The 69,368-nt window shown below is 43.2% G+C and overlaps 4 protein-coding genes and 2 non-coding genes across 14 annotated transcripts in view; 3 read left to right on the top strand and 3 right to left on the bottom strand.

Moving 5' to 3' along the window:
- Positions 1-1,342, bottom strand: part of Serf2 (small EDRK-rich factor 2) — a 3,777-nt gene extending 2,435 nt beyond the window's left edge. The window contains exons 1-2 of one of the 2 annotated variants that reach the window (NM_001401909.1): positions 1,134-1,342; positions 491-599 (exon numbers count right to left, since the gene is read on the bottom strand). In NM_001401909.1, the coding sequence (NP_001388838.1) occupies positions 491-599; positions 1,134-1,140 (116 nt within the window). In that variant the 5' untranslated portion in view covers positions 1,141-1,342. The remainder of the gene's footprint in view (positions 1-490; positions 600-1,133) is intronic. The other variant, NM_001098782.1, reaches the window with a different exon arrangement.
- A 9,784-nt stretch (positions 1,343-11,126) lies between these two features.
- Ell3 (elongation factor for RNA polymerase II 3) lies at positions 11,127-15,268 on the top strand. 3 transcript variants are annotated; one of them, XM_006234831.5, is made up of 11 exons: positions 11,127-11,354; positions 11,571-11,606; positions 11,928-12,034; positions 12,137-12,323; positions 12,416-12,495; positions 12,600-12,675; positions 13,888-14,062; positions 14,137-14,179; positions 14,275-14,446; positions 14,623-14,667; positions 14,726-15,268. In XM_006234831.5, exons 1-11 carry the CDS (start codon positions 11,223-11,225, stop codon positions 14,852-14,854), a joined length of 1,182 nt encoding a protein of 393 aa, XP_006234893.1. In that variant the 5' UTR covers positions 11,127-11,222; the 3' UTR covers positions 14,855-15,268. The 3 variants fall into 3 exon arrangements, with proteins under 3 accessions (XP_006234893.1, NP_001011957.1, XP_006234894.1); NM_001011957.1 differs by having other exon boundaries at positions 11,171-11,354; positions 14,744-15,266; XM_006234832.5 differs by having other exon boundaries at positions 11,329-11,441.
- Positions 15,269-16,289: 1,021 nt separating this feature from the next.
- Pdia3 (protein disulfide isomerase family A, member 3) lies at positions 16,290-40,242 on the bottom strand. 2 transcript variants are annotated; one of them, NM_017319.2, is made up of 13 exons: positions 39,770-40,109; positions 30,395-30,473; positions 28,841-28,958; positions 26,421-26,528; positions 24,488-24,617; positions 22,075-22,191; positions 21,673-21,798; positions 20,328-20,510; positions 19,912-20,020; positions 18,797-18,925; positions 17,874-17,953; positions 17,459-17,516; positions 16,290-16,689 (listed from the first exon to the last, which is right to left on the bottom strand). In NM_017319.2, exons 1-13 carry the CDS (start codon positions 39,949-39,951, stop codon positions 16,576-16,578), a joined length of 1,533 nt encoding a protein of 510 aa, NP_059015.2. In that variant the 5' UTR covers positions 39,952-40,109; the 3' UTR covers positions 16,290-16,575. The 2 variants fall into 2 exon arrangements, with proteins under 2 accessions (NP_059015.2, XP_063139286.1); XM_063283216.1 differs by having other exon boundaries at positions 16,292-17,516; positions 39,770-40,242.
- Positions 24,906-25,012, top strand: LOC120101948 (U6 spliceosomal RNA). The gene has a single exon (XR_005503001.1). It is a non-coding gene; the product is annotated as a U6 spliceosomal RNA (small nuclear RNA).
- Positions 28,227-28,430, bottom strand: Rnu105c (RNA, U105C small nucleolar). The gene has a single exon (XR_005503026.1). It is a non-coding gene; the product is annotated as a small nucleolar RNA SNORA73 family (small nucleolar RNA).
- Catsper2 (cation channel, sperm associated 2) lies at positions 39,522-59,636 on the top strand. 5 transcript variants are annotated; one of them, XM_017591949.3, is made up of 13 exons: positions 39,522-39,542; positions 41,482-41,622; positions 43,210-43,383; positions 43,559-43,627; positions 45,973-46,145; positions 46,623-46,778; positions 47,050-47,174; positions 53,627-53,805; positions 54,012-54,111; positions 54,381-54,404; positions 55,749-56,164; positions 56,505-56,672; positions 59,502-59,634. In XM_017591949.3, the coding sequence occupies exons 2-13, from the start codon at positions 41,484-41,486 to the stop codon at positions 59,531-59,533; spliced, it is 1,755 nt and encodes a 584-aa protein (XP_017447438.1). In that variant the 5' UTR covers positions 39,522-39,542; positions 41,482-41,483; the 3' UTR covers positions 59,534-59,634. The 5 variants fall into 5 exon arrangements, with proteins under 5 accessions (XP_017447438.1, XP_063140354.1, XP_008760409.1 ...); XM_063284284.1 differs by lacking the exon at positions 39,522-39,542 and adding an exon at positions 40,022-40,160 and having other exon boundaries at positions 45,973-46,025; XM_008762187.4 differs by lacking the exon at positions 39,522-39,542 and adding an exon at positions 40,022-40,160.
- The last annotated feature ends 9,732 nt before the right edge of the window (positions 59,637-69,368 follow it).

Below are 69,368 nucleotides of genomic sequence, written 5' to 3'. Positions count from 1 at the left end.
GAACAAGAGGAATAGAGCTAGGGTCAAAAGGCAATCAGTCTCCATCTGGCTGTTGCCCAAGGGGTCAGAAGTCTGGCCATTCAAGCCCAAGGCTCTCTATTCTGTACTAAGCACCACACCCCAACACCAGTGAGAAAGTCGGGAAAAGGGAGGAGATACAAGTATCGAGGAGGGTCAAAAGTACTGGGCTGTCAAAACAACTACACTTGATGTGTGAAGCCCCTGCCCTTGCCCTTAAGGTCAGAACCAGGGCCCGCAGAAATCAGCCTGCGGACAGGGACCCGCCCCAGTCCCTTCCTGTATGGCTGTGACCTAACAATTTAGAGTGGGGAGGAAATAAAACTCTAGAGGAAGCAATGCACTCTGCCCCTCACATCTAACCTAGACTCGAACCCTGCAAGAGTTCTCTTTCCTGGTACACCCCTCGCTCTAACCCAGGTCTCCCCGTCCAGTCCCGGCCCGACCCTTCCTTTCCCCTCCCTGGGGCTACCTCTGCTTGCGGGCGGCAGCAGAAAGCCCATCATCTCGGCGCTTTCCCTTAACCGAGTCGCTCTGCTTCTTCATGTTCTTCTGGCGGGCGAGCTCTCGCTGGTTACCGCCTAAGAAGAGAAGGTAGAAAGTGAGTCGCCGGGGCCGCTCCACGTACACACCAGCGCCCCTCCTCCCACAACTGGGACCCGACTGTCCCCGGCCGTGGCGCCGACCCCAGCGCCGAGCTTCGGCTGCCGGGGTGTGGCAGCCGCCCCGGGGCAGGTTAACTTGGGGGTGCGGGAGGACGGTGCGGTCGAGACTGCCGGCGGCGCGCGTCAAGTTTGGGGCGGCGCGGGGGCCCAGACAGCTGGCGCGGCGTGTGGGAAGCCCCGGGGCCTCAGGAGCACGCGCTAGGGCCCACCACCCAGGGCACCCGGCTTCCCCAGCGCGGAAAGCCGGCGGCGGCCCGCGCCCAACACAGGGGTCTCGGCAAGTGGCGGCGTGCAGAGGGCTGCGCTTCCGGCTGAGCGGGAGGCAGCTGGAGAGCGCTCCCCGAAGAACCTTCCGCCCGGGAAGCTGAGGGGACGCACACGCCGGCGTCCGGGCGCGCGGAGAGCGAGCCCGGAAAGAAAAGGGAGAGAGGAAAAGGTCCCAGCACTCACGGGTCATGGCGACGGCAGCGGCTCCAACCTGCCTCCGTTGCGTCCCCTCGTTCGGGCCGACGTTGCAGGCCCCGCCCCCTTCGCGCGACGCCACCAAGTCGTCTTCTTCCTCCCGCCCCTTCACGCCCGGGAGCCCGCTCTCATTGGGCAGAGGGAAACACGTGGAGTGCAGTGCCACGCGCCAGTCCCCGAGGGCGAAGAGCGGCGCTTCGCGGGCGGAGCGCCTGGCACGGGGCGGGGCTTCCCGGAGCGCTGGGTCCTGCCTGTAGAAACTAGGCCGGGTCACGTGGGCGGTGGGGTGGAGGGGTGCGGCTGGCGATGTGGCGCTCGGACGGGACCGAGCACGTGACCGGGCAAAGTGACCTCATGTGGGACAGTTTAGGGTACTGACTGACAAAGTCTCCCCGAAGGAATGCGGGGGGCGGGGCGGTGACGGGGTGAGGGCGGGATTTCCTAGGAAGTTCATCCGGTTAAGTGCTCTCAGCTCTCTGGAGCTAAACTTAGCACTGTTAAACCATCGCCCAGCCTCTTGGCAGAACACTTGCCACAGTTGTCTGAAAACATACACAGACAAGGAGGAGACCCCTTTCCACTTTCCTCGCCCCTAATCGCAGCCGCACTTAGTGTGTCTAAAGTGATCCTGCAATTATTTCCCAAGAGCTTGAGTCCAGAGCTCCTGCATACACATCTCCCCTACTGAACTGTACTTCAGTACAGACTGCCCACAGAAACTTTGAATGTGAATGTACCTTGGGGGTGACGAAGCATACTTGAATCTGACTGTGGAGTTACTTCAGGAACCACGATTAGGGAATGCTCATATTAGTTTCTCTCTCTCTCTCTCTCTCTCTCTCTCTCTCTCTCTCTCTCTCTCTCTCTCTCCCTCCTTCCTCTCCCTCCCCCTCCCTTTCCCTCTCCTCTCCTCTTTCCTCTCCCCTTTCCTCTCTCCTCTCTCTCCTCTTTCTACCATGTCTACATTGTATCATTTCCTCTGAACCTTACATTTGTTTGTAAGAGAAATCAGACTGGTAACTAATCTTTCTCATTTTCAGTTGCTGTATCACAGATGTATCCCCTGTAGAAGACATCAATTAAGCCTTCTCTCCATCCTAGGTTCAAAACAACATGAATTCTGCTAAACTATATGAAACAACCCCAACATAAATTACAACTGTAGGATTAGTTTCCTGCTGTCCAGGCACAAGAAAACCTGAGTTGAGGTACTTTATCCTGTCTTGTACCTTCACTAAACAGCTAAATTCAGATACCCATCTCTACTCACAGGGGTCACCTAAGACTGTTGGAAAACAGATATTTATACTATGATTCATAACAGTAAAAAAATAATTACAATAGCAATAAAAGTAATTGGAGGTCACCACAACATAAAGAACTGTATTAAGGGGTCGAAGAGCTGGATTCATGGACCATCATAAGAAGGCAGGTGTGGGGCTGAGAGATGGTTCAGAGGTTAAGAGCACTAACTAACTGCTCTTCCAGAGGTCCTGAGTTCAAATCTCAGCAACCACATGGTGGCTCACAACCATCTATAATGAAATCAGATGTCCTCTTTTGGTGTGTATAAATAAATCTTAAAAAAAATAAAGAAGGGGGCTGGAGAGATGGCTCAGCGGTTAAGAGCACTGGCTGCTCTTCCAGAGGCTCTGAGTTCAATTCCCAGCAACCACATGGTGGCTCACAACCATCTGTAATGGGATCCGAGGCCCTCTCCTGGTGTGTCTGAAAACAGCTACAGTGTACTTATATATAATAAATAAATAAATCTTTAAAAAAAAAATAAAGAAGAAGGCAGGTGTGGTTATGTGTGTATCTGTAATTCTTCCACTCCTATACTGAGAAGGGAGGTTGAGGGCTTCAGAGATGGCTCAGTGGTTAAGAACACTGACTGCTCTTCCAGAGGTCCTGAGTTCAATTCCCAGTAACCACATGGTGGCTCACAACCGTCTATAACTGGATCTGGTGCACTCTTCTAGTATGTGTCTGAAGACAGCTAGAGTTTACTCATATAAGTAGGAATAAATCTTTTAAAAAAGAGAGAGAGGTAGAGACGGGAGAATTTTCTGGAAGTTCATGGACCAGTTATCCTGGAATACAAAGCAATCCAACAGAAACAATGACAAACCCTGCCTCAGGAAGATAAAAGGCTGAAAGTTGTCCTCTAAAGACACACACACACACACACACACACACACACACCACACAGGGGTGAGGAATAAAAATGAATGGTGGTAAATTTTGATGGGACTGCAAACTAATCAGAATCAGGTTGAGGCTAAGACTTCAAACTGGCTTTCTGTAGAGCAGAGAGAAAACAAAAACAAGCAAAACATCATTACCATTTTCAATTTTACCTATGTCCAGTCCCTCTTGAACTTTAATATTTTTAAAGATCTTTCTCAAAAATATGTGTGTATGTGTGTCTGTGGGTTTGTGTAGTGCCTATGAAGGCCAGAAAAGTATGTCAGATAGCCTTGAGCCAGAGTAGTTACTGGTAGATATGAGCCACCCAGTGTGAGTGCTGAGAACCAAATCCCGCCCTCTGCCGGAATATTGTATCTCCTAACCACACTGAGTCATCTGTACAGCTCCTACTATTAATGTTAATATGTTCCTATCAGCTTTTTCCCCTCTCCATCTTTCTCCTCACCTAACTGCCCACTGGAAATTAAAAACCAGGGAGGGTTTTGTTTGTTTGTTTGTTTTGTTTTGAGGGGTTGAGTTTCTTTTTCTTTTTTTTGTCTTTTTGTTTGTTTTGTTTTGTTTGGAGTTTTGTTTTGTTGAGACCAGGTTTCTCTGTGTAACAGCCTGGAACTCACTTTGTAGACCAGGCTGGCCTCAAATTCACAGATTCACCTGCCTCTGCCTCCCGAGTGCTGGGATTAAAAAGCATGAGCCACCATGCCTGGCTGGATTAATGGGTTTAATCATGGAATCCTCACACATCTTAAATTATTTTACTTACTTACTTCCAGAGTGACATGGAACTAGCTATGTAAAGAATGATCTGGCTTAGGGGTTGGGGATTTAGCTCAGTGGTAGAGCACTTGCCTAGCAAGCGCAAGGCCCTGGGTTCGGTCCTCAGCTCCAGAAAAAAAAAAAGCCCAAAAAACAAAAAACAAACAAACAAACAAACAAACAAAAAAGAATGATCTGACTTTCTGCCGGGGCAGTCATCTTCCAGTAACTCGCCAAAATGACGAACACTAAAGGAAAGAGAAGAGGTACTCGGTATATGTTCTCTAGACCTTTTTAGGAAACATGGAGTCGTTCCTTTGGCCACATACATGCGAATCTACAAGAAGGGTGATATTGTAGACATCAAGGGAATGGGCACTGTTCAAAAAGGGATGTCCCATAAGTATTCCACGGCAAAACCGGAAGAGTCTACAATGTCACCCAGCATGCCGAGGGCATCATTGTAAACAAGCAAGTTAAAGGCAAGATTCTGGCCAAGAGGATCAATGTGCGGATTGAGCACATCAAGCACTCAAAGAGCAGAGACAGCTTCCTGAAGCCGGTGAAGGAGAACGATCAGAAGGAAAAGGAAGCCAAAGAGAAGGGCACCTGGGTTCAGCTGAAGCGCCAGCCTGCGCCACCCAGAGAAGCCCACTTTGTGAGGACTAATGGAAAGGAGCCTGAGCTGTTGGAGCCCATTCCATATAATTCAAGGCCTAATGGACAAAAGGAAATAAAGGACCTGGACTGCAAAGTGTTTTCCTTAGGTTGAAGTGTGGTGTCTTCTCCCTGAAAGAAAATGTTAAAGCAAATTTTCATTGTCTTTGCTGTTCAGATTTTACTAATTGTTCTTCTACATGATATTGCTTAGTGTGCAGAAAATATACTCTTGATTAGAAAATAGTCAAATATTTTAAAAAAAAAAGAAGGGTTGGGGATTTGGCTCAGTGGCAGAGCGCTTGCCTAGGAAGCGCAAGGCCCTGGGTTTGGTCCCCAGCTCCGAAAAAAAGAACCAAAAAAAAAAAAAAAAAAAAAAATGATCTGAAACGTCTGACCTCATTTTTATGACCAGTTTATTCCTTGCTGGGGATCAATACCAGTGTTTCATGCATACCACAAAATCACTCTACAAACAGAGCTACATTTCTACCCACCCCCCTAACATTCATTTTTAAGTGATTAAACAAAAACAAGAATCCAAAAACTCAAAACAAAAGAAGTTAGAACAACAGCCACAAGAGAAATCAGCCAAGCCTGTATCGCCAGATGTTTAAGAGGCAGAGGTGAGAACATTGCAAGCTCAACGTCTACAAATGGTAAAGATTGAGGTCAAGCCATCCAGCCTGGTGAGACCTGTCTTTTTTTTTTTTTTTTTTTTCCGGAGCTGGGGACCGAACCCAGGGCCTTGCGCTTCCTAGGCAAGGACTCTACCACTGAGCTAAATCCCCAACCCTGAGACCTGTCTTAAAAGGATGGAAAAAAGGCATGATATTTAGCTCTGACAGAGCACTTGTCTAGAATGCATAGGGCCAAAGGTTCATTCCACACTAAAAAAAAAAAAAAAAAAAAAAAGACACCTTTGATCCAGCACGGAGGAGTCAGAGGCAATAGGATCCCTGTGAGTTTGAGGTCTACAGAATGAGTTACAGGACAACCAGGATTATACAGAGGAACCCTGTTTGGGAAAAAAAAAACTAAACAAACAAAAACTGAAAACCAAACCAAACCAAAACCTAACACAACAAAACTGCCCATAAGCTTTGTGTGATAGGGCATACCCAGCCCATGGGGGAGGCCAAGGCAGGCAGATCAATGTGCCAGCCTTGTCTACGTGGCAATTTCCAGGCTAGCCAGAGAGCTACATGAGACACTGTCTCAATGAAAAGTTCATGGACAACCACGTGATATTCCCATACATGTGTATGTTGAGTTTATTTTATTTTTGGTGTCCGAAGTTTCATTTATATTTTTAAAATTAAAACAGGGGGCTGGTGCATGCCTTTAATCAGAGGTCAATTCCTGAAAATTGACCTCTGACCTCCCCATATATCATGGGGGACATTCATAATGTAATTCTAAATATGCTACAGAAATAAGCTATTTTCCCCTCACTTGTATGTGTACTCATATAGATACATGCAAATTGATTGTGACAACTGCTTTAAAGAGAAGCCATAGTCTATATATACAAGGGTGATATTCAAACTATTTCTCAGGGCATAGAGCATAAGCATGACCCATCTGAACAGATGTCAGTATAATTTGAATGGAGACTGAACAATTTTACTTGTGTCAGGATGAAGTAACTGAACTGGACGGCTGCTTCTATGCAGGGAAGAAATTCGTGAGCTCCATAGCCTTGATCTGGGCCAGCGAAGTCACTCGTGTTGTACTTGAAGCAAAAAGATGGATGGAGAATTGGCACAGCCAAGGAGGGGCAGAGGAACCCTTGAGAAAGAACAGCATGTGGGAGCCATAAGACCCTGCTCCCTCAGGCCAGCCGGCCCATCCAGAGTCATGATTAGTGAGAGGTGTTGCCTCTGAAACTAGGTCAGGGAGGCAGAAGGACAATACTGACACAAGGACGGCAATGCATACTAAGGCAAGACGTAAGCAGAAGCACAGAATAGCGAGTTCATTAAAGCAAGGAGTACGTTCCCGAAAGAAAAAAAAAAGTGTCATACAAATAAAAAGGCCGTTACAGCAGGGAAAACAAGATAGCATCCTGACAGCTATGGTGGCAACACTAGAGGAAAATTAGCAGCTTCACAGTGGATTTAGAGAGCCAGGCATAGTTGTTCACAGCAGTAACCTCAGCACTCTGGAGGCTGAGGCTCCAGAAACTCTGGAGTTCAAGGCAGACTGGACTATGTAGTAAGATCTTGTTTCAAAAACCAAAAGAAACCAGGCATGATGTGGCATACACCTTTAATCCCAACACTAGGGTGGCAGAGGCAGGCAGATTTCTAAGAGTTTGGAGGTATCCTGGTTTACATAGCAGTTCCAGGCCAGCTGGGGCTAACAAGACCCTGTCTCAAAAACAAACAAGGGGGCAGGGGGAGAAGAAAAAAATTGCGATTGGGTAAGAGGACCATAGTTTTTCTTTTGTCTTTTTTTTTAAAGATTTATTCATTTATTATATATAAGTACACTGTAGCTGTCTTCAGATACACCAGAAGAACACATCAGATCTTTTTACAGATGGTTGTGAGCCACCATGTGGTTGCTGGGAATTGAACTCAGGACCTCTGGAAGAGTAGTCGGGTGCTCTTAACCACTGAGCCATCTCTCCAGCCCCTTTTGTCTTTTTTTGATACTAATGCAAACACTCATGTTTTTTACACAAAGATCATTAGAAAGCCATGGAAGAAACCACATGCATGTTCATGAGGTGGGTGTTATATTTGGGAGGACTAGAGTCTTTAACTTTCTTCTTTGTTTTCCAGCACTCAGGACTGAGCCCAAGGCCTCTCAGAGCACTGGACCACTGAGCTATAGCAGTTTTGAGTAGTGGTCTCTCGGAGTTGCTCAGAGAGAACCGTGAACCTCCTGCCTCAGCTTTCCAAACACTAAGATAACTGGGGTGAGCCACTATGGCTGGGTTAACATCCCCTTTCTTATTTTATTTTAAAATTAATTTTATGTGTTTGAGTGTTTTGTGTGCATGTGTGTGTACCGAGTGAGTGTCTGATGCCTGGAACTAGAAGTACAGGTCGTTTGTACGACATCAGACCCCATGCGTACGTTGGAAGTCAAACCTGGGACCTCTGCAAAGGTACGCCTATAATCACACTGGGGGCGAGGAGGGCGAGGGGCGGGAAAGGTGGCCCATCCCTGTAACCTAAGTACTCAGGAGGCAGAGATGGGTGGATCTCCGAGTTCCAGGGCTACAAATGGGATCCCAGGACAGCCAGGGTTACACGGAGAAACCATGTCTTGAAAAACCAAAACCAAACAAAACCCCACCATACCAGTTTAAAAACCACTGAGTATTATTGATTGAACCCAGACCTTTCTGCCCCGACTGTCCTTGAATTCACTCTATAGATTAGTCTGGCCTCAAATTCAAAGATCCGCCTGACTTTGCCTCCAGAGTGCTGGGATTAAAGGTGTGGGGCACCACACCCAGCTCCAACACATATTCCTATTGAGCTTACTAGTAGGTCCACCTTTCTTTCACCAGTCTCTTTCGTTTTGGAGATAAGCCACCCAGCTTGCTGCAGGTTGTCCAGGCCTGCCTCAGTGCCACAGTCCGTGCACCCACCATAGCTGAATACAACCTGCCTTTCTACATTCAAGGAACTTCGCTTTTTTGAAAGGGTATGATGGGAATTGAATATGTGGTCTGTGCAGTGCTAAATACCTGTTCTACTCTGGCTAATACACAGTCGTCCCTTTCCCAGTCCTAAGCCCTTTCACCCCCCTTTCTTTTCCTTATTTTCTGTGGCATTATCACCTTTTAGCATACACTGCATGTTATTGTTAAATTTTCTTTATTTCTCATATTAATTTTTAGTGTTTCCTTCCCTTCTAGAACTTAAGGTTTTCCAAAACAAGAATCAGTTATTTGATCTATCCCTGATGTTCAGTAAGAGCCTGGTACTCAAGAAAATTTTGTTTTTTTTGTTTTTTATTTATTTATTTATTTATTTATTTATTTATTTATTTATTTATTTATTATAAGTACACTGTAGCTGTCTGCAGACGCACCAGATCTCATTACAGATGGTTGTGAGCCACCATATGGTTGCTGGGATTTGAACTCAGGACCTCTGGAAGAGCAGTCAGTGCTCTTAACCGCTGAGCCATCTCTCCAGCCCCCGAAAATTTTGTTGAATGAATGAATGCATGCATAAAATGTGCATAATACCTTTTGTGAAAGCCAAATAACAGGCAACCAGTGACCGCCCTACAAATGTTAGGTCCCAATCTCCATCATCCAAATATCTTCCTCAGTTACCTGCTATTCTATTTGCTCTTGAGTTATTTATTGGCTTAATTGTTTTTTTTAAAGATTTATTATATATAAGTACACTGTAGCTGTCTTCAGACACATGGGAAGAGGGCACCAAATCTCATTACAGATGGTTGTGAACTACGTGTGGCTCCTGGAATTTGAACTCAGGACCTCTGAAAGAGCAGTCAATGCTCTTAACCACTGAACCATCTCTCCAGCCCGGCTTGTTTTTGAAATGAGGTTAATTTATCACTATGTTGCCCAGCCTATCTTGAACTACTAGTCACAAGCTATCCTACCAATATATACACCTTTGTGGCTTTCCCTGAATTCATGTGTGCATGTGTGCATGTACAAGTGTGTGTATGCATGCTCTGGGGAAGCAAACCAAGGAATTCGTGCATACCAGGCAAGCATTCTACCCACAAACTTGATCCTCAGGCCCTGGTCTCTCCTTTAAGTTTAAATTTAGGAAAATCCTACAAAAGGTCCCAGTTATCATCTAAGAAAAGAAAGCCCAGGCCATGACTTTATGGATTATAACCACTAAACCAGTCGTGGTGACTCAAGCCTTTAATTCTAGCTTTTGGGAGGTAGAGACAGGCAGATCCTTAAGTTTGGGGCCAGTCTGTTCTACAGAATGAGTTCCAGAGCAGCCAGGGCTACATAGAGAATCCCTGATTCTAAAATGAAGGAGAAGAAAGAGAAGAAAAGAAAAGGTAGAAAGAAAAATAGAGGGTTACAACTACTTATAAAATTAATAAATTGTCCTCCACAGAAACAGTATGGCCCAATGGGTAGGTAAATATATCTGTGGTTGCTGTTAGCAACTTGTTGCCAAGATTTTAAAATCAACATTACTGCAAATATTTCCCTACATGTCGTTCTGAGTGTATTGTTCAATGGGTTTTGACAAATTATTTGTTTTGAGATGAACAGCATTAAAATCACTTGGAATTACACACACACACACACACACACACACACACACACACACACAATTTAACAGAGATCCCAGTTAAGAAAAAGGAGATAAAGGATTCTGAGAAACAACCAAATAAGAACAAATAGAGACAGGAAACACTGATCACTGATCTGAGATTTGTCCTGGGGTCTCAAAGCAATAGGATCTGTAGCCCTACTCAGCAACCAGGCACCTCTAGTCAAGAGTAGAGGCTAACACTTGTTGTAATCCCAGCACTTGGAAAAATATAGGCAGGAGAATTGCTAATGAGTTCGGCGAATGAAAACCTGTCTAAAAGAAACAACAAAATAACGAGGAAGGGAGAGTACCTTCTGCAGGAGCCAGCTGTCGGTTTCGACACTTTCCCTTATGTTTATTATGCCACGAGGTGACACCTGGGAGTGAGTTGTGGCTTTCTGCCTTGCATTTATCTATCTATCTATCTATCTATCTATCTATCTATCTATCTATCTATCTATCTATTATTTTTAATTTTTGCCACAAACTACGCCCCACACTTCCATCCACCGATAGGCTTGTCTCCAGTCCCAGACAGCCAGGCTTCCTTGTCTGCTGAGGCACCCACCCACCTGGCTTACAGCCTCACCAAGTCCCTTTTAGAAACTAGATTAGGATCCTGCTCAGCATACGCAGCACCACGGGCGAAAAAAGAAAAAGCATTGCACTGGTCCCTCTTGAGGTCTGCCATCCTCTGGTCTCCTAGGTACTTCGGGGACTCGGAGGCATAAATGACTCAATCCGCCTATCAACCAGTCTCGATCCCCTCCCCTGTGAGACTGAAACCCTCAAGTGTTTTCATTTTCAGCTTTTACTTAGAGACCGCGATTTTAAACCCAGAGTGGGGAAACTGGGGAAACTGAGGCAGAACAAGGGATTCTGGGTGACGGGTCAGACCCTGGAAGCAGATCCTTTCTCCCTAGACCTGAATAGCTCCTCGTAGTGCCCAATGCTGCCCAAGTCAAACCAAGAAGAAACCGCTTGGGTCCTGGCCAGCAGCTGAGGTGAGCGAGGTACGGCCCAGGAGACTAGGAAAACTTTGGGGCGGTGCCGGGGGTGGGGTTATGATGGAGGGCGGGGAAGACCCGGAGGGCGGGAGTGCCAGCCTAGGCTTGCAAGGTAGAGGTGGCCCTCGCCTGTGGTCCCAGATCTGCATGTGCGCGACTTTGGCACCATGGAGGGGACCCAGGAAGCTCTGAGTGGGAAAATGCGGCTCCTCTTCACCCCTGCTGCTCGAACCAGCCTCCTGATGCTAAGACTCAACGAGGCGGCGCTGCGGGCACTACAAGAGTGTCAGCAGCAACAGGTGCGGCTGGTCCGGGGCCCCTTCTTTCCTTCCGGACCAACCGGACCTTGGCCTCCGTAGGCTATGCTGGAGAAGGGACTTGGGGAGGTGCGGCTTTCTCAGATTCCATTCCTCCTAAAACCCCTCGAGTGAAGCCCGCCAGGCAGGTGTCCCCAGCCCGGATCCTGGGGACTTTGCGTTCTTTGTGCTCAGATGGTGTTTGGGCTCTTCCTGCAGGTACGGCCAGTGATCGCTTTCCAAGGCCAACGAGGGGTAAGTGCCGGCCGGATGTGTGAGGGAGGTTGGGGGTGAAGAAGCATACGCGTGGGCTCCAGGAAGGTGCGCTCTGGGCTGGAGCTTGCCAGTGGTCACAGTCTGAGCAAGTTATAAGAACTAAACCCTATGAGGATGTGAGGCTGTGGTCCCAGGAGACTGTGCGGTCTCAGCCTCTTGGGGGAACTCTGACCCAGCTGCACCTGGTGTGCTAACGAGCCCCTTGGGGATTTGTCTTCAGTCTTACACTTGTTTGGGGAGGAGCGGCATGGGTACTAGGAAGGGGGCCGGCTTAACTGGGCTTACCATCTCCTACCCCAGTATCTAAGGCTCCCAGGTCCTGGATGGTCCTGCCTCTTCTCCTTCATAGTATCCCAGTGTGGCCAAGAGGGTGGTGGCTTGGACCTTGTGTACCAACGCTTAGGCAGGTAAGGAAAAACAGACAACAGGTAAGAGAAGTTTGCAGGAAATGGGAAGAAGTATTCAGAAGATTGCCAAGTCATTTTTCTATTGTTTTTCCCACTCTCAAGATCTGGGCCTAACTGTCTCCACTGCCTGGGCTCACTGAGAGAGCGACTTACTATTTGGGCAGCCATGGATACGATCCCAGCTCCACTGTTAGCTCAGGAACACCTGACTGAAGGTACCAGAGAGTCTGAGAGCTGGCAGGACAGCGAAGATGAACCTGAAGGCCATCCCCAGATGGCACTACAAGAGGTAAGACCAGAAACAGCAAGTCGTCAACATAAGATGGGACACCCAGGTCCCAGGTCCAGGGAGCCAAGTTTTCCTACAACGTCCCCTGACAGGTGTCTGACCCACTGGCAAGCAACCATGAACAGTCACTCCCAGGATCCTCCAGTGAGCCCATGGCACAGTGGGAAGTGAGGTACTGGGACAGACTGGGTCTCCTCTCTACCCTTACATTTCTGTAATAAGATATATATGCCCAGCTCTCACCCTCGTCTCTCCCATTCCTTCCAAAAATCCTAGAAACCACACTTACCTTTCAAACAGAGAGCCTGATCAGCCACTGCCTTCCTCTGCTAGCCAGAAACGCCTGGACAAGGTAAGCAAGGACTTTAGTCTCTTTTTGGAGTCTGTTTCTTACTGTGTAATCCTGGCATGCCTGGAACTCCTTATGTAGAACAGACTGGCCCCAAACTCAGATTCACCTGTCCCTGCTTTCTGAGTGCTGAGATGTCCAGAGAGGCAAGAGCTTTTTCAAAGAGTAGTTTAAAAGGTAGGGTGAATCTTGGATTCATACAGTACTGATCCAGCATAAAATCTAGCTCATGCCTATATTCTCAGAAGGTCTTCAGAGATAGGAGGATAAGGCTATGCTGTGATGCACAGCTTAATGGGTAAGTATGAGACTAGCTTGGACTACCTACCTAAGGACTGGTCGAAAACAAAACAAAACAAAATAAAAGGCTGGGGAGATGGCCTATCAAGTAGGTGCATAGGGTCTGGATTGAATCTGAAACCCCAACACCTATGTAAAGGCTGGGCAGTGTTCCCTGTGTCTCTAACTCCACTACGAGAAACAGAAACATGTAGATTCTAGGACCTTGCTGGCCAGCCAGCCTAGGAAGAACAGCTTTAGATTTAGTGAGAGACCTTAAGAGTAAGGCAGAAAGTAATGAAGGACACCCTGTATCTTTCACATGTGTGCACTCCTGCACATCCACCAGTTAGACTAACACTTAAACCTCGGAGTGGGGTTGGGGATTTAGCTCAGTGGTAGAGCGCTTGCCTAGCAAATGCAAGGCCCTGGGTTCAGTCCCCAGCTCCGAAAAATATAAAAAAGAAACAAACAAAAAAAAAAAAAACAAAAAAAACACAAAAAAAAACCTCGGAGTGGCTGGGATAGCAGTTTTGTTTTGTTTTGTTTTGTTTTTTTAAGCAAATGTCTTTTTTTTTTTCTTTAAACATTTATTTATTATGTATACATCATACAGCTTTCTGCCTGCATGTAAGCCTTCAGGCCAGAAGAGGGCACCAGGTCTGATTATAGATGGTTGCGAGCCATCATGTGGTTGCTGGGAATTAAACTCAGGACCTCTGGAAGAGCAGACAGTGCTTTTAACCTCTGAGCCATCTCTCCAGCCCGGGATAGCAGTTTTTGACCAAAGAACCTACCTCCTAGCTTGCTGTTTGCTATATGTAATTTTTTTTTTCTTTTTTCGGAGCTGGGGACCGAACCCAGGGCCTTGCGCTTGCTAGGCAAGCGCTCTACTGCTGAGCTAAATCCCCAACCCCGTAATTTTTTTTCTAATAGAAACGTTCAGCACCTATAACCACTGAAGAACCAGAGGAAAAAAGGCCCAGAGCTCTGCCTCTAGCCTCAAGTCCACTACAAGGACTATCAAATCAGGACTCACCAGAGGAACAAGACTGGGGGCAAGATGCAGATGGAGATTCCAGGCTGGAGCAGAGTCTCTCAGTTCAATCAGGTGAATTGATGAGAGGAAGGTAAATACCAGTGGAAAAAGACCAAGAATTACTTGTTTTCTTGCTTTCTTCCTAGCTTCTGAATCCCCAAGCCCTGAGGAGGTACCAGATTATCTCCTGTGAGTTCCCCACATTTCTAATCTCGTAGTCTGTACATGTGAACAGCCAAGTGCTTTTAGGGACAATGAAATTGAAGGTGTCACACCCCTGGCAGGCAATACAGCACCATCCACAGTGCAGAGCAGCAGCAGGCCTACGAGCAGGACTTTGAGACCGACTATGCTGAATACCGCATTCTGCACGCCCGTGTCGGGGCTGCAAGCCAGAGGTTCACAGAGCTGGGGGCAGAGATCAAGAGACTTCAGCGAGGAACTCCAGAGCACAAGGTAAAGGCAGGATTGTCATCCTGCTAACTACTAAACATGGATGTTTAGTGACTAAGCAAAGTAACAAGCAAACTGTTGTAAATAGTTGGTAGAATGAAAGCAGAAGTTACTCCCATTCCTTACTTTATCCTCTTTCCCACTGCCTCCTGTTTTGATTCAGTGTCATTGTGTTTCAGGTGCTAGAAGACAAGATAGTCCAGGAGTATAAAAAGTTCAGAAAGGTAAGAAGGCTGTGAGCCCAGAGGTGGTAAGGTAGAAGTCACTTTACTTTTTGACAAGGGTGCTTTTTCTCTGCAGCGGTATCCCAGTTACAGCGAGGAGAAGCGGCGCTGTGAGTACCTGCATGAGAAACTGTCCCACATTAAAGGTCTCATCCTGGAATTTGAGGAAAAGAACAGGGGCAGCTGAAACTGTCCAGAGGGCTTGACCCTTCCTTCCCCAGTGATTAACCAAACAGCTGAAAGATGGAGCCCATCTGTGTTTCTTATATCCGCGGTGGCAGGAGAGCCATGCTAGGTTCTTGCAGGTTGATTTTTGATGTTGCCGTAATTTTTTAGGGTGTGGGCATGGTATCATCTCCTCAGCTGTGCCCAGGGGACTAGGAAAGTAGGAGACGCTTGGCTTCTTCAACTTTATTTTAGCTAAGTCATTTTCAGATCCTGAAAAGTGACATTTCCAGGTTAACCTTGAGAATGTTAGGCAAGCAAGCAAGTTTAGTAAAGTTGCCTTGCAGGAATGAGAACTTCTGGTGGTGGAGCTCATTGGACTTACAGTGTACCTAGATGTAACATGACTGAAAAATTAAAACTGATTGCTTCTGTGTCTTTTGTGTGATCATTAGCCTTAATCATCCAAGGCAGTGCTGTCTATCTGAACTACCTTTGAGACAGACTCTCTGAAAGGCTGGATCCCCATGTTCCAGCCAAGTGTTATGAACCAGTCATCTTTATTGTACTCATACAGGCTAGGTACATGCACACTACTAGACAACACTGCCTTCCACCACCCACGACAGCATCGAATATGATCCAGATCTCTATTTTGTTATCAAGCTTTACCAAAAATATACTTAAATGGACTATAGTAAAAAAAGAGTCACCTAGAAATAGTTATCCACCTAGAACTATCCAGGGTTGAAAGCTACAATTATGGACAAGATTCTGATTTAGCTATAAAAAGAGTGCAATACTCTAATCCATCCAAAAGAAAACAGACTTCTGTAGGCTCTTGTTCTTGCCAATGATGATACATGTTTCCCTGTTTCACTGGAGGAAAATGGCTACACCCAAGGATCTGGGGAGAACTGCACCCAGCAGTGTCAATAATTCCTAAAACTGGATGGAACTGCTGTCATTCACACAGGGCACAATGGGCAGAGAACCATCCTTATGAGGCATGAGCATGCAGACAGCTTGGCTGGTGTGACAAGAATAGCAGCATTCATCTTTAGGCCACAAATGAAGCCAGAAACAACTGTAATCTCAGCACCTGGGGGCTGGGGAAGGAGGACTGTCACAAGTTCAAGGACAGCTTGGGCTACAGAAGGAAACTAAGAAATTAGAAGATTTAGAGACGGTAACTGGACCTATTCAGTTTGAAGTTACAGGAATCAGCATAGCAGGGTTTTGTTTTTAAGATTAAAAACAACTTAAGATGCTAGCCTCAAACCTGCTATGTAGCCAAGGATGGCCTTGAACATTAGCTCTCTTGCCTGTACCTCCCATGTGTTGGGATTACAGGTGTTAACATATCTGGCTTAGCTACAAGTATTGAAACACTTCTATCTATAATAACAGTTTGAAGACCCTGGTTCTCCATTCCATGAGGGAAAAAAACCCAACAGTATAAAGGGGGCACATTTATTGTCACTGTTCCAAATGTACAAAAAAAATTAGAAAATAACCCCCCAACTCAATTCCCCCCACCCCTACCACATTCTTCCCAACACAAATAATTTTCTCCCCAAACCACAAACATAAACTGGTCCTGGTATTTTCAAACAGTGCAGCTAAGAAACAGTTTAGAGAAAATTTAACAGGATTCAGAGTATATCCATTCTGTCCTCTCTGATGGTTTTGCTTTCTCTGGTGTAAGAGTCCTTTTATAAAGTGGTGCATTTGGCTGTTGCTTTAGAGGTCCTCTTGTGCCTTCTTCTTCTTCTTAGGTTTTTCTTCTTGAATTATAGGAGGGTTTGTAGCTTCTCGTTGTAGATAGCTGATAAAATCATTTAATTCACGGCCACCCTGAAAAAAGAAGTTATTTTAACATTCTAAAGAACACTAGTAGTTAAGAGTCAGTAAGACGGCTCAGTAGAATTTTATCCCAAGATCTCAAATGGTAGGAGAAAACTGACTCCCTAAAGCTGCCATCTGACTTTCACACACATATCCACTGTAACAAATACAATGAAAATAAACAAGCCAATAAAATATCTAGGTATCTGGGCTGGAGAGATGGCTCAGCGGTTAAGGGTACCCGACTACTCTTCCAGAGGTCCTGAGTTCAATTCCCAGCAACCACATGGTGGCTCACAACCATCTGTAATGGGATCTGATGCCCTCTTCTGGTGTGTCTGAAGACAGCTACAGTGTACTTATATATAATAAATGAATAAATCTTTAAAAAAAAAAAAAGATCTAGGTATCAGGACTACAAAGATTGGATAAGTGGTTAAGAGCTCTCACTGGCTGCTCTTCCACAGGACCCAGGTTCAATCCCTACAGCAGACACGGTAGCTTACAATTGTCTGTAATTCTAGTTCCAGGGGATCCGAACCCTCTGAGACAAAATACCAATGCACATTTTAAAAAAAAAAGAAGAAGGAGGAGGAGGAAGAAGAAGAGGAGGAGGAAGAAGAAGAGGAAGAAGGAAGAAGAGGAGGGAGGAGGAAGAGGAGGAAGAAGAGGGAGAAGGAAGAAGAACAACAACCACAAGTACCACCTCCATGCATCTATACAGTGTGTGCGTACATGTGTCTGTGTGTACTTTGGGGACACAGGACAATGCACTTACTTCATACTTCTTTGGAGTTAGCTTCTTGTTGGCTGGTGAGAAGTAGATGGTAGGAAAACTAGAAAAAAAAGGGCACGAGTTCAACAATTGGGTCTCCTAGTATTACTAACATATGCCTGCCCAATAGTGTTATAGAATCATTTTTATTTCTGGTTTCTAATCTGACCAGATGCTACTCTCTATAAGTGTCTACATTATAGTCAAATTATGAGAGATTTCTGGGAGTAATTTTGGGATCACTCATTAAAGAAATCTAAGAAATTCATCTCTCCAAACTATGTTCAATAAGGAAATAGTTTCTTGGAGGCTACAAGTGGCTGAGGCTATGTTAGCCTAAATCCAGAAGTTTGATGCCAGCCTAGGCAACAAAATAAATTCCACCTCAGCCCCCTCCCCAGCTTTTTAATCAACTTACCCCTTGACTTCATATGGAGAAGGCACATCATTGGCTGTGGCATCCATCTTGGCTATGACAATATTTGGGTCTTTGCTGAGCTGTTAATTAAAACAACAACAAAGAACTTATTATCTGTAATTCCAGAGCTGAAGGAGCTGAGGCAGAGGTATTGCCACAAATTCCAGGTTGGCCTAAGCCATCACATGAAACTCTACCTCAGATAAACATGCCTGAGTATGTGCACAGACTCCTACACTTGGAAACAGAAGCCAGATTGTCACAAGTCTCAGGCTAGCCAAAATATTTGCTATCAACCCTGGCCTGGTAGCCCATGCCTTTATCCTAACACTTCAGAGGCAAAAGCAGAAAGATTTCAGAGTTTGAAACCAGCCCGTTAAAGCTTTTACTAACAGGTACTTGTTGACTTGACTTGAGACAATTCCAGCCTTTTATAATACCTGTGTGAGTTTGCCTAAATGAGATGAACACAGGCTTAGTTCCTAACCTCCTAGCTTCTCTTTCTATACTGACTCTCACAGAAGACTATATATAAGGCCAGCCTGGTCCTCCACGTGGGAAGCTGAGTACATACGCAGGCTGCTCTTGATTTTACACCATCTCAATACAAAACACAAAGACTACACATAATCACCTTTAAAACTACCTGGCTTGTATTGCATTACAAATGCAAAACTCCCAAGCATTTTAAAATGAAAAACTTTATGAACGTCTCTATATGCTATAGACACTAGGGGGCAGTCAAGAGCATGTGTGTAAACACATAGTTGTGGAAAAAATACCAGTATTTAGTAACAGGACAGTCAAGAGCATGTATGTAAACAATAGTTGGGGAAAAAAATACCAGTATTTAGTAACTAATGAAGTCTACACTTAGTATGTATATAAACTTCCATTTTATATCAGAGACGGCTCAGACTTACTTTCTCCCCCAGCTCTTTGTACTTGGGTTCCAGGTTCTTACAGTGGCCACACCAAGGAGCATAAAACTCGATCAGCACGTCCTTGTCTTCAGCATTCACTATGTCATCAAAACTCTCTGCTACCACCACCTGGATAACACAGGAGGCTCATTAGTTCTAAGAACACTGACTATTCTGGGTTAACTCACCCCAGCTTGTATCATAACATTCTTTTTTTAAAATTTTTATTAGATATATTTCTTACATTTTAAATTTACTTACATTTTAAATGCTATTCTCCTTCCTGGTTTCCTGTCCATAAGCCCCCATCCCCTTCCCTCCCCCAGTATAACATTCTTAAACAAGTTGTTATTCCCCTTGATCCAACTTACCCTCACACCTCTCCCTGTCAAACTATGTTCAGAAATCACAGGAAATTAAAAAACCAAAAACCAAACAACAACAACAAAAACAAACAAACAAACAAAAAAACCAAAACAAAACCAAATGCTACCTAGTGGTTTCCTTGTTTTTAACTAATACATTTTTAAAGATTTATTTATTTTACGTATATGAGTACCCTGACTATGCACACCAGAAGAACACATTGGATCCCATTACAGATGGTTGTGAGCCACCATGTGGTTGCTGAGATTTGAACTCAGGACCTCTGGAAGGGCAGCCTGTGCTCTTAATTGCTGAGCCGTATCTCCAGCCCCGGTTTAAAAATTACTTGTGGGGGCTGGGGATTTAGCTCAGTGGTAGAGCGCTTACCTAGGAAGCGCAAGGCCCTGGGTTCGGTCCCCAGCTCCGGAAAAAAAAAAAAAAGAACCAACTAAAAATTACTTGTGTTTACATCTGCATAAATGTGGAGGTTTTAAGGTTTATTTTCTCCTTCCATTGTTACATGATGGGATCAAGGGAGGATTCAACAGATGTTTAGGCTTCTGCAACAAGTGTTTTTCCCACTAAGCCACCCACTGAACCTGTCTGTCTGCAATGGTTTTCTTTGCTCAGGATATAGCTCAGTGAGGTTTAATAAAGGTTTGAGTCCCAACATTAAAGACCAACAAAGGTCAATACGGTTTTTGTATAGGTCTGTCAGTTATTGGGTGGTGAGACCTCACGCAACACACCTTGACAGGTCCTTCGTTGGTCTCGGGGATAGGTTCAGACTTCAGGTATCTCTTCAAGTTGCCATCAAAGTATTCCTGCAGGAACCGCTCAAGAGCCTTGCCATCCCGCCTGCAAAGGACAGACAGAATCTGACTAGAACTCTCAATCCTTTTCTCCTGGTTCCACCATCCAAGTGCATGCTGTGATTACAAGAGCAAGATCACTATGCCCAGCCTCTACCCACTATTTCCAATAAAGTAATTATTTAAGAATTCCAAGCTGCAACCCTTTTGTTAGTCTGAAGAAGTCATAATCTTTCAAAGTACCTCAGCTGAGAAAAATGAGAATCACAGGTCTTGACTGGAAGACTTCTCCCCCAACTCCAATGTCACTCTTTCTAAGTTAAATCCTGAACCAACGCTAAGCAGTAACTTACGAGAACTCCTCCTGCATGACAAACTTCTCTCCTTTAGCAGTTCTGATAGCCACAACAGGAATCTCTCCAGTAGTGCTTTCTAAGCCAAAGTCAGACAATTCATGGCTAAAGGTTTTACGGCTAGCTACAGCAAAGTTGAGTTTGTGTCCAGCATCAAGGAATGTCTTTGCCACCATCATGACCCTGTGAGGAGTAAATACGGAAAATATTTGAATCTTGACAACATAATAATGTGATGAAGCTTGCTTTTTTTTTTTCTTTTCTTTTCTTTTTTTTTGTCCTGACTGCCTGACTGTCTTGGAGCTCACTGTGTAGACAGGCCCGCATTAAACTCACGGAGTGCTAAGATCAAAGGCCTGCATCATCAAGCTAGCAGGAAGCTAGAAAACACAGTTCTATGATCCATTCAGCCTTCTGGAATTAGCCAGAAGTTATAGTATCAGGTTACCAATTCTGTTACTGTTTGGTGGCTCAGTGAGCTTCACTGTTAGGCTGGTGTGGTACCCAACCCATTTGATAGGAATTTTCCTATACTATGTAACAGTAACATCTCTTGTAAGCATAAAAACTGAACTGCAAAGAGCATTTATTTGTAAGGGTTAAATGCACTCAGGGAATTTGTAAGCAAGAGGGCAAAATGTTTGAAGTGCATCATACATCAGGCATACGTACACCTTGCATTATAGCCTGTAGTACAACGGACAGAGTTCGTACCCAGAAGATTCTGTGACTAGTGTACGAGACTTGTTCTATGGCTTTAAATGTAGCTTTTGGAGCCATGTGTTCCTTTCCACCCTCCACCCCCAACTTATTTAAAGGACAGACTCTTATGCAGTGAGGCTAGCCCCTAATCCAGCCTACAGCACGGGTAACCTTTGACTTCTGGTTGTCCTTCCCTGCCTGCCTCTCAGTGCTTACACCACAGCCTGTGCCATCACACCAGTTTTTGTTCTTAACATGGTGCTAGGGCTGGTGAGATGACAGCCTGACAACCTGAGTCTGATTCCAAGGACTCCAAGGTAGGAGAACAATAGGCAAGTCTTTTGGCCTATCCATGTGCATGTGGGTACATGTATGTGGGCACGTGTATGCGTGCACTCACATGGTGCTTGGCTAGGCAACCACTGTATCAACTGTAAGCCACATTACCTCTCCATTTTCATCTTACAACCAGGGTAACAGGACAGTCAGAACTGCTAACAGTTAAACATGTTTACACAAAAGAAAAAACATGGTGTTTTTGTTTTTCTTTTTTTCGGAGCTGGGGACCAAACCCAGGGCCTTGCCTAGCAAGCGCTCTACCACTGAGCTAAATCCCCAACCCCAAAAACATGGTTTTTATTACCTGTTTCTCCAGTAGTTAGAACCTTTAGTATTCTTTTCATAGTCCACATCATAGTAAGCCGTGAGTAAGTCCTTGCCTTGTATCAAATCTTTATTATCTTCTGTCATATGAGGACAGAGACCAAAACTGAAATAGAGTAATCCATTAGCTTTGTCATTTTCTAGCTGTATACTAGAATTATCAATGTGACATTTGTAAGAAGTCATTATCAACATTTAATACAAGTACTGCAACATACAGGACTACTGTAAGGGGTAATGGGTTCACACATTAGAGGTTTAATATTATGTAGCAAAATTATAAACCCTTGTATGGGTTTTATTTAACCCCAAACAGCCTGGTGAGTGGCTGAAGTAAACAAATCAAAAGGAAAGAAAGACCAGACCAGGAGGAGGTACTCACATGCTTTCCTGAATAAACTTCTTGATTTTGCCACTGGTCATTTTCTTTTCAGTATATGCCACAATTTTGTCTTCAAATTTGTTAGCCAGATGTAATGGACGAAATATAGTAATCCCCCTTAAAACAGAAGCAAAAAACCAAAAAGTGCCTTAGCAATAAACACCAGAATTGCCTCTCATTTCATTTAAAGCTCAGGATAAACCAGACACCTTTAATCTCAGCAGTTAGAACACAGAGGTGAGTGGACCTCTATGAATTTGGGGCCAGCTTAGTCTACTTAGTCAAAGCAACATAGGGAGCCCCTACATCAAAAAAGAAAAAACTCAGACAAGATAGGCATTGTAACACTGCATTTGGGACGTAGAGGCAGCAGGATCGTGATAGGCAGATTCTGTTCAGAACATCTGGATGTAGTTCAGAGTGCTTGTCTATCTTGGGTTCAAACTACCTTTGAATAAACAAACAAATACGTGTATGGCTGGAGAGATGGCTCAGCAATTACTAATAGCACTGGCTGTGATTCTAGAAGACCTGGATTCCACCCAAATGGAGGCTAGTAACAATCTAAGGCCAGTTCCAGGCGACTCTGACTTCTAAGGGCCACACATGCACATGGTTCATGAACACACATGCAGGCAAAACACTACACATAAATATTATAACACAGTTTTGTTTTTTTTTTTTGAAGACAATCCTCTGACTATGTAGCCTTTGCTATGTAGACCAGTTACCTGTGTCAGTCTTTCCTACTGTAAATAAATCCCACCCCCTTTAAAAAGTAGTATCTGGGGTTGGGGATTTAGCTCAGTGGTAGAGCGCTTGCCTAGGAAGCGCAAGGCAAAAAAAAAAAAAAAAAAAAAAAGTAGCATCTGTGTGCGACCTGTATGCCTGATACATACAGAGGCTAGAGGAGGGCCTCATACATTATACCTTAACTAGGATACGATGAACTAGTTTCTTCCTGATTTTTTTTAAGATTTTGAAGTTAGACCCATGTGGTCTTAGACACCTGTAACATCAGTATTTGCAAGGCAAGATCAGCAGAGGCTGTAAGCTAAATTCTAGGGTAGCAACAGCTATATAGCATGCCTCTATCTTAAAAATAAAATTGGAGTCATGGTGACAGCACTTAGGAGGCAGAGGCCAGCTTGTTCTATAAGGGGAGTCTAGGACAGCCAGGGCTCTGTTACAGTGAGAAATTCTGTTTCGGGGGGGGGGACCCAAAATTAAGTTAAAAATAATAAACAAAAATTAGAAATATGTAGGCTTGAGACTTGGCTTGATAGCTAAGAGCATTTGTTCTTGGCAAAGAACCCAGGTTCAATTCCCAGTACCACAGAGTCTTAGCGCCTTCCTGGATACTAGGCACACACACGGCACACAGAGATATGTAGAGGCAAATACACACACACACACACACACACACACACACACACACAATAATAACAGTAATAATAAAAAATTATATAATAAACGTAGCCTTAAGAAAAAGATAAATTCATTACCTATTCTTAACTCCCTTTTAAACAAAACAACCAATAAAGCCTGAAGGATTAGATTGCTACTTGGTCCAATATCTTTAAAATTAATAGTGAAACTAACATTAGAATCATGGGCTCTTAAATTCCAACATAAGATTACATCCTTAATACCCAATGATTACACTCAAAATTAAGGTGGTAAGCCAGTTTAGTGTTAAAGAAAGTCATGTTGCCCAAATGTCCCTGGTACCACACTTGACAGTAAATGTCGGTAAAAAGTTTTTCTGATATTGTTTTGTGGCTCACATCTTTAATCCCGGCCCTCAAGAGGTAGAGGCAGACTTCTGAATTCGAGACCAGTCTGGTCTATAGAGTAAGTTCAAAGACAGCCAGGACTACACACAGAAACTCTACCATAAAAAATAAATAAAAACAAAGCAGATATACACCAATATGATCAGGCTTTTTATGTGGGTACACAGCAAACACTTCACTGATGAGCTATTTCCTAAGTTTCAGAATAAATTCTCATTCAACTGCCACACTCTACCTGGAAAAGCTCATCTACTAAGAATCACCTCCTCACTGGGTATAGTCCAGTGGCACAGGACCGATGAAAGTTCAAGTCCAGCTTGATCTACAGCAAGATCCTTTCTCAAAATAAGGTTAACTACTTTCTATGAAGGCTTTTCTTGTGACTTGTCCCACAGAAGCCAGAAGCGAACCAGAACCCACGAAATCATTATATGTAGTTGTGAGCTGCCTGATGTGGGTGCTTGAAACCAAATTTTCCAGCCCCTTTAGTTTTTTTCTATTACTACCACTCAGCCCACAAAAGAGGAGAAAACTCTCCCAACTTTATATATTTTATAGCAAGTGTATCTAGCACAACACGTATTTGCTGTGTTAGATGCCTCTATTCAGTCACTTACTCTCCATTATCATCGTACTCCTTCACCAGAGATTCAACGTTGGTGTGTGCAAATCGGTAGTTATCTCTCAAGTTGCTGGCTGCTTTTAGGAACTCGGAGTGGCCATCACTGAATAAATCCCTGAAAAAGCCTGCATAGGAAATGTCAAACACAAGACATACTCAGTGCCACGACTTACATTGTTCAAGACTTACATTCTTCTAGTTCTCAAAGGCTTCAGGCTATCACGAATAAACCAGGTAACCCAGGCTAAGACGAGGCTGCTGTGAATATATGTCACAATACTTCATCCTCTACCCTCTAGAGAAAGCTAAGGGAGAGGTTTGGCACAACCAAAGTCTTTCCTCTACTTCTCCAAAACAGATCTATCTGGGCAAACTGCCTATCATCTTAAATTTTATGTATTAAGACTTTAACAGTGCTTGCTTCGGCAGCACATACACGAAAAATGGAATGATACAGAGAAGATCAGCACGGTCCTTGCACAAGGATGACACACAAATCTGTGCAATGTTCCATATTTTTAAATAAATAATAATTAAAAAAAAAAAGATTTAAACATGGCAAAGGGAGCTAGAGATTTAGCCCAGTGCTATTCTTGCAAAGGACCTGGGTTCAATTCCCATACTCATAAATATGGCAGCTCAAAACTGTCCTAGCGGGCTGGAGAGATGGCTCAGCGGTTAAGAGCACTGACTGCTCTTCCAGAGGTCCTGAGTTCAAATCCCAGCAACCACATGGTGGCTCACAACCATCTGTAATGGGATCTGGTGAGTCTGAAGAAAGCTACAGTGTACTTGTATACATAAATAAATAAATCTTTAAAAAAAAACCAAGATAAATAAATAAATATTAAAACAAACAAACAAACAAATAAAAACCAAAAAAACCTGTCCTAGCTCCAGAGGATGAGATGCATACATTCAGGAAAAACATCCATACAATAAAACAAAATAAAAATTACAGCCAAGTGTGGTGCAAAGGCTTTTAATCTTAGCATCTGGAGGCAGAGACATGCAGATCTCTGTGAGTATATGTAGCCAACCTCCTCTACAAAGTTGACTTCCAGGACATTCTCTGGCCTACACAGAGAAACCCTGTCTCAAAACAAATACTATAGTCATTTTATATCAGTGTATTACACACACACACACACACACACACACACACAAAATTCAGTTGGGTATGGTAGTAAGCCTGGCACCTCCTTCCTCCCTCTTTGGTTTCCTGCCCACAATCAAATCTCTCCTTGTTGCATACATTCCTTCCATGAGATGCAACCAGAGACCTGCACCAGAACTTTAAAATTTTGGTACCGCTGTCTTTTTTGAATATCCAATTTTAAGACAAATCTCTTTTCTTTGCATATGATCCAGCCTTAGGTATTTATAGCTATAGAAATTTGACCAATACAACCACAAAGATAGCTATAAAAATTGATAATAGACACAGGAGTTGACTATTTAATTTGTATTCTCTTGCCTTAAACCTTACTTTCAGTTTACTACACACTTTTTCTTTAGCTCTCAGAGTTAAGGGCTGGGGCAAAAGCACACAGCTCTGTGGTAGAGCGCTTACCTGGCAGGAGTGAGGAGACAGGTTAAATTTTCAGCATTGTGAGATGGGGTTGGGGGTAGGCAACACTTCTATTCTGGTTTTTTTTTTTTTTTTGGAGCCAGGGACTGAACCCAGGGCCTTGTGCTTGCTAGGCAAGCGCTCTACCACTGAGCTAAGTCCCCAGCCCCTATTCTGGTCTTTTAACTGAATTTAAACCCTACATCTCTAAGAATATAAACCCACACAAGATACTATTCTCTCTTCCTGCTACCACATGTTGTTTCAGTCCGTCAGTTGTCATTTGACTGTTTCAAGTTTGCCTAAGCTGCTTCAACTTTGTGGTTTCCCAAAGAGTCCAATCAATTCTGCTACTTACCCACCACCGAGGCATCTTTATCACTAATGAACTTCTTAAATTCGTCCTCAGTCCTGAGAGGAACTGAAGCTGGTCCTGCTTGTTTCTTCAAGTGGCTGACAATTCCATCTTACAAGATAAAAGTCAACACATACAGTTTTTTGAGGACTGGAATAATTAAAAGTTCAAAAGGTACAACAACATACGTTTTCAATTAAGTGTTTTTTCAATTCCTGTCCCTAAACTATCCAATTTCTTTCCTATACATGAAAGTTCAGCTTCAGTTTGTGTATCATTCTACTTTATTTTAGCCAAAAAAGGCTAAGCAGTAATTGCTATATCCTTCTAAATAGACACACGTGCACGCGCGCACACGCACGCGCACACACACACACGCACACAATCACATTCTTTTATCTTAAAAATAGCACTATATACCTCAAACAAACCTCTTTCTTCCTTCCTTCCACAGGGTGGTGGTATCCTAAACCCACAGCCACCTGCCTGTTTCTGCCTCCCATAAAGCCACACTTGGCTCCTTTCTTTTAGACAGGCCTCTTAGCCTAGGTTGTGTAGCAGAGGCTTGCTCTGACTTCTGCCTCCTCCCCTAAGCTTTCCAAGTGCCAGCGTTACAAGGATACACTACTATGCCCAACTCACGTGGTTGTGGTTACTTAACATGGTATATATTAACATAGAATATATAATGCACAGAAGTAATTCATATCCCAAATAATGCGCTGTGCTATCTCTACTCTCCCACTCCCACCCCAGCATTTAAAAAGGAAACTTTATTGTGTTTGAGGTATGACAGCACTTGTGTGGAAGTTCGAGGGTAACAAGCAGAACTTAGTTTTTTCCTCCTTCTAAGTAGATTCTGGGGATGTTTAGCAGTAGGACCTGCCTTTACCCACCGAGCTACCCCGACAGCCTTTTTTTTTTTTTTTTGGTTCTTTTTTTTGGAGCTGGAGACCGAACCCAGGGCCTTGCGCTTCCTAGACAAGCGCTCTACCACTGAGCTAAATCCCCAACAGCCTTTTAATCATTTATTACAGCTACAGGGTGCTTTTTGGATTTACATGCAGTGATTTATTTAACACATGACAACTGACAAAGAAATTTATTTCTAGTCTCCTGCTTTTCAAAAGATTGTTTGCAGGTAAATTTTTTTTTCCTTTTCTTTTTTTCGGAGCTGGAGACCGAACCCAGGGCCTTGCGCTTGCTAGGCAAGCGCTCTACCACTGCGCTAAACCCCAACCCCGGCAGGTAAATTTGTACAATACATCTTCAGGGTAACATTTTTAGAAGTAAATTCATAGTCAAAAAGTAGAGTAATTTACGCCTGTTAAGCTGCTTTCCTAAGATGCATGTATCATATGTGTAATAATTGTCTCCCTCCTCTTATCAGTTAGACAACAAACAGCAGAAAAGCAGGACCAGTGCTGTGTTTATGAACACCAAACCTACTATCTAGATTATCTGACATAGAGTAGATAAAATTGGTAACAATTACCAAATGAAAACATGCTTGGTTGAGCTTTCTATATTACTTCATTAACAAGTCATTTAGACAAAAGAAGCTTTCTGTTACCTAACAAGTTGACCTCTAAAATGAGGAATTTTAATGATTTTAAGTATGCTGTATAGAACAATTTTTCTCCTACTACTAAGAATGAAACATTTATTCAGGGCTAGCTTAAGCCCACATTTGAAGTCTCCCTACCCCACTCTCATAATCCTTCATACCATGCAAATCATTAAAAAAGAAAATTAGCACATCTAATTCTAGGCTAGTTTGAATTACACAATAAAATCTTTTTTTTTTTTTTTTGTTTCCTGCATGGTTTGTCTCCTCAGTCACTGTCCACGGGACTCTGAGAGGTCGTAGGAATATGCAGGCGCAGACTCGAAGCCCAGCTTCATCTCCAACATTGTGGAAAGGGACTGTACATCATCGGGCAGTACCCTATGCTCCCATACGCCACTAGGACAGAGCCCGGGGAAAGTGACCTCCCGGGATGGCCACGTTGGAACACAATGAAATCTTTTTTTTTTTTTTGGTTCTTTTTTTCGGAGCTGGGGACCGAACCCAGGGCCTTGCGCTTCCTAGGTAAGCGCTCTACCACTGAGCTAAATCCCCAGCCCCCACAATGAAATCTTAACAAAATAAAATGTTATTTCAATTTCTAGAATGAAATCCAAAGCAGATATGGTGGCACATGCCTACAATGCCCTGACCTGTAAAGTGGAGGCAGGAGGATTAGAAATTTAAGCCTAACTGTGTATACCCCACTGTAATCTTAGCACCTGGGAGGCAGAGGCAAGCTGATCTCTGCAAATTTCAGGTCATCCTGGTCTACACAATGAGCTCCATAATGAGACCGTCTCAAAAAGAAAGGAAGTCGAATCCAGCCTGGATCAGATGTAACCCAGGTCCTTACCGGCAGTCCTAGGCCCATCATAAGCACCCGCTTCTTCACCATCTCTAAATATTTTAAGAGTTGGGTAGCCGCTGACGCCATACTTATTACAGGTGTTTGTGTTGGCAGTGCAGTCCACCTAAAGATTAGAGTAAGAGTTATTTTCTTATCTAAGTACCTGCTGCAAGATCTTCTAATAGTCCCAATTTTTAAGACTGGATATCCCCACAGAGGATCAGTATTTCTTGGCATATGTACCACAGGTCATTGAGACCTTAAAGGTGGGTGCTATCTAACTAGATCACAACTGTTTTAGATTTTAGATTTACATTCCTTGGTTTTATATAAAATTTTAAAACTAGTATTTATTTACATTATTTCAATAATGCCTCCCCTTCATGGTGCACATCAAACCCACTGCTCTACACTGGCTTCACTACTGAAGGTATGTGCTTTACCTGGGATAGAATAGAATTTGATTTTGCAAATAGTTTATTGGTAAATGCATCAATACTTCTTACATAAAATCTAACAATTGGTTTAAAACCACAGGAAATACATTAACCTTATAAGATTCTGAGGTTTGGTCCTTATGGTCTAAGGTGGGTAGAATGAAGTTCAGAAAATTAATGTACATCCTTGAATAGCTTTAGGCTATTTTCATGCCCACAGTCACGGAATGAAAATTACAACATGACTTTTTTGCTATGGCAAGTTGCTTAACTACATTAGGATTAAATGTAATTTTAAAAACTTCTAAGATACAAACTATTTATCTGAAGTTAGCAGAGATATGACCTTTAAACTATAACAGCTATGGGCTTATTACTTCAGAATGCTACAGGATGGCAAAATTTATTAACCATTACTATCTCTGCCTGTTTCTTTGTGAGACAAGGTCTCAGTCAGCTCAGGCTTCAGGCTGGTCTTGAACTTCTAATCTAACATCATGGGTCACCACCACAGCTGGCTCTTAAAACACTATGAAAACAATACCAGTCTTACAATTAACCGTTCGGTTAATACCCCACCTCTTTATTCCCAGATCTTATCACTGACCATTATCAGGGTAGATTACAGAACTCAGTAACTGTTTTCCTTCTCATCCTTAAAGCTATTCCTTTATTGTCTTTGTTTGCTCCTTGGTTCCTATTCACCTTGTTCTTCTATTATTATTATTATGATGATGATGTTTTATTTTGTGTATAAATGCTTTGTCTGCATGTATATGTACCAGGTGCATGCAGTGCCTGCAGAGGTCAGAAGAGGGCATCAGATCCCCTGGAACTGGAATTAAGAATGGTTTTGAGACACTGAGTACTGGGAAAGAACTCAAGTCCTCTCTCTGTAAGAGCAGACAAGTGCTTTAACCACTGAACAATCTCTCAAGCACCCCTATACCCCCACACTGGTTCTTATATACTATTAAAGTACTTGGGCCAGTGAGATGGCTAAGCATGTGAAGGGGTTTGCTGTCAAGCCCAGGGACTCACATGGGTCCATGCACACCCACCCATATATACATGTAATAAAATACATTCCATATTCCTTTCTAGCGAACACACTGACGCTCACCTTTGCTAATGGGACTATTCCTTTTAATCTGGTTGCTGCAGCTTCATACTCAGGGGCAAGCCTCTTGCAATGTCCACACCTATTTTAAAAAACATAAATAAAAGCCAGATTCTTAGTTTAACACAAACTTACTGGTGTTTTGAATCTCATATCATACTACCATACTACCTTTTTTTTGAAGACAGGGTTTTGTTATCTAGTCCAGGCTGTCCTTTTTTCCACCTCTCTTGCACTTGTAGGGATGCTATATCAATTATTCTACTACCAAATTTATACCTGAGACCTCTGATATTTGTGTAATGTTTGTTTTGTTTTTCAAGACAGAGTTTTATTCTGTAGCCCTGGCTGTCCTCAGACTTAGAGATCCACTGCCTCTGCCTCCCAAGTGCTGAGATTAAAGGTGTGCACCACCACCTCGCCATTATTGTTATTAAGGTCAAGATTTGTTATCTCTTTTTGAACATCGACCCATGAATTAATGCATAGGGAATAGACTCCAGCCCCTCAGGCTCCTCCCCCTTGTTCTCACAGTGTGATCTCTAAGTGGAGCGGCTGGTGCTGCAGGAGCACCACAGTGTCTTTCTCTTTGGCTCCTGTCAGTCATCAGCTTTAAATTGAGAGTGCTTAATATGCTCGATGCACACATTAATTCTCATCACAAGAACTTCTCTCTTTTTTTTTTTTTTTTTGGTTCTTTTTTTCGGAGCTAGGGACCGAACCCAGGGCCTTGCGCTTCCTAGGTAAGCGCTCTAACCACTGAGCTAAATCCCCAGCCCCACAAGAACTTCTCTTAACTTGCTTCTCTACAACAATGCCAACAGCATGCTCGGCTACAGACAGCTTGTGACACTCTATACCTTTCCAGTTTTGCCATAGTGACATTTTTGGTCCATCCCTTTGAGTAGCACCCATTCTGTTTAGTCTACAATATAATCCTTCTCATAGATTTGCATCTATGGAACCAAAGGAAACAACTCAATGCTTCTTTCCCTTTTCGGGTCCCCCCCCCCCCGCCCCAAGATAGGGTTTCTCTGTGTAGTCCTGACTGACCTAGAACTCTCTATGAAGACCGGGTTGGTCTTGGGCTCAAAGATCTGCCTGCACTGGGATATTTAAAGAAAAAAAAGGGACTGGGGATTTAGCTCAGTGGTAGAGCGCTTACCTAGGAAGCACAAGGCCCTGGGTTCGGTTCCCAGCTCCGAAAAAAAGAACCAAAAAAAAAAAAAAAAAAAAAAAAAAAAAAGAAAAAAAAAAAAAGAGGGTGTGCACACACATGGCAATTATTATTATATCAAAATAATTGGACTCTGTATTTTATTAACAATTCAAACATATTCATGGAACCACTGAGCTGACCAGCAGTTAAAGGTACTTTCTTATGACCTAAGCCCATCTCTGGGATCTACAGGGCAGAAGACTGATTCCTAAAAAGGGTCCTCTGATCTTCACCTATGCACTGTGGTACACACATTAAAAAGGGAAAAAGATGCAATAAAATCTTTTTTAAAAAAAGGCGACTGTGGGGGTTGGGGATTTAGCTCAGTGGTAGAGCGCTTGCCTAGGAAGCACAAGGCACTGGGTTCGGTCCCCAGCTCCGAAAAAAAAAAAAAGAAAAGAAAAAAGGCAAATGTGGTTTACACAACAGAGTATTTTCAGCTGTTCCTGTGCGAGGCAATCCAGACCCAGAAAGACACACATGATATGTATTCAATAAGTGGTATTGTATTAGCTGTTAAGTAAAGTCAATCAAACTAAAACTACAATTCACAGACTGTGAGAGGCTAAGTAACAAGAAGGGCTCTAGGGAGAACCACATGGATTTCCCTGAGAAGAGGAAATAGAATAGATTTTGTAGGTGTACTGGGGCAGGAGGGCATGAGAACAGGAGGAATTAGGTGAGGAATGAGAGGGAGAGCATGGGGAGAAACAACATCCGTGATATGGGCTTGTGCCTGGTCTTACTGCATCTTGTTATGCCACGTTAGGTTAATATCTCTGAAGGCCCACACTTCTGAAAAGAAATGGAGGAACAGTGGATCCAAGGGAGAGGGGAGGCAGGTGGTGGGATAACTGAAAGGACTAGAGGGTGGGGAGGTGGTGATTGGGATGTACTGTATGAGAAAAGAATAAAGAGTTGGGGATGTGGCTCAGTGGTAGAGCGCTTGCCTAGCAAGCACAAGGCCCTGGGTTCGGTCCCCAGCTCCGAAAAAAAAGAAAAAGAGAAAAGAATAAATACATTAAAAATATAAAAACCATATTTTTTTTTTAAAAGAGAGCCTTGGTTGTCCTTTTCTTTTTTCTTTTTTTTTTTTTTAAGATTTATTTATTTATTATTTATATGAATACACTGTCGCTGTCTGCAGACACACCAGAAGAGGGCATCAGGTCTCATTACAGATGGTTGTGAGCCACCATGTGGTTGCTGGGAATTGAACTCAGGACCTCTGGAAGAGCAGTCAGTGCTCTTAACCGCTGAGCCACCTCTCCAGCTAAATTCCCAACCCCATAAAACCATATTTTTAATACATCTAAAATACCACTGATAACATGAAGAACCATTACTTTATATCTCATTAAGAAAAAGATATGTTAGCTGGGTAGTGGCAGTGCACGCTTTTATTCCCAGCACTCAGGAGGAGGCATATCTCTGTGTTCAAGGCCAGGCAGCCTGCTCTACTGAGTGAGTTCCAGGACAGCCAGGGCTACATAGAAAACTCATCTCAAAAGTCAGTGCAGCTGAAACCTTCCTGTATCCCTTTCCTGCCTATGTACTCCCCCATCTTGAATTTGGTGGCAATCATTTGGTCCTTTTATACTTTGTTCCCTTCTAAGTCAGGATCTAATTATGTGACTGCAGCTGGCCTGTATAGTTCAGGGTGGCTGGAGCAACCATACTTGGCATGGTACTTTTATATTTTTAATAAATGTGTGTGTGCAAGATGGCTTGGTAAGTAAATGTACTTGCCACTAAGCCAGAGACTGCTTCCAGTATGATGCAAAGAGAAAATCGGCTCTGGAGGGTTGTCCTCTTGACACTGACTGACACTGACTGACACACTGTAATCAGCATACCCTGGGATTCTGTTTCTTTTCTTTTTTTTTTTTTTTTTTTTTTTTGGTTCTTTTTTTTCGGAGCTGGGGACGGAACCCAGGGCCTTGCGCTTCCTAGGCAAGCGCTCTACCACTGAGCTAAATCCCCAACCCCTGTTTCTTTTCTACTATTTGGTTCTTCATTTAAACTTTGACAATTTCTCAACAGGTGTCCTATAAACCCTAGAGAACATACACTTCTACAGTTTTAGGTTTTTTGGTTTTTCATTTTTAAAATTTTTTGTGTAACTCCTTTGGAACTAGAGTTGCAAGCAATTGTGAAGCACCAGATACAGATGCTGAGAATGGGATTTGGGTCCTCTTGCAAAAGTAGCATTCATTATCACTGAGCCATCTCACCAGCCTGTTTTTGAGACAGTCTCTTAAAATCCCTTTTCTAGACTACTTTTCAGAGGCACAATACTTTGTAGCCAAACATCATCCTTAAACATCTCTGACTCGCCACCATCTCCCAAATTTTAGGAATTGCAGACATGCACCAGTTCGCCTGGCCTTTTTCCTTCTGTTTTCTATTTTCACTGCCTATAGGGAAAACAGAACTTACCAACCTTCTCAAAGTGATCCCTCTGCAACCCATTGGGCCTTTGAAGAGATAATGTACAGCTGGTGCTAGCTGTATACTGACAAGAACATGTCATACAACCAAATGCATGGAAAGTACACCCGTGGGACTGTTAGAACTTTCTGGATAGAAGACCAGGTGTTTCTGGTAGCCTTCTGGGAAAAGTATACCAGCAGCTTATGTTTTGATCAGTTCTCATGGTGAAGTGAACCATCTAACTGTAAAACTGAGCTTTCTATTCTATCACGTTTTAAACTTAGGTAAGATTTTTTTTTGTTTTCCTTAAAAACAAAACAAACAAACAAAAAACAACAAAAAAACACAGGGTCCACTCTGTAGCTCCAGGCTATCTTGAAACTATATAGCCCAACATGGCCTCAGCAGGCCATGATACCCCCCTTCGGCTTAGCCTATCTATTAAATCAACACCTGCTGCACTTCATTCTATGTAGCCCTCCAGCTCCTTAGGCTCAGAGTTACACCGAAAGAAGAAAGAAAAGGCACTTGATGCGGATTCCTGGTGTTCAGCTCACTTTCTCGCAAGATATATTCTCACTAGATAGCCCTGGCTATCCTAGAACTTACAGCAATCTTTCTGCCTCTCCTTCTGAAGTGTTTTAAACACAGTTTCCTAGGGTTTAAAAAGAATACATCTTTTGTAAGGCTATATTATCTAGGTTTGGGTCTTTAAGTAAAGCTTCAGAGAGGAAAGAGTAGTTAGTATATTCAAGTAAGGTGAATAGCAGAGGTAACATATAAGTCTGTTTCCAGACAATCATGAAAGCAAGAAGCATGTATTATGACTACAGTTAGCAATACACAGCACAGGAAAGGAACCAGAGAGGCAACAGTCATCTTGATTCATTTATCAGATAATGCTTTAGCAGCAAAAGAGGAGAGATTTCATTTCATCTTTTCTTGGGGCGGGATCTTTTTAAAGATTTATTTATGTATTATAAATAAGTACACTGTAGCTGTCTTCAGACACACCAGAAGAGGGCATCAGATCTCATCACAGGTGGTTGTGAGTCACCATGTGGTTGCTAGGATTTGAACTCAGGACCTCTGGAAGAGCAGTCAGTGCTCTAAACCACTGAGCCTTCTCTCCAGCCCAGGGCAGGATCTTTTTAATGTAGCCCAGGCAGTTTCAAACTTATAATCTTTCTTCCTCAGCTTCTGAAAAACAGGGCTAAGAGCATATAATACCAAGCCTGCCTCTTGCTGTTGATTTTCTATTGTAGTAACTGTCAAAATTAAAGCAAAAGTTAACATCTTTTCCTCACCCTCTCCTGAAAAATAAGAGAAAAATATTGACAAATTAATAAATACACATATAGTCAGAGAAGACTAGGTGTGATGGCAGGTATACACAGTAAGATCTAGTCTCCAAAAAGAAAAGAAAAGAAAAGAAAAAAAAAAAAAAAAAGGAGCATTACAGTAAATTATATATGGCTGATGATGAGAATCCCCAAGAAGCCTGGCACAAAGGCACATACTATAATTCCAGGCATCTCACCAGCCCATTTTGAGACAGTTTCTTAAGTTCAAGGCCAAACTAGGCTCCTTTACCTGGGGGAGAGGAGGGACAACAGAGAGGGAGAGGGACGGGTGGGAGAAGAGAATGAATTCAAGATGGAGATGTAGCTCAGCTGCAGAATGTTTCCTTAAAGTGGAGAAGGCCTGGGGCTCAGTTTCCAGCACCGGGATGGGAGCAGTGCAGTGACAATGATATAAGCCAGCAGGTGACAGCACCTAGTAACCTGCTACACTTGCCTGACAACTGAAGAGTCCCAGAATCCATGTAAAGGTGGAAGGAGAAAACAAACACTATTAATCTGTCCTTGACCCCACAATGCTAAGAATTTTTTTTCAAGAGACAGAGAGTTGGAGAGATGGTTCCGCAGTTAAGAGCACTTGCTATTATAGCAGAGGACCTGAATTTTGTTTCTGGCACCTACATGGTAGCTCACAACCCCAGTTCCAAGGCACCTGATATCCTCCATTCACACACATCAAGGCCCCCATAGATTCATAGTTGAACGATTGGTCCTCTTTGCTTTGGCAAAACCTTTGGAAAGAGTTGGGAGGTATGTCACTTGTGGGGGAAGACTGTTCAGACTTGAAGTCTGAAAAACTCACATCATTTCCATTTAGCTTTCTCTGCTTCAAGGTTGTTGTTCAACTGGGAACAGAGACCTCAAGTACTGCTCCCCGCCATGATGGTCATGGCTTTCAAGCCTTTGAAACTGTAAACCTTGAATAAATTCTTTAACAAACTGCCTTGGTCATGCTTTGTCACAGCAATAGAAAAGTGACTAAGATAAAATGAATCTGGGAAGAAACAACTGAAGTATCAACTCTCCGAGATGGTACTTAGCGAATTAACTCCACCATGCTGACAGTTCTTTCCCTGTAGGAATCCCAGTTTGGAGAAGGATTAATGAGTTAATTGTTCAGGAAAGGACAAAGTTGTAATGAAATCTCAAATGTTGAAGAGAGGGAACAGGGGTTGGGGATTTAGCTCAGTGGTAGAGCGCTTGCCTAGCAAGTGCAAGGCCCTGGGTTCGGTCCCCAGCTCCAGAAAAAAGAAAAAAAAAAAAAGATATAAAGAAGATTAGAATAAAACCAACCAACAGCAAACACTAGACTATATGTGATGGAGACCACCTTTAATCCCAGCACTGAGGAGGCAGAAGCAGATGAATCACTACGAACTTAACACCTGCCTCGTCTACAGAGTGAGTTCCAGCATAGCCAGAGCTCCATAGTGAAACCCTGTCTCAAAACAGAAAAATTAAAGAAAAATTAGCATTAAACATTTAATTTTAGAGGCTGGGGGCATAGCACTCTGGGTAAAGTGCCTGTACTGCAGAAACTAATGACCAGAGTTTCAATCTCCAGTATCCAAGGTAAATCCTGGGCAGTAATTGTCACCTAGCTGTAATTCTAAAACCCCGGAAAAGCAAGAATTACTAGCCTTATGAACACTGCATAACAAATAGTATGTATTGCTACTGTTGTAGAGAGTAGCATAGTACTCAGAGCCAAGCACAAGTTAAAGTCATACATTTGACCCTTAGTACTAGAGGGGAAATGTTCAAAGACTACCATAAAAATCTACAACACAAGTAGATGTTTAAGACTTAAAACATTTAAATACTGCTATTTCTTACAGAGAAATTCAGATAGTCATATCCCTACAAATACACAGGTGAGTTACAATGTAACTCACACCTGTAATCCAAGTATTTAGGCGTGAAACCAGGAGGACAGCTCATGGCCAGCCTCCAGGATATAAAATCTTGGTTTTTTTTTTTTTTTTTTTTTTTTATTAACTTGAGTATTTCTTATTTACATTTCGAGTGTTATTCCCTTTCCCAGTTTCCGGGCAAACATCCCCCTAATCCCTCCCTCTCCCCTTCTTTATGGGTGTTCCCCTCCCCATCCTCCCCCCAAAAATCTTGTTTTAAATAAAGTGAAACCTCATGCTAACAGTGGCTTGCAAAGAAATCTTTCACTTTCACTTACAAAATTAAAGGGGTAGACCTAAAAAGATGGAACCTAGAGCTCTGCTTGAGGTACCCAAGCACTTTATCTCACTGAACTGCAGTTCCAGACTCCACTTTGACCCCTACCACTTAAAACACTTATTTCAAGTTATGGGTTTGTGCACATGAATGCAAGGGCCCAAGAATACTTCAGTCTCCTTTGGAAAAGCCAAGTGCTCTTGACTGCTAAGCTGTCTTTTTAGTCCCTATTTAACTGCTAATTAGATTTCCCGATTGATGTGGTGGTACACACCTTTAGCCTCAGGACTCAGAGGAAGGGGATCAGGTCCAGGTCAGCCTGAGCTATACAGTGAGACCCTGTCTCAAAATTTTTCATTTGCTGTTGCTAACAGGGGATGGTACCGCTGTTATATGCAAGAGAAAAGAGTAAAAAAATAAAAAAATAAATAAATAAATAAATGTCCAGAGTTTGGTGTGGTGGCCTATAAGCTCAGCATTTGGGAGGCAGAGACTCAAGTGTGAGGAATTCAAGCCAGCCTGAGCTACTTAAGACAAGCAAACTAACAAAAAAACAAACAAACAAAAAAAAAACCAACAAAACCACAACTTTTAAAATAGACGAGTATGTAGAAATAAAGATTTTATCTTCTCAGCCAACTAAAAGCAGACACCACAGCAGAAATCCACCCAACTCTTGATCACACAATGTACGATGGGATATGTAGTCTTAAGGAAAGCAGGTACAACAATTTTTAGTAGACAAGTCTGAAGTCAGGTGCCTTGTGGCATTCAGAATAGAGGCAGCAAAAGGACTGTGAACTGAAGGCTAGCTCGACAGGCAATAGGAGACCCTATCTCAAAAGAGAAGAAAAGGAGCCAGAGCAAGAAGATCCTGAGTTTGAGGTCAGCCTAGACTATCCAGACTTGTTCCTTAAGAACTCCCGTGTGTGTGTGTGTGTGTGTGTGTGTGTGTGTGTGTGTGTGTGTATGTGTGTGTACACAGTTTTTTTTTTCAGTAATGGGGATTGGACACACTGGGCAAGAACTGAGCCCTATCCCAAAGACCTGACTAAAAACTCTAATTCTTCCATTGTGAGACCTCCTTTAGACAAAGAAGCTGGACACGAGTGACCACCCCTCAATTAACAGCATGATTATAGAACTGTGATAAATTCTAAGAAAAAACACGAATTCTAGAGACATATGTTATCTATAATGTGTAAATGTGACTGTCAACCACAGAAATGCCTAAACATAAAATATCCCAAACTGAAACACAATTTGTTTCCTGCCTCTTTAGGCAGTCTGCGCTTTTGAGTGTGACCATCTAGTCAGATAAGCTTGGGATGTAATGGCCCCGCTGGGTCAGAGGCAAAGATAAGTTACAGTGTAGCCATTACATGTCTTCCTGGTACCTTTGAACAGTTTTGAATAATCCTATTTGCTCTCCCTTCCCAAGCAAGTTTTTATCTGGGGGTCACACCTACTTTAAAGAACTTGTGCTTTTCTTAGGTTAAGCAGCCCAACAGAGGTTACTTTCTTATTGAGAATATTATTATTTTCTAGAATTATCTAAAGCTGACAATTACGATAGGTCCTAGTGAAATAATTCTTGTTCGTTTACCCTTATAAGAGGCCTCTGCAGCTTAATGTAAAATAGTGTAAGTCGTGGACCATTTATAAATAATGGCCTGTCTCAAGAAAGCACTTAAGATCTTTCTGCAGCCACTGAGTGACCTTGGTTAGAAACCAATGGCTCTGGGGTGGAGACAAAAAGAAAAAAAAATAGCTTGAGACCCAGAACCTCTACACTTAAGGACCTCTGCCTCCTTCCTATGCTTTGGGATGCTGCCTGGTCTGCAGACCAGGGGACGTTTACACTGACTCACGTAGATACTGAAAGATAGACTGGAGGGGGAGGGGATGGGAAAGCCCTCCACATAGGAAGTGCAGCAAGAACGCGGAGGTAAGGACGTGGCCCTACCCTGGAGTTTAGGCTTTTTGCTTTCCGGATCTGCCCTTGTCCCCACCCCACCCCACCCCCAGTGGAGCGACTCGGGGTTCCCCACCGACTGGCGAGGAGGCAGCCGCAGCCAGGCCTGTTAGATAGTGGAGGGCGCCCGCGCTGCGTAGGCCCAACCGCTCCCGCGCCCAGCCGGTCCTCCGGGCCATGACCCCACAAAGTGGCCTCACCATGGGGCGAAGAACTCGACTAGCATGAGCCCAGCTGAGCCCGTGTCGGAGACGCGACTCTCGAAGTTTTCGTCCGTCAGTTCCAACACGTCTGAGGCGGAGGCGAGGAGGGCGGAGGCGAGGAGGGCCGAGGCGAGCAGCAACGCCACGCCCGGGAGCAGCGCAAGGCAGCTGAAGCGCATGGCGGCGGGATGCGGCGGGGGCAATCGGAGGGCCGGGACCAGAGAACCGAGATGGGAGAGCCCGCAATCTGCAGCCGCTGCCTGCGCTCGCGCGTCTGGCCCGGGCAGACCTGCTGCCGAGGTCCCAACCCCCTAGGCCTGCTCGGGCCCGCAGTGTGGCAGCCGCCGATTGGCTGCGTCACGCTGCGTCGGGCGGGCGGAACCAGCTGGTAACTGCCGATTGGCGGGCGCGTGGGGCGAGGCGGGGCGGACGCTTAAGCGAACGCCCGCCGGTCAGGCTGTGGCGGTGGCCGTGACGGGGGTCGGCGGGAAGTGGGGGCTTAGCGAAGCCGGAGCGGCCCTGAGCTCCGCCCGCTGAGGAGGAGTGAAGCTCAGGGCGCCGGCGCGGAAGGCGGAGGGGTGAAGTCAGGGCTGAGTGGGCGGAAGTGCGCTGGAGCTGAAGTGAGGCCCCTGAGCCCTGAGCGGGCTGGAGGGGAGCTTGAGCTGTCCGCCTCCCTCCCTCCAGGGCTTTGGGGCGCGCACACTTTAGCACAAAGCGACACGTTTTCCAAATGTCAGGCTGTTGCTTTGTCCAATTATAGGGCGTAGTAAGCCTACATCCTGCTGCTGCCCTACCTCGTATCCTGCTTTGTCAGGTCCACGTGAGGTCTGTATTCTTTGTCCAGCCTTAGGCCTCCTGCCCTCCTTGCCTGCTGGTTTTTCACCGATTGTTGTTATTTGTTATTTGTTCGTTTGTTTGCGAGGGTGGGTAACAGAGGGTCGAACCTGAAACCTTGCACAATGCTGGGCAAGTGATCCAACACTGAATTATATCCCTAGTCCTCTTGACTTTTTGAGTCATGATCACACCAAGGTGTCCAGGCTGGTCTTGACTTCATTCTGTAATTCAGGCAGGTCTAGAACTTTGAATCCTCGGGCCTCAGCCTTCCAAGTGGCTGAGACTGATGTGCGCACTATGCACTATCAAGCACAGGCTCAGCTTTTACTTTTTTCTTTTTTTAGGGCAAGGACTGCCTGCCCTGAAACTTACTATATAGACCAGGCAAATGTGGAACTCAACAGAGATCCACCATCCTCTTGAGAATGAAATACCCGTCCACATCGCCAGCCTTTTAAACTGAATTTTCTTTGTTTTTTCAAGATAATTTCTCTGTGTAGCCCTGGCTGTCCTTGAGCTCGGAAATGTGCCTGCCTCTGCCTCCAGAGCGCTGGGATCCAGGACACCTGCCCAGCATTTAAACCTATTTTTCAAAAAAGAGTTTTTAATTGCAAACGCTGTCAGAAAGTGAAAGTAACCCGAATATTTAGTTGAGTGTGGGGATATCGATTAGGATTTTTCTTTTGTTTAGATGAAAAACAAAATCAACAAAAAACCCTTTGAGTCTTTCAATGTGTTTATTCTCAACTGCTCATAGCTTCTTTGTGTGGGCTCCTTAAATCTCTAAAAGGCAAGGAAAGTGGGGGAGGAGAGAGCACGCTAATAGTCAGCAACTCTAAAGCATGACATCCCTGGTTCTGTTTTCTTAACAGACATGGCACATGAACGAGGACATTTACAGCTGCCCAGAGCTGATGCTATCCGTTCAAAGCTCATTGACACTTTCTCGCTCATAGAGCATTTGCAGGGCTTGAGCCAAGCTGTACCAAGGCACACTCTCCGGGAGATACTTGGTTAGTAACCTTCATTCACAGGAAGCTAATATTCCTGTCCACATCCTCAAAAAAAAGTAGAGACGTACTTAAGGGTGGAGCCAGGAATGATGGTACATGACTGAATCAGGGATCACTTGGGCTTTAAATAATAAAGGCCAGCTTGGGTTACACAGCAAGATTCCAGTTCAGAAAACAAAATGGAAAAAAAAAAATAGGGCTGGCAAGATGACTTAAAGAGTAAAGGTGCCTGCTGTCAATACAGATGGCCAGAGTTTGATTCTCAGTACTGATTCCCAAAAGTTGTCCTCTGGCCTACACACACACACACACACACTCACACACACACAAAAATATATTAAAAAAAAAAAAAAAGAAGAAGAAAGGAAAGGGGCTGGAGAGATGGCTCAGTGGTTACCGGTTAAGAGCACTAACTGCTTTTCCAGAGGTCCTGAGTTCAAATACAAGAAACCACATGGTGGCTCACAATCATCTGTAGTGGGGTCTTGGCACCCTCTTCCTGCATACAGACATACATGTATGTTCATAATAAATAAATGAATCTTTAAAAAAAAAGAAACCAGGTGTGGGTGATGCTTGCCTACAATCCCCAGTACCTGGGAGGAGGAGGCATCAGGAATTCAAGGTCATCCTTGGTTGAAAATAATATGAGTTGTATGAGACCCTATCTCAAATAATGAGGCGAGAAATAGCTCAGTGAGTACAGGCACTTGCTCTGTCCACCTAAGTTCCATCTTCAGAACCCACATGGTACAAAAGGCAACATACCCTACAGTTGTGCTATGACGTACACACACACACACACACACACACACACACACATACACACACACACTAATAAGTGTTTCTAAGTACAAATAAAATTTAGGGATGAGAAGCTATACTACAGGTGATAAACTCAGGGCTTTATAAATAAAACTCTTAGAATATAGGACCTCTATCACTTCCTCTAAGCCCTGACTGACTCTGAAACATTTCCACCAAGGGTACTTAAAACTTGAAGGTTGGGGTTGGGGATTTAGCTTAGTGGTAGAGCGCTCGCCTAGCAAGTTCAAGGCCCTGGGTTCCATCCTCAGCTCCAAAAACAAAACAAAACAAAACAAAACAAACAAACAAATAAAACTTGAAGGTTTCTGGTAGTGGTAGCACAGGGGTTTAATGCAGTACTTAGAAGGCGATGGCCAGGGGGTCTCTGAGGTGGAGAGAGCCTGCTCTACATACCAGGCTCTAGAGCAGCTGGTGCTAAAACAAAATTAATACTTTGTACCTGTTGCTTTCATGAGCATGGTCAACGTTGGTTATAAACTACACATTTTCACCTCAAACTTAATAGAATTCTTAGTTGCTTTGAGAAAGAACACCTTATCAGGCAGAGTTCCTGATGAATGGAAGAGGGTCCGTTATTTCACCAACATCCCTATTCCAACTCTACTTGCCCGTCACCGTCCTCCAGCTGGTCTGTTATCTACTATCCTGTTTTGTGGGGGGAGGCTGGCGAGATGTGAAGGCAGTCTAGGTGTCGCCAGTACTGGTGGACTCAAGCTGAACAACAGGCATCTCCAATTACTTTCCCGGTTTTTGTTACAGATCCGGCTTGTCAGAAGAAACTCATGTTAGGAGATCAGGAGCAGCTAGTGCGCTTCTCCATAAGGGCGCGGCGTATGGGGCACATTACGCATGCCCAGCGGTTGCTGAGCAGACTTCGAGTGCGGTGCGGTGGAAGACCACCTCTTTCCTTGTGGGCTGGATGGGTTCTTGACAGTATCCTTTTGTGTCGCTTGCTTTTGTCCGTGGCTATTCCTTTTCTGTCAGTCAGTTACTTTTCCTCTCTCAAACTGTTTCCTTCAAATTCTCGTACCTGACATTGTTGTCGTTATTATTTAAGCTGCATAAATAAGAAAGCACTCCGTCAACATGCTTCCTTAAAAGAAAACAGGTTCTATCTTCTCGAATTTCATCATCTCCCTCATCTTTCTGAATACCTTTGTGCTGATGGTCGAAATAGGTGAGACCTGGGGCTGGATGACAAAGGTGGTATGTGGAAGACAGTTCTCTCCTGGCCTGACTACTTTGTATTTTCAGACATCATCTCATTGTGATGGGGACAGATTTATTTCTTTATCTTTTGAGACAGAGTCTCATGTAGCCTACAATAGCCCTGAACTCTATATGTAATCAGGATAACCTTGAACCTTACCCCGTTTGCTTGATATTCCTCTTTCTGAAGGAAATGGAGGAGGAATGGATGTAGTAGACAGGGGCTGTGTCAGAGGAACTGGAACAAGTGAGGGGAGGGGAAACCATGGTCAGGATTATTAGAAGAGAAAATAGATAAAAATAATAAAAAACATATAATAAATAAAAGAAAATAATAAAATATAATATGCAATAATATACTAGTCTAAAATAGTTACTTCAATTTTTTTCTTTTATGTTTTTAAGACAGTCTTGCTATATAGCCCAGGCTGGTCTAGAACTCATACTAAATCCTGCAACCACCTATCCAGAGTTGGGATTACTGTCAGCACTGCTGGTGTCTGCCTTTAGAGGTAGGGGACTTTGATAAGTTTCAGGTTAGCCTATGCTACGCGGTGAGACCCTGTCTCAAAGACACCCAGCGCAGAGCTAGGGATTTAACTAAGTTGGCAGTGCATTTTCTTAGCATTCACAAAACCCCAGGCCTGGCCTTCAGCACCCCTTATATCCATCCCGTAGGAACACCAAGCTATACAACCACAACATGCATGCAGAGGGCCTACAGCAAACCCATGAAGGCTCCCTGACTGCTGTTTTGGTCTCTGTGAGTCCCTAGAACCCTGCCTAATTGATTCTGGGCTGTGTTCTCCTGCTGTACTAGACCCCTCTAGCTCCTACAGTCTTCTCTCCGCCTCCTCTTCTGTGATGTTCCCTGAGTTCTACCTGCTGTTTGGCTGTGGATCTCTGTATCTGCTCCCATCAGTTGCTGGATGAAGTCTCTCTGATGATCAGGCTAGACACCAATCTGAACTTCTGGAAGCTGTCACACTGCATTTTTTTTTTTTTTTTTGAGCTGTGGACCAAACCCAGGGCCTTGGCGCTCGCTAGGCAAGTGCTCTACCGCTGAGTTAAATCCCCAACCCTAGGTTATACTTTTTAAAAAGATCTATTTTGTGTCTCAGCGTGTGGCTCACATGCACGTGCAGGTGCCCTCAGAGGCCAGGAATAAATGTCAGGTCCCTGGAGCTGGAGTTACAGAAGACTGTCTCAAAACAAAAGGCTCCCTCAAAAGACTTCGTTTCTGTAAAATAGGAATGATTCTCATATGCTAACTTTCCTAAATTATTGTCATACTTGAGGCAACAGCAAATTTAGGAAAAGTAGTGGAAACCAGATAAGTCTTGAAGGCCATCAAGGCCACTTAGGTATAGTTCTTATAGTTGGAGCTGCCATTATGGAGGATACTTCTATCAGTCTACAGAAGTTCTTGGGGAAGGGCAGCAAACTGTGGATAAAGCTACTTGCCCCCGAGCCTGACCTGAAGAGAGCAACAGTGTACTCACATATGTAAAACACACAAACACTTATTCTGGGGGATTGGAGACCAGGCTCAGAGGTTGACAGCACTGACTGCTCCTCTGAGGTCCTAAATTCAATTCCCAGCCACCACATGGTGGCTGACAACCATTTATGATGAGATTTGGCGCCCTCTTCTGTCATGCAGGCAGAACACTGTACATTAAAAAAAATCTTTATAAAAAATCTTCCTGGACACACCAATGTAAGAGACATCTTTGAAATTATTCAAAATTTAAATTTTTTAAAAAACTTGATCTTATATTTCTATATTTTCAAGACCCATTGCTTTCCTATCAACTTTAGGACAAACTTAAGAGTATGGCAGATGGCAGGGTGTGATAAAGAGGGAATTCTGTAGTCTCTGTATGACTGTAGAATGGGTTGTGACTTGCAACTACTATTTATACCATTAGCAAGAGGTAAAGTGTAGCTGTTGCTTTATGGATAATTTATACCCTGTATTACAAAGGCTGACGCAACAGTGCAGTGAGAAACTCAGGGGCCGGAGCGCTGGTCCAGCAGTTAAAAACACTGTTTCTCTTGCAGAAGATCCAGGTTTGATTTCCAGGTCCCACTACAGTCTGACTTCTGACTTTAGGCAGCAAACATACATGTGGTACACATACATACATACATGCAGGTAAAATACTCATATCCATAAAAAGAAAATCTAAAAAAGAGAGAAATTCCAAGAGAAATGACATAGTAGTGGTCTCCATGCTGGTTTATAAGCAATTGTCCCTCATTATTCAGTGGCTCACTTAATCTCCGTCTCTCCCTTGCTCTGCCTTCCAGAATTGATGAACTCCACAAATACGAGTCTGTGGCCATTGAAGCTGGCTTTGGAGGTGACAGATTGGTTTATCTTGCTTAGCTTCATTGTAGAGATCCTTCTAATGTGGTTGGCCAGCTTTTTTCTCTTCTGGAAGAATGCCTGGAGTGTCTTTGACTTTGTGGTTACCATGTTGGTAAGAATAGATATTCTTAGGATTAGTTAAAGGGACCAGTAATATGCCTAGGGAAATTCCTAAAACCTTCAAGAATGAATGTAGAGATGTTTACCTAATTTGCTGCTTTGATTTTTTTTCCCCTTGAAACTAAAAGTAATTGTAGAAATTGTTGTCATTAGGAGCATCAACCCCTAAAATAACATCTGCCAGTTACTGAACAGTAAACGCCAGCCACTATCTTAAGTATTTTATGTGTATTATCTTATGTTCTGTAACAACTCAAGAGATAAGCCCTAGCTTCATTGCATTTTTAAATATCTAAACAAAGTTGAAGTACATAGCTTAAACAGGTTAGTATAAAAAGACTAAACAGCAAACAGACCATAGAGCATGCTATTCAAAGATAACACCCAGAGAACTCTAAAGAAGATGGGGTGGGAAAGGGGTAGCCTGGGTCCTTTGGGTGTCTTTACTTATTGCCTGTGTCTCCCACAGTCTCTGCTTCCTGAGTTTGTGGTGCTGATAGGCGTCTCTGCGGACTCTGTGTGGCTCCAACTGCTAAGGGTCTCTCGGGTGCTGAGGTCTCTCAAACTGTTTGCACGATTCCCTCAAATTAAAGTTATTCTTTTGGCTCTCGTCAGGGCCCTGAAGGTAATTTAAACTGATTAAAGTGGGGTGGGGGGCACATTAGAAAGGCATGGGTTAAAAAAAAAAGAAAGGCATGGGTTTAATATTTGATATAGTCAAAGAAGGTCATGAAAAGTTCTTTAAAGTGTTCTTGTATGAGAAGGGCTAGGAGGTAAAGTGACGTAATTTAGAGGTGCCCTGTCTGTATTTGGTGGGGACAGCCCAATGGGCTAGACTGGGCTGCTGATGGGGACCAGCCTTCTCTTACCTACCTCTGGCTTGGCTCTGGCTCTAGAGCATGACATTCCTGTTGATGTTGCTGCTTATCTTCTTCTACGTCTTCGCTGTGGCCGGTGTCTACTTCTTCAAAGAATATTCCCGTTCAACTATCGAGAATCTGGAGTACAACATGTTCTTCTCGTAAGCACGGCTGAGATTGGCCTTCAAGAAGGGAGAGGCTTGTCTGGCACTGAGAAGCCCATTTAAAGCACAGCAATACAGAAAACTAGAGTAAGAGTGGGACAGAACCAAAAGGGAAGAAACACAGGCCTGATAAGTACTACAGCCCTGACACTGGGCCTCAGACAACCCGTTCAGGCTCCTTTGCTTTTAAGGGTTTGTTGTTGTTGTTTTGTTTTGTTTTTTGAAAGATTTATTTATGGGCTGGAGAGATGACTCAGCGGTTAAGAGCACTGACTGCTCTTCCAGAGGTCCTGAGTTCAAATCCCAGCAACCACATGGTGGCTCACAACCATCTGTAATGGGATCCGATGCCCTCTTCTGGTGCGTCTGAAGACAGTGACAGTGTACTCAGATCCATGAAATCTTTAAAGATTTATTTATTTTGTGTACATAAGGATACTCACATATATGAAATAAATAAATCTTAGCTGTACAGAGTTTTTGAGTTTAATAAGTTTCTCAGTTGTTGGCCTTAATTCCTGGACAAGTGGAGTTTTTTTGGTTTTGTTTGAAACTCTACAAATTAAAATACTTTCTCATCTAGTACCTTTAAATACAGTATACTCCAGTTGGTAAGCCTGGCTTTGAAACTCAGTTACCTTGTTGTTTGTTGTGTTTCAAGAGAGAGGGCGTATCTCACATATCCCAGGCTGTCCTCAGATTTGCTATGACCTGTCTGATCACTCTGCCTTAACCTCCCCAGCGCTGGGGTTACAGGCTGCTACGCCTGTTTATGTGGTGCTGGAAAGTGAACCTAGGATCTAATGGTTACCAACTAAGCCACATCCCCAGACTTTAGTTAACCTCTTTGGGAAAATGGAGCTAGGTCCATGGACTACTTATGTAATCCCTGCTACTCAGGATGTTGAAGCAGGAGGCTCACAGGTCCAAGGCCTTCCATAATAAGCCTATCTCAAAATAAAACTCAAACGGTGGAAACTGTATGTAACAGATAACTGTAATATGTTCAGGAAGTTAAAGGCAAGAGGGTTATTCACGAGATCAAAGCCAGTTCAGTTTATTTAGTGAAATCCAGAACAATCGGGTTGCCAGGAAGATCCTGTTATAAAAAAAGTTTTGAGGATGGCCCAGGGTTTAAGAATTTAAATGCAGTTTTCACAGGGGACTCCAGCTCAGTCCCCAGCACTGACATCAGGTTTAAATCCACTTTCAGGAGATCTAATGTTCCCTTCTGGCCTGAGGAGACACCTGCACATATATGTGCATACACATGAAATTTAAAAAGTATTTTTATCTGTGTGTAGTAGGACAGTACTTGGGGGGCAGAGACATGTGGATCTCTCTGAATTCAAGGCCAACCTGGTCTAAAATTCAAGTTCCAGGACAGCCAGAGCTGTTGCACAGAGAAATAATGTCTCGAAAAACAAAAAATAATTTTCTTCCCCCTAAGGTACAGAGATGTAGGAACAGGACGCTTGTCTGGCATGTGCAAGGTCCTAAATTCAATCCCTTGTATCAGAAAAGTAAACAGCAGCAACAACAGCAACTTAGAAAAGAAATAGAAGAACATAAGGTCTTCGTGACTTTCACCATGGTGGACCAAGGCCAGGGACAGAAGGTGCTGAGGGTAATGGTCTCCAACCTCACCTTCAGATCTTGGAAAATAGATCTTAGATTCAGGCTTGGATGTATGAGCAAGTGAACATGGGTTTGTTATCGACGCTGATGAGCGCATGAACATTATATTAGATGATGCAGAAAAGATTCTAAAACAATGCCAAGAAAACTGGGTCAGATCATGCTGTCACTCAGCTACAAAATGTTTCCAACTAAAAATGATGAAGGACTAGAGAAGTTAAGAAGGCAAGACAGTGGTTTGCTTGCTTGCTTGCTTGAGACAGCATCTCACTATGTACCTCAGACTGTCCTGGAACTTAAGCTGGCCCCTAACTCACAGAGATCCTCCTGCCTCTGTGTCCTGAGTGCTTAATTAAAGGCGTGTGGCACCATGCCTGGCCTGTAATGTGCTTTTTTTTCCTTAAGGTATCCTCTGCTGGGAGCACAGCCTGAAACATTTATTCGTGTGTTGTAAGACTGTTTTTGTCATTGGGGGGAGGGAGGAATAGAGCTGGCAAGGTGGTACTGGAGGTTAAAGCACTTGTCATGCAAGCCTAGTGAACTAAGTTAGATCCCTGGGACCCACATAAAGGTAGAAGAAGAGAACTTACTCCAAAAGGGCCTTCACATTTGTGCTGTGGCATGCCTTCCCCCTCAACATACATATTACATAATAGCAGTACTAACTCAAGAGTCTGAGGATAGATTGAGTAATACATCTAAACATTTGCTACAGTATAACAAATGATTAAATGTTGCTGCGGCTCACAAGCATAGTCACTAGTTGAACCACTGTCTCTAAGTATGGGTATTACACAGGCACTTACACATTCTCATCCAAAGGGGTAATCCCGGCCAGTTGTGATGGACATGCCTGAACTGTCAGCATTTAGGAAGTGGAGATAGGGTCGATTCAGAGTCATCCTCAGCAACACAGCAAGTTCCAGGGCTACATGGCACCCTGTCTCAAAGGCCAACCATCCAGTCCTTATAAGACCTCTATGTCAAAAACATTTCTTGCTAGAAGAAAGTCCATTTGAATTTCTTGATTTAGACCTATTCTTTTTTTTTTAAGATTTATTTATTTATTATATATAAGTACACTGTAGCTGTCTTCAGACACACCAGAAGAGGGCATCGGAGCTCTTTACAGATGGTTGTGAGCCACCATGTAGTTGCTGGGAATTGAACTCAGGACCTCTGGAGAGCAATCGGGGCTCTTAACCGCTGAGCCATCTCTCCAGCCCCTAGAATTATTCTTTTTCCCCTTTCCTTTTCCTTTTCTTGTATTAGTGGAACTTGAACGTGTGGTTCCACACATGCTAGACCGGTGCCCTACCACTAAGCCATCTCCCAGCTCTTAACCTTTTTTTTCTTTTTCTTTTTTTTTTAAAAAGAAGAGCTCTTGCTAAATTGACCTGGAACACAACTATCTTGTACAAGCTGATACATAAAATCTATTCTTATCAATATATTGAAAGTGGATTTGTTCTGTTTTATTGTGAGAAAGCATCCTCCTACTTTATAGCCCAGGTTGGCCTTGGCAAGTCTCCCATCTCGGCCTTACAAATACTGGTTTTTTATAGAGTGGTTTTTGTTGTGGTTATGGTATTTTGTTTTGTTTCATTGGCTTTTTCACTTGACTGGTTTGCTTATTTCATTTTGGTTTTGAGACAAGGCCTTGAACTTTTTCTGATCCTCCTGCTTCCACTTTCCAAGCACTCGGATCACAGGTATATACAATAACGCATAGCTCCATCTTTTTTCTTTTAAAGACAGGGTCTCAGTAGACATTATGGCACAGGCCTTCACTCCCAGCAACTCAGGAGGCAGAGGCAGGAGCTATCCAGAAAAACTCTGTGTGAGGGTGGAGGGTAGAGGGTGGGGGATGGACGGTCACAGGCTTCCACTGTTTGCCTCTGGCTGGCCTGGCACTCAGAAAGACCCACCTGTCTTTGTCTCCTGAATGCTACGAATAAAGGTGCGCACCACCACCCTTGCTTTCGTCTCCACTCTTTTTTTTTTTTTTTTTTTTTTTTTGAGATAGGGTCTCACTATATAGCCCTGGCTATCCTAGAACTCACTATGTAAACCAGGCCGGTCTCAAACTCACAGAGATTCTCCCTTATGAGTGCTGGTACTAAGGCATGAACCAACGTGCCTGGCTATCAGCTGTAGACTCAACATAGACTTTTGTGAAAAGTTCAGTTTGCAGCAGGGTAAAGTGGCTTATACATGTATTGTTAGCTCTTGACAACCGAGGCAGGAGAACTGCTACTAGTTCCAGGCCAACTTGGATGATGCAGTGAGTTCCAGGGCTACATGATGAGACTCTTGTCACAGAATAAATAAATTAAAAACCCAGCATCTGGGAAACAAAGTAGGGAAGAAGAGAATTTTAGATACTTTCCTTGTGGGGACAAAAGATTTCAGGAAGTTATGTATTTTTCTCAGGCTGCCTATCAAACCCTTTAGACATGCTAAGCAAATGCTCTATGATGTAACTGTAGCCCCTACTCCCCTAATAGTACACTTATAAGTATGTAAACTTACACCTTTTATTTGTGTATGTTACTAGTCTTTTTTTTTAAAGATTTATTTATTTATTTTGTATACAAGTACACTGTAGCTGTTTTCAGACACACCAGAAGAGGGCATCAGATCCCATTACAGATGGTTGTGAGCCACCATGTGGTTGCTGGGATTTGAACTCAGGACCTCTGGAAGAGCAGTCGGTGCTCTTAACCACTGAGCCATCTCTCCAGCCCATGTTACTAGTCTTTATGTGGCATTGTTACACATTTGTTTGTCTTAACACTTGATGCTGTTATGAAACAAATATAGACTGTTAAAAAAGTGGTGCACTTGGAGTCCGGGAGCTTGGGAAGCAGAGGCAACAGGGTCTGCAGAGATCCAGGACAGTCAGGGCTACACAGAGAAACCAGACCAAACACCACCACCACCACCAGAAACGATTAGATGGGAATGTTTGTTAAATTTCTTCTAATATATTTATTTATATACGTATATATATATTAATCTAAAAATTAGGATCAGGGCTAAATAAGTGACTCAGTGGTTAAGAGCACTGGCTGCTCTTAGAGAGAAATTAGTTTTAATTCCCAGGACCCACATAACAGTTCACAACCATTTTTAACTCCAGTTCTAGGGGATCAGACTCTCTCTTTTGGCATGCATATGGTTCATTGACATATAAGTAGGCAATACATTTATACACAGAATAATTAAAAAAAAACCAAAACGATGGCCTAGAGAGATGACTCAGTGGTTTAGAACTGCTCTAGCAGATGGCTGGGTTCAATTCCTAGCACCTACATGGTGGGTCACAGCCACCTGAAACTCTAGGGGATCCATTCCCCTCTTCCAGCCATCCTGGGCACCAAGTATACATATGATATATATATATATATATATATATATATATATATATACACATACATGTAAAATATCCATATACAAAATTTTAAAATATTCATATACTTATAAATCATGAGGTTAGAAAATAGGTTTTAGTTGGTTTCTTAGCTAGGGTTTGCATTGCTATGAACAGACACCATGACCAAGGCAAGTCTTACAAGGACAACATTTAATTGGGCTGGCTTACAGGTTCAGAGGTTCAGTCCATTATCATTAAGGCAGGAGCATGGCAGCATCCAGGTAGGCATGAAACAGGAGGAGCTGAGAGTTTTATACCTTCATCTGAAGGCCACTAGGAGAGGACTGGCTCCCAGGTGGTTAGGAGGAGGGTCTCATTGCCCAACCCCACAGTGACACACTTCCTCCAACAAGGCTACACCTACTCTAACAAGGCCACACCTCTAATAGTGCCAGTCCCTAAGCCAAGCATATTCAAACCACCACAGTTTGTGATTTAAGTTCAGTCAGGGATAGCAAGGTGGCTCAGTGGATAAAGGTGCTTGCCACCAAACCTGATAATCTGATCAGTCTTGGAACCCACATAGTAGAAGAGAGAACTAAGTCTTGCAAGGCATCCTCTGTGTTCTGAACCTGATAGTGGCATGTATATGTACATGCACAGACATGTGCACACACAATAAGTAAATGCAAAAATAAAAATGTGAAGAATCACTACAGTATGCATTTATTAAAAACATAGCAGCCCTGGGACTAATGGAGTATTGAGAGAAATTTATAGGCTATTCATGATAAAGGGGAGCATGATAAAGACAGACTGGATAATGATAAGCTAGAAAGTATTAAATATGATAGAAAATGAGCTAAATTCAAAGCATTTTTTAAAAAAAAATGCCTTTATGTTACTTTAAGAATAAGAAGGAGATGGCTCAGCGGTTAAGAGCACTGACTGCTCTTCCAAAGGTTCTGAATTCAAATCCCAGCAACCACATGGTGGCTCACAATCTTCTGTAATGAGATCTGATGCCCTCTTCTAGTGTGCATGGAGACAGCTACAATGTATTATATATAATAAGTAAATTAATTAAAGAAAGTAAGGATGCTAGCCTAGTGGTTGTAGTACACGCCTTTAATCCCAGCTCTCAGAAGGCAGAAGGCAGGTGGATCTCTGAGCTCCAGGCCAACCTGGTCTACAGACCAAGTTCCAAGATAGCCAGGGCTACACAGAGTAACCTTGTCTCATAAAACCCCCCAAAACCAATAAATGAAATAATAAGAATGAGGCCAGATGAAGACAGGAATTCACCTCCAAGTTCAAAGCCAGCCTTGTCCACATAGGGTTCCAGTCTAGCCAGGGCTGCGCAGTGAGACTCAAAACCAAAACCAAAACCAAGTTTAGATTTCTGCTTCTGTATATTCACACTCTGCTTTCGTAGGGACCTACTAAATTCCCTGGTGACAGTGTTCATCCTCTTCACCTTGGATCATTGGTATGCAGTACTTCAGGACGTCTGGAAGGTGCCAGAAGCTAGCCGTGTCTTTAGCAGCATCTATGTGATCCTTTGGTTGTTGCTTGGTTCCATTATCTTTCGAAACATCATAGTAGCCATGATGGGTAAGCACAGAGGGGGTACAACTTCATATGAGGGATGGTGGGAGGACACTGGCAACTGGGGCCGGTGGACTATTGGTAGAGAACCCAGTGTAGCAAGGAAGTTTGGATATTGGAATAGATATTTCACTTTGTTTTTCCCCATGTAAGCATTCTTCTTAGTCTAGTTACCATCACCTTCCAACTCCTAATGGCCCTTGGGGGGGCAGTTACTAACTTTCAGAATATCCGAAATGAGCTGCATGAGGAGATGACTCACCTGGAGGTTCAGTATAAGGCTGACATATTCAAGCGACGGATTATCCAGAGGTCAGCTTCTGCATGTTCAAACCCAATGTCATTTCTCGACTCATTCCCTGTTTCTTTTCCTTGGCTCTGTGAGTAGAGTAGGCCATATTCTAGTGTTTCTTTATGTGCCATGGGTGTTTCTCTACTCCCCTTCATGGCTTAGGTTTCTTTCCTTATAGATCTGAATTACTTTTTCTTACACTTATTTATTATTACACAGAGTAACATTATTACTTCTGCTGACTTGTGGCTTTTTTAAAAATTCTTTTCTTACTTTTTTTTTTTTGTAGGAGACAACAATCTGAGTCACTAAGGTAAGATGAGGCGTAAATGGTAGAAACTGTCAAAGATGAAGATTTGCTGAGAGAGAGTCCGTGGTGCCCTCCAACATTAAATGTTTATTTTCTAACTTTCTAAAACCCACGGGTGTGGCTTTATTTGAAAAAGGGGTCTTTGCAGATATGGTTGCAGATGGATCATCCTAGGCTATTCTGATAGGTTCTAAATTAGTGACAGAGATCCTTCTAGGAAACCAAGAGAAGATGTGGCAGCATTGTTTGTTTGGCTGAAGTCCTGACTATCCTGGAGCCTGAGGACTAACTCTGAAGTCACAGAGCTCCTCCTGCATCTCCCTCTGAGTGCTGGGATAAGCACAGGTGCCACCACCTGGAGCCGATTGTTTTGTTTTTGTGGAGGTTCTTTTTCCTCAATTTCTTTTTAAACTCTAGGTTTGGCATGGTAGTGCATGCCTTTACCCATCATGACTGACTATGGCTTGTAGTTTTAAACAGGGCATCCTCATTAAAAGTAATATGTGAGCAAAGTCTTGAAAGCAGTGAGATTTCTGAGTGTGTATGGTGAAAGTGTTAGTGGCAGAGAGAAGAGCTGCTACAAATAATCTAAGTTGGAAATACACCTAATGTGTTTGAGAAACAGAATTGACCAGTGCAATTGGAGCAGAAAATGAAAAACAGGAGATGAAGTCAGAGAAAGAGTGGATTACGTATTAGCTACTTTTCGGCAGCTGTGACAAAACACCCAGACCAAGGTAACTTACAGAAGGAGGAGTTTATTTTGGCTTCTGTTTCCAGAGAGAGTAGAATAATGGCAGCCAGAGCATCAAGCTGAGAAATCACCTCTTGTTAAGCATGAAGCAGAGAGTGTGAACTGGAAGTGGGACAAGGTTGTAAATTCTCAAAACCTGTCCCTTGGGACATACTTCCTCCAGCAAAACTCCCCTTCCACAACCTTTCCAAATGGTGCCACCAACCAGGGACCAAATGCTCAAATGCATGATGCTGTAGGATCATTGCTCATTCAAACCCCTAGCATGATTCTGCAGGGCTAGAGAAGATTGCTGTAGGCTCTGAGAATCATTTATAATAAGTGGAAGCCAAACAGAGGAATTGCATCAGGTGATTTATATTTAAATACAGGCTTTCTGTTGGACTAGTGTGAGAAGGAAAAGAGCAGTTAAGAAAGATACATTGGGGATAACTGAGCTGGGAGGTTCCTCAACCTAGAATCTGAGTACAGTTTGACTCTTAAAGCTGTAAATCAAAGCTTTAAGGATGCCAGGCTCGGGACTAGCATAATAAGTGGACTGCCACATCTTGCAAGTATATTTGAAGCAATAAAATTTCTTTCTATTTGCACAGAGGAACCAGTCAAGGAAAGGTCTCCGAAGACATAACAGAAACTTCCGAGGCCACTGATGAGGAAAAAAGCGAAGCTGAGGAAAGCGAGGAAGAGAAAAGCGAGGAAGAGAAAAGTGATGTAGAGAAAAGCGATGAAGAGAAAAACGATGAAGAGAAAAGTGATGAAGAGGAAAACGATGAAGAGAAAAGTGATGTAGAGAAAAGCGATGAAGAGAAAAACGATGAAGAGAAAGGGTATACCGAGAAAGTGTATTCCGGAAGAACCTTTGTGGAGAGAAGTTATGCTGAGAGAAGCTTTGCTGGAAAGGCTGAAAATGAAAAAGTACAAAAAGAGTTGAAAGAAAAGGCCTACCCGGGTTCTCCTCCCAACTCTTCATCCCATGATGAAGCCTTTGCAGCCGATGATACTTACCTTGGTACGAAGAATGGTTCCTTCCATTGAAGTCACATTCCTCTTGTTATGAGACCCACAGTCATTGTTTGGTGGCCAAGGATGCTTTCAAAACTCAATTCTCCTGCCTTATGCTGCAAATTCTGGGAGGGTAGGCAAATGTAAGACATACAGGTTGTCCTTGCCTCCTCCTCCTTTTTTCTCCTTCCCTTTTGCAGACTTACACCATAGCCCAAGCTAGCTTGGAAGTCCTTATATACTAACCCTAGCAAGCCTAGTGCCTCAGCCTCCCAAGCTTGGGAATGGCAGGTGTGTGTCACTGCATCTGCCTTAGACATGCTTTAAAGGATCATTCTTCCTCACAGAAAACCTGGACTGGGAGACTCTTGTGCATGAGAACCTGCCTGGGCTAATGGATATGGATCAGGATGACCGTGTTGTTTGGCCCAGAGATTCGCTTTTCCGATATTTTGAGTTACTGGAAAGCCTTCAGTATAACCTAGAGGAGCGCAAGAGGTTGCAAGAATTTGCAGGTGAGGATATAAGGCTGTCATGGGGTCCAGGAGTTTGTTTGTTTGTTTGTTTTTAAGATTTTATTTATTATATATTTATATGAGTACACTGCCACTGTCTTCAGACACACTAGGAGAAAGCATCAGATCCCATTACAGATGGTTGTGAGCCACCATGTGGTTGCTGGGATTTGAACTCAGGACCTCTGGAGGAGCAGTCAGTGCTCTTCTTAACCGCTGAGCCGTCTCTCCAGGAGCTTTTAAGTATAAGGAAGTAGCATCTCTGTTTCAATCACCTGCCCTCATCAAAAACAGTTAACTTAGAGAAGAGCTAGAAATTTGGCTTCACCAGAGGGCGCTCAAGTCTTACAAGATCTGAAAACTTGATTCTTAGGATACTATTAACAGTTGCAAGTGTTAAGAATCAGGCCAAGGTAGGTTCCTGCTGAACTTTGCAGTGAATTCCCTTCTCTTTAAAGGCCACATTTCAGCTTATGGTAGGGCTCGGGGGGAGGGGTGTGTCACATTGAAGAGCTAGAATTAGAAAAAGTAAACACTACTCCATCCCCAAAAGATGTACACACACACACACACACACACACACACACACACACCTACCCATAAGCTGTGAGTTGGGAACAGATGGGTTTTTTGGTTGGTTGATTGGTTGATTGTTTGGGTGTTTTTGTTTTGTTTTGTTTAGTTTTTTGTTTTTTGTTTTATATGTACTGGTATTTTGCTCCCATGTATGCCTCTGCTCCACATGTATGCTTGATACCCACCGAGGTTAAAAAGGACCAGATCCTCCTAGAATTAAATTACAGTCTATGAATGCTTAGCATTCATTCTGAGTGCTAGGAATGAAACCCAGAGGAAGAGCAGACAGTGCTTCTAAATGCTGAGCCCCTCCATCCTCTTTTTTTTTTTTTTTTTTTTTAAGATTTATTCATTTGTTTTATGTAAGTACACACCAGAAGAGGGCATCAGATCCCATTACAGACAGTAGTGAGCCACCGTGTGGTTGCTGAGAACTCAGGACCTCTGGAAGAGCAGTCAGTGCTCTTAACCACTGCCATCCCTCCTGCCCTTTTAAATATTGTTTAGTTTTGCCTGAATTTCCTTTCTTATATCCTTTTAAAATGAACATAATTGAAACTGAGAAATTAGGCAGCAGGGTTTGTGTGCGTGTGTATATATATACATGTGTGCATCATGCCACAGAAAGGCCATAGGAATTTATAGCATTTAGGGGTCAGCAAGATGGCTCAGTAGGTACTTGTCACCAAACCTGATAACTGGAAGGACAGAACTAACTTCTGAAAGTTGTCCTTTGATTCCCATGTATGTGCCATGAAATTTCCGGCAGCATTTTAGAGACCATCTTTGTCTGTATCACAGTGTTGACTGGGGTTAATTCTGCTCTTCTTGGCCCTCCCCTGGTAGGAGGAGTCAGGATAGATGGTAAGAAGCAGTAGGAAGGAACTTACAGATTTTGAGTCAGGATCTCACTCTTTTTTTTTTTTTTTAAAGATTTATTTATTTTATTTATATGTTAGTACACTGTAGTTCTCTTCAGACACTTCAGAAGAGAGCATCCCATTACAGATGGTTGTGAGCCACCATGTGGTTGCTGGGAATTGAACTCAGGACCTCTGGAAGAGCAGTCAGTGCTCTTAACCGCTGAGCCATCTCTCCAGCCCCCAGGATCTCACTCTTAACTCTTCACTATGAGGCTACACACCTGAGGCAAATCTCAAATCCCAGCAATCTCCTGCCTCATCTATCAAAGCAAAGCCCAGGTCAGTAGACTGGCTGACCTTCCTTTCCTTTCCTTTCCTTTCCTTTCCTTTCCTTTCCTTTCCTTTCCTTTCCTTTCCTTTCCTTTCCTTTCCTTTCCTTTCCTCTTTCTTTCTTTTCTTTCTTTCTTTCTTTCTTTCCTCTTTCTTTCTTTTCTTTCTTTCTTTCTTTCCTCTTTCTTTCTTTCTTTCCTCTTTCTTTTCTTTCTTTCTTTCTTTCTTTCTTTCCTCTTTCTTTTCTTTTCCTTCCTTCCTTCCTTCCTTTCTTTCTTTCTTCCTTTCTTTCTTTCTTTCTTTCTTTCTTTCTTTCCCAGAGTCTTTTAGCTCTTGCTGGCCCGAAACTCACTATGTAGACCTGGTTGGCCTGGAATTCACAGAGATTCCCTCTCCCTCTCCTAAGTGCTGGGATTAAAGGTGTGTTTTGCCATACTTAGCTTAGAGTCCAGATAAAACATTATTTTTGAGTCCAGATCTTTAAAAATTATTTTTAACTTTCATATGAGGGTTTATTACATGTTCACCATATCCTCCACACATTCGAACCTTTCCTTCCTTACCCCTCCCAGGAGATCACCCCTCCCTTTTGACATTTCTTACTGTGGAGAACCGAATGCATGCAGAGGTCAGAGGAAAACAGTTGAGAGCCAGTTCTATCTTTCCGTTCTATGGGTTCTGAGAACTGAACTTGGACATTCAGGCTGGGCATCAAGTGTCTTTATCTGCTGAGCTACCCTGCTGTCTCTGTTAGTTCTCTTTGTCGCATAGGCAACTTCATTTCAACTTTCATGTCATACATACATGCATGATTTTATGTGTCTGTATCAAGTCTAGGAAATGAAAATGGAGAAAATACATGATATTTATTTTTCCAAGATTGTAGAGCTCAGATCTTGACAAGCATTTTTATGGTAAAGAGAAGATAGATTTAAGTGCCTTAGAGTAAATATTAGTCAAGATTTGTATGGGAATCTGGAACTCAGAAAGCAGGGCCTTTACCAAACATATGTGTTCAAACATTCTTAGCCTTCTGACCTCACATTTTGTTTCTTTACAGTTCAAGCACTGATGAATTTTGAAGACAAGTGAAGGCACAGTGTATGACACCTGTGTCTTTGGAGCCAGCAAAAGCTAATGATGAAAATAATTAGAATTTAAAATATAAATATCTAATAAATACTGCTAATGAATATTTCTGTAAATTCATTAAATATTTTTATGATGTAGATGATACTAAAAGGCAAAAAAAAAATGACTTCAGAGGCCACTGGAGCCTGTGCTGCCTGTTGGCTTGCCAGCTTCACTAACTTACAGCTAGTGTGTAGTTCCTGATCCGGCTCTGTGTGTCATTCTAGGTCCTATGCTTCCTGTAACTTCTACTTCCTAGTCAGAGTCCCAATTTCACTTTATTTTGGCTACAGTCTGTGTAGGTGTCTAGGTGAAATTATTAAGTCTTCAGAGATGTTTGTGTAACTGCTTAAGTAATGCTTCCATTGTCTACTCTGCTAATATCACCCCTCTTGTACATCATCAACTTTCTTTTTCAGTGCTAGCAATAGAGCTTCATGCATGTTAGACCTGTGCTTTACCAAGAACTAACATCTCTAGTTCCTTTTTTCACTGATTTTAAATGACCTTATTTCAGTTCTACAATCAGCCAACAGTCTAGATCAAAGGTGGTTTAGAATACTTGCATGCACTATTAACTGCAATTACATATCATTCACACCATGTCTGGACCTGAAGGACTTAACTCTCTTCATTTCACTTGTCATTGGTCAGGGAAGTTTTCATGCCAGTTTGTTCCATTGTTTGTGGAATCTCAGAATTTATCTATTTCCCATTAAAGCAGAACCCCCTCTTTTGTTTGTGTATGCTATTAGAGATCAACCCCATATCTTCATGCATCCTACCACTGTGCTATAACCCTCAGCAGGAAGCCCTTTTACAACATCGTGGAACTTTGACTATCCAGCTGATGCTTGGTGATAGACTATCTAAAGGTAACCCATTCCATTGTGGAAGGACTCAAGACTTTTTTGGTTGGATTTTGGTGATAAGGTCTTTGGTTCTGCCTAAGGCTGGCCTCAAATTTACTATGTAGTGCAATCTGGCCTTGGACTCCTGCTTCAGCCTCCTGAGTCATAGGATTGAATGCCAAGCATATTATTTAATTCTTTGGAAATGCTTATTATTAAAAATTCTATCATTGACCAGTAGTGCCACATGCCTTTAATCCTAGCACTTAGGAGGCAGAGGCTGGTGGATCACTATGTGCTTGAAACCTGCCTGGTCTACAAAGCAAGCTCCAGGATGGTCAGGGCTACACAGAGGAACTCTGTCTCAACCGTCTGCTCCACACCCACCCCCAGCAATTGTACTAACCTGGGCTGAGGAGATGGTCAGTAGTAAAGTGCACTTGCTGCTCCTGTAGAGGACCTGGGTTCAGTTCAGCACCCACATGGTGGCTCACAGCTGCCTGGAACTCCATTTCCAGGGATCTGACACCCTCTGCTGTTCTTCTCAGGGATGTGGTGCACAGACATATATGCAGACAAAACATACATGCACATAAAAATCAATAAATATTTATAAAATTCTATTAAAATTCTATTCTGTTGAGTGCTTGATATATATGCTCTACAATATACTCTATATTTGAAGTGTGTATTATATGCTTTAAAGTAGCCAGATCTATAAGATAACCTTTCATTTTTATTTTATTTATCTTTTAAAAATAAATCTTTATTTTTTTTGAAATTACTTATTTTTATGTATATAAATACATTGTCACTGTCTTTAGACACACCAGAAGAGGGCATCAGATCTTATTACAGATGGTTGTGAGCCACCATGTGGTTGCTGGGATTTGAACTCAGGACCTCTGGAAGACCAGTCAGTGGTCTTAACCACTGAGCTATCTCTCCAGCCCCCAATTTTTTTTTTTTTTTTGGAGCTGAGGACCGAACCCAGGGCCTTGCACTTGCTAGGCAAGTGCTCTACCACTGAGCTAAATCCCCAACCCCTCCAGCCCCCAATTTTATTTTTTAATTGAAAACTTTTTTTCCTTTTGAGACAGAGTTTTACTCCATAGTCTATGCTGGGCTAGAACTTACTATGTAGCCCAGGCTGGCTTGAACTCTGTGGCTGGTAAAACCTTGTCTTTAAAACAAACAGGATGAGGAGATGGCTTGTTGATCAAACATGAGGATGTAAGTTCAGATCCCAGCAGTCACACAGCAGCCAGGCATGGCACTATGTCTATGATGTCCAGCATGTGAGAGGCAGAGGCAGGTAAATCCCAGGGGCTCACTTGCTGGCCACACTAGCCAAGGCTGAGTTCCAGTTTCAATTACAGTCCCTGTCTCAAAAGAGGATGAGCTGGAGAGTGACAGAGGAAGGCGTCTGATGTTGACATGTGTGTGGGTATACCTGTACACATATGAACACTCACTCATGCACCACTCCCACCCACCCCACACATAAAACACCAAGTACCGAAGAGTAAGATAAAACACTGAACTGTATACTTTAAAATATTTCATATTATATAAACTATATGTCCAAACTGTATACAAAGGTTTCCTTTTTTATTAGATTTATTTATTTGTTAATTTATTTTGTATGTCTCTATAAGTGAACACCATAAAGCATGAGTGGAGGAGAGGCCACTATTGAGAATTGGACTCGGGTCATTAGACTTCACAGCTGAGCCATCTCACCAGGAGGACTTCCTGAAATCAAGAACCAACGTAGTTGGATATGGTGGTTCATCCTTATAACCTCAGTACTTGGGAGGTAGAGAGAGGCAGGGGTCAAGAGTTTACCTTCTGGTGTTTTATTTCTTTTGGGAGATCTTTCTCTGAGAGCTAAGCAGAGATCATCAAATGTGTACTCTGCTTGGGTGATTCATGTGGGCTAAGGGCATCTTTTTTTTTTTTTTTTCTTTTTTTCGGAGCTGGGGACCGAACCCAGGGCCTTGCGCTTGCTAGGCAAGGGCTCTACCACTGAGCTAAATCCCCAACCCCAGGGCTAAGGGCATCTTGTCGGCTTGCTTTTGTTACCACTCTGCCTCCAAGTACTTTAACTATAGGCATATGTCACAATAATCAACTTGAATGCACATTTTTTAGCTTTCATTTTATCTCATTCATTTATTGTATTATTTATTTACTTTTTTTGTGTGTGTGTGAATTTATGTGTTCTCTCTAAGTAGCTGTAGCTATCCTGGAACTTGGTCTGTAGACCAGTTTGCCCTTGAACTCAGAGAGCTCTGACTACCAGGCATGTCTTACTCCTTGTATAAGTAGTAACTGGAATTCCTTTTTTAAAAAGAAGATGTGTGTGTGTGTATGTGTGCGTGTAAGGGAACTGGAGTTACAGGTGATTGTGAGTCTCCCAGTGTGTGAGCTGGGAACTCAACTTGGGACCTCTACAAGAGCCATAAGAATGCTTAACTGCTGAGCCATCTCTCTACTTACTTAACAGCCATTTATTAAGAAATGAATTTTCTTAGGTTGGGGATGTAGTTCAATTGGTAGAGTGTTTGCCTAGCACAGAAAGTCTGGGTTTGATCTTCATCACTGCTTAAAACTGTTATGGTTAGAGTGCACCTATAAACTAGCGCTTAGAAGGCCAAGGCAAAGCAATCAGAAACTCAGAGCTGTCCTCAGCTACGTGTCAAGTTCAAAACCAGCCTGAAGTATATGAGAACTTGTCTAAAAGAAAGAAAGGAAATGGCCCTTGTCTAAAAATTTTCTTTGTTTGTTTGTTGTGGGTTTTGTTTTGTTTTGTTTTGAGACAAGAGTATTATCATTTAGTCCTGGCCAGTCTGGAACTTGTAGAGAGATTAGAGAGATCTGCCTGCCTCTGCCTCTGCCTCTAGAATGCTGGGATTAAAGCCTTGTACCACCATACCCACCTGAGGAAAATATTTTAAGACTTCCTCCAGGTAGAATAGCAAGCTCAAAGCCATAAGAGAGTCTTTAAAACTATTTATGTTTATGAGTCCGTGTACAAGCCAGGTTTCCTTTGGGGTTAGAGGAGGGCATCAGATCTTCTGGAACTAGAGCTACAGACAGTTGTAAGCTGCCACATAGGTACTGGGAATTGAACCCAGGTCTTCTGGAAGGGCAGCCAGTGTTATAACTGCTGAGCCACTGCTCCAGTCTTGTTAGAATTCTTTTTTTCATTTTGTTTTGTTTTGAGGTGGGGTCTCTCTATGTACTGCCAGAGGGTCTACTGTCTCTACTTCCTGAGTGCAAGATTAAAGGCATGAGCCACCACACCTAGCCTCCATGATAGAAATCTTAAGTCCTGTAATGTGTGCTAGAAGTAATGGAGCAGAAGCTGGGTTGTGGTGGCTCTGTGTTTTTCTTCCTCTCTTAAGAGAACCAATTGAGGCCTCTTCTCCCACCTTCTTTTTCTGACCTTCTCTACTTGTGTGCGTGTGTGTGTGTGTGTTTGATACAGGGTCTTACTGTATAGCCCTGGCTAGGCTTGCCCTCTAGATTCTCCTGCCTCAGTCTCCTAAGTGCTGAGAATACAGGCATGCACCACCAGACTTACAACTTCACTCCTTCTTTCCAAATCTCATACAGATTTCTCTGTTATTTAAATAGAACAAAAGAAGGAAAATAATCCTTGGAATGGACTCCAGAAGGGCTAAGTAAACAAGCTTCAAAGCCATCACAAACTGTCCTAACCACATAACTTCACTGAGATTTTTCTCCTTCTTTGGCTGCATGACCTCTTTTTTTTTTTTTTTTTTTTTTGGTTCTTTTTTTTCGGAGCTGGGGACCGAACCCAGGGCCTTGCGCTTCCTAGGTAAGCGCTCTACCACTGAGCTAAATCCCCAGCCCCCAAAATGTGTAGCCCAGGCTGGCCTCGAACTCGTGATCCTCCTGCCTCTGCCTCCTTCAGCAAATCCTACCGGCGTGCGCCACCACAACCGGCATCCTCTTTTAAAGTTTCTGTTTGGATGGCTTTCACTCTACTTAAAAGAAAATTCCCTCCCTACTTTTGTTGCAACCATCTCCTTCACAAGCATTGAATTCATGCTCCTCAGTGATTAAACTATCTTCAATTAGTTTGGCCTAACTTAAAAATAAAAGTACTTTTAAGACAGGCACGGCAGTACATACTTTTAATCCTTGTATTCAGAAGGCATCTCTCTCTCTCTAAGTTTGAGTCTAGCCTGATCTACATAGCTAGTTCTAGAACACCCAGGGCTGTACAGGAAGACCCTATCTTAAAAAAGAAAGAAATCGGGGTTGGGGATTTAGGTCAGTGGTAGAGCGCTTGCCTAGCAAGCACAAGGCCCTGGGTTCGGTCCCCAGCTCCGAAAAAAAGAAAAAGGAAAAAAAAAAAAAAAAGAAAGAAAGAAAGAAAAGAAATCACCAGCCAGTGGTGGTGGTGATGGTGCAGGCCTTTTATGCCAGGCAGAGCTCTATGAGTTCTAAGCCAGTCTGGTAATACAGAGCAAGTTCCAAGACAGTCCTGGCTACACAGAGAAACTCTGCCTCAAAAAAAACCAAAACAAAACAAAAAAAAAAACCTTTTTAAATAATTTTTTAGAGATTTAAAAAGATTTAATTATGTGCATGTGTCTATGCATGGGTATGTACACATGGGTTCAGGTGTCTACAGAGACCAGAGGTAGAGTTACAGGGGACTGTGAGCTGCTGGGCATGGGGAATGGAACGCTTATGGGCTGAGCCATCTTGCTATCCCCTTTTACTTATTTATTGACAATGTTATGCACATATACAATATATCTTGATCTTATTCAGCTCCAATTCTTCCTGTCACTCCTCCTGGACACACTCCCCATCCTCCCACTCCTCCTCCCTCCCTCCCTTCCTTCCCATTGATTCCAGTTAGTGCTGCCTGTTGCAATGCTGACTTGCAGGCTTACATCCATCTTGTCTGGGTAACCATAGCTGCAGTGGGTTCATCAGGGCAGCTGCTATGTGTAGTCCAAAAGAAAGCATTTCTGAAGTCTTCCCCGTTTTCTGGCTCTATGTCCTTTGAACCCCCTCTTTCGCAGTATCCCCTGAGCCTTGTGTTAGGATATATATCCCATTTATGCTGAGCACTCAACAGTCGCATAATCTTAGCATTTTGACCATTTATGAGTTTCTACATTGCTGCCCAATGAAGAATAAGGCTTCTCTGGCGAGAGTTCAGAACAGCACTAATCTATAGGTTTAAACACAATATTTGCAGGGTGCATTGGCATCATATCCATTAAGCAAAACAGTAGTAGTAGATTCTGCCCTAAAGCCTATGACCGCCCAAGTCATGGAATTTTGATCATGTTTACAGTACCACGCATGAATTCCCTCCAGTGGAGCAGGGTTCATACCCAATCAGAAAGCAGTTGTTCGTAATGTGTAGTTTCTACTACTCTGCTTTAATCTCTGGGCAGCCCACACTACCAGCCCCCCTCACACACACACACATTAACTTATTTTTGATAGGCTTTAGCTCAGTGGCCAGACTCTTCTAAGCCTTCCTTGGCTATTGTACCCTTCTTTTCACTCCCAGCTCAGCATTCTAAATCTGCCCTCAACTTTAGTTGCTCAGTTACCTTTAGTCATAGCTCAGCACCCTAAATCTGCCCTCAGCTTAGTTGTGTTTCTAATCTCCCACCTGCTACCGCAGGCCCAGTCAGGGAAGTCACCAATGGCCACCCCACCCAAGATCTCACATGGTTCGTGTTTCTTTCTCCCTCCAAAGCATGGTGAATCATTTTTCCTCCTCTGCGTCTGCTAGCCAGCTTGTGGGAACCTGGAAGTTTCACCTCTTTTGCCCAGCCATTGGCCACTAGCATCTTTATTGATTGGTCAAGAACCAATTGGGGAACAGGACCTTCAGTGTTCATTCCCAATCAGAGCATCAGAACCACCTGCTACAGTTGTTCATTTCTGTAACCTTCATCCCACTATCCCACTATTGCACCAGTGGGCACATCTTGCCTAGCAAGTCAGTATGATTTATATCTTTATTATTATTATTATTATTATTATTATTATTATTATTAATTATTAATGTATGCCATAGTGTGTGTGTATGCATGTACATTCATGCTTCAGTGCAGTGTGGAGGTCAAAGAACTATTTTCTGGATCAGTTCTATTGTGGATTCTGGGGACTGAACTCTAGTCTTTAGTCTTGCACAAACTGCCTGGTCTGCTTACATTGTTTCAACCACAACATACAGGAGTCAGTTCTTTTTATCAAATAAGACCTGTGCATCAAAATCAGTCCTCAGACTTGGTGACAAGTACCTATGTTTACCTTCTGAGCTGTATTGCTCCCCTCCCCTTTTGAGACAAGGTCTATGAAGCATTGACTGGTCTAGAACTCCCTACATATAGATAGTGAGCCAGCCCCAAGCTCCCTCCTGAGTGCTAGGATTAAAGGTATGGTACCACCACCACCTTTCATGCACACACACACACACACACACACACACACACACACACACACACACACACACACACAATATTTATTCCATCTTTAAAGATTGGAAGAAGCTGAGGAGGAGGGCAACCCTATAGGAAGACCAGCATTCTCAACTAACCTGGACCCCTGAGATCTCTTAGACACTGAGCCACCAACCAGGCAGCATACACCAGCTGATAAGCCACTCTCGGTGCATATACAGCAGAGGACTGATTGGCCTGGCCTCAGTGAGTGAAGATACATCTTACCTTTGAAAGAGTTGAGGCCCCAGGGAGTGGGGAGGTCTGATAGGGTTGGGGTAGGGGAGATATCTTCTTGGAGATGGGGAGGAAGAATGAGATGAGGAACTGTCAGAGGGGCAGGAGGGGGATAATGACTGGGGTGTAAAAAGAGATTATATTATTATATTTATTAAATTAATTATTAAATTGTACTTATTAAATATAATTTATCAAATATACATTTGTTAAATCAGCTTAGGTTAAAGTATTACATTGTCTCATGCCTGAGAGGCTGAGCATTTAGCAGTTGGTTCCTCTTTGAGGCTGGATGTCCAGCAGTTGGAGTCGTCACACAGTTGGTGTCTCTCATTGGAGGTAAGGGTAGGTACCTAAGCATTCCCAGTCTGGCACTGAAGACCTGGAAAGTTCTGCAGTCAGTGATGGAAGCTTGGAGTTGCTGGTTCTGATATCAACAAAGAGATGGGCGGTGGTGGCAACAGGGTAAATCATCTCAGTGACAAGAGTAAAGACCAAGTGAGTAGATGATGGAGAATTGTCCTATCAGCACACTCTCAGGTGCTCTGGTGCCCTCCACATTTGGGATGGGCCTTCCCATATCACATAAGGCCATCAGGTCAGCTCTGCAGGTACAGTTCTCTCAGGGCATCCTAATGTGTGGTAACTTGACATTCAGTCAATCCACGAATGTGGCGACAGTGTTGATTGGAGAGTTTGAATTACCTTTCTGATTGCTACAATTATTAAGAAGTAACTTACGGGAGGAAGGGTTTGCAGTGGGGAAGGTATGCTGGCCTCACAGCATTCACATCCAGGAAGCACAGAGCGAGGAGTGCTGAGGCTCAGCCTGCTGTCTGCCCTTTTATGCATCCAGGAACCTAGCGGGTGGAATGGTGCCAGCATCTTTAGAGTGAGTCTTCCCAACTCAGGGAGCCCAATCCAGACCTGCCCCTAACATAACGTGCCCTGAGACTTGCGTCTTCAGTGCTTCTGCATCCTGTCAGATTAACCACCACAGACAGAAGGCTCAGTGGGGAAGCACACCTGCTGCTAAGTCTAACAGAGCTTGAGTTTGACCCTAGGGACTCACAGATCGGAAAGAGAGGACTGACTCCCAGAAGTTGTCTTTTGACTTTCACTTGTGCACCATGGCTCAAGTACCCCACTCACTCCCACAAAAAATAAATGAAAATGTAATTTTTAAAAGCTTATAAAAGGGCTGGAGAGATGGCTCAGCGGTTAAGAGCACCCGACTGCTCTTCCAGAGGTCATGAGTTCAATTCCCAGCAACCACATGGTGGCTCACAACCATCTGTAAAGAGATCTGATGCCCTCTTCTGGTGTATCTGAAGACAGCTACAGTGTACTTATATATAATAAATAAATAAATCTTTAAAAAAAAAATTAAAAAAAAAAGCTAATAAAAAAAGAGGACTAGGTGACTTACATTTAATGAGGCTCAGCTACAAAGGCCATGAGGTAATTTTGAGCATCAGGTTGCTTTGGTCTCCTGACACTGCTGTCCCAACATGCAGTTTCTGTTTGCCTCTACAGGACAGAGATTGTTAAGGTATTGGTTGGCTCTTGAATTAATTGGTTAGGTACAATCTGCTAGGCAGAATGAATCACCTGAACTCATCTGACTACAAAGGATTGCAAGGATGTGAGGAATGCTTGGTTATGCAGTAAGCAATAAGTAGTTCAAAATAGTTTAAAAAGACAACACAAGAGTGAGAGAAATAATTACAACTTACAAAGGTTGGCATTTGGTCTTGTCAGGCAGGGGTCACCTTGTGGGAGGTTTTGTCCAGTTCTTAACTCCTTTGACTGCCTATCCATCCCAACTACCACATCACAGTATTCCAATCCTCCCCCAAGCATTTCATTAATTTTAGCAGGACACGTGATTTCGCCTTTTCTCTAAACCCTATAACTTAAGTTTGCTTGTTCTGTTTATTTTGATCACTTTAGGTTGAACTTTGTCTTGTTGGATTGTGCTTAACTATAAGCAATAATCAACACGCCCAGCCTAATACACTTACTCCAACCCTTAGCTCAGTTTGCATCTTTAGCAGAAAGATTGCCTACCAGCTGCTTACTCCAACATCATATGGACTACTAAGCTAAGTCCCATTTTGAGTTAGGTGGTTTTGTCTAACAGTTTCCTCCAAGGTTTGAAACATTCCATTCTGCAGGAAACTTCCCAAGCAGGAAGGT

Source organism: Rattus norvegicus, chromosome 3 (assembly GCF_036323735.1).
Source record: "Rattus norvegicus strain BN/NHsdMcwi chromosome 3, GRCr8, whole genome shotgun sequence".
Taxonomy (NCBI): Eukaryota; Metazoa; Chordata; class Mammalia; order Rodentia; family Muridae; genus Rattus; species Rattus norvegicus.
This window is presented reverse-complemented; position numbering and strand designations above follow the sequence as displayed.

Coding starts and splice junctions, on each gene's coding strand:
- Ell3 (XM_006234831.5), top strand. CDS start 11,223: ATGGAGGGGACCCAGGAAGCTCTGAGTGGGAAAATGCGGCTCCTCTTC. Junction 12,035..12,136: donor GTGTACCAACGCTTAGGCAG/GTAAGGAAAAAC, acceptor CCCACTCTCAAG/ATCTGGGCCTAACTGTCTCC. Junction 12,324..12,415: donor CCCAGATGGCACTACAAGAG/GTAAGACCAGAA, acceptor GTCCCCTGACAG/GTGTCTGACCCACTGGCAAG.
- Pdia3 (XM_063283216.1), bottom strand. CDS start 39,951: ATGCGCTTCAGCTGCCTTGCGCTGCTCCCGGGCGTGGCGTTGCTGCTC. Junction 21,799..22,074: donor AAGTTTATTCAGGAAAGCAT/GTGAGTACCTCC, acceptor ACTCTATTTCAG/TTTTGGTCTCTGTCCTCATA. Junction 18,926..19,911: donor CCAACGAAGGACCTGTCAAG/GTGTGTTGCGTG, acceptor TGTGTTATCCAG/GTGGTGGTAGCAGAGAGTTT.
- Catsper2 (NM_001012220.1), top strand. CDS start 41,484: ATGGCACATGAACGAGGACATTTACAGCTGCCCAGAGCTGATGCTATC. Junction 46,146..46,622: donor ACTTTGTGGTTACCATGTTG/GTAAGAATAGAT, acceptor TGTCTCCCACAG/TCTCTGCTTCCTGAGTTTGT. Junction 56,673..59,501: donor GAGGTTGCAAGAATTTGCAG/GTGAGGATATAA, acceptor GTTTCTTTACAG/TTCAAGCACTGATGAATTTT.